Genomic DNA, 72,089 nt, shown 5'->3' with positions numbered 1-72,089 from the left:
GAGCCCCTAGCCGGGCCCCCCTGCACTGATAATTTTACCCTTAATCCTGAAATTTTGAATCATTCTGATATATTAGATGTAGCTGTTGTCAACTGTCAAAGTGTCCTTGCAAAACGACTTGATTTTCAGAACTTTATAAACTGTCACTCACCAAAAATCATCATTGGTTGTGAATCATGGCTATCTCCCTCCATAGTTTCAAGTGAAATTTTCCCCCAACAATATCAGGTATACCGTAAAGACAGATTCGATGGTTACGGGGGTGTATTCATTGCTTGTCACAATTCATTGTTGTCTACTGCACTTGAATACCATAGCACATCTCTATGTGAATTGATAGTATGTAAAATTCAGTTAGCCACAGGCCCTCCACTTATTATTTGCTCTGTGTATCGCCCACCAAATGTAGATATACCATATTTAGAAAATCTTTGCACTGTCCTACGTGATATAATGGATCACAATCCTAATTCCGTTGTGTGGATTGCAGGTGATGCAAATTTCCCAAATATAGATTGGGACTCCTACTCAGTTAGTGGTAACAATTATCCTGTACATCTGTGTGAAACTTTTCTCAACTTCATTGAGGATTGTGGCCTAACACAAACTGTCAACTTTCCAACTAGATATGCAAATACTCTTGATATTTTCCTAACAAATCGACCATCATTAGTACTTTGTTGTAAACCATTGTCAGGGATTAGTGATCATGATATCGTGTATGTGAAGTCTACTGTAGAAGTCAAACAACAAAGCAATCCCTCAGTGCAATCTTATAAACTCTGGAACAGGGCAAACAACGATATCATCAGTGAATACATTACAAGATCTAGTGAACAGTTTTTAGAGGAACATGATATGGATACACAAGTTGATGTCTTATGGAAAGTGTTCAAGGAAATGTGTCAAAAGTGTCTAGATATGATTCCATCCAGAACTTATAAACCTGGCCATAGCCCCCCTTGGATGAATCCCGCCATTAAACGTCTATCTCACAGGAAGCAAAGACTATATAATTTGGCCCGACATTCCAAGTCTAGTGATGCCTGGCAAAAATATCGACAGATTAAGAAAGAAGTTCAAAGGGCATGTCGGCAATCCCACAACTCCTATATTCAACACTTAGTCACCCCTGGAACATATTCTACAACTAAGAGGTTATGGAGTTACATTAAGAGTCAAAAGAAGGACTACTGTGGCATACCACCATTACTAGAAGGAGACACTCTGATCTCTGATACAGCAACGAGAGCAAGCTTACTGAATGACTATTTCTCATCTGTCTTTGTTAAAGAAGATTTAAGTTCTGTACCACATATTGAAAATTTACCTATCCCACTAATGGAACCTATCAGTATTAATCCAGAAGGTGTTAAAAACTTATTAGAAAACCTGGAGGTAAACAAAGCTCCAGGTCCAGACCAAATTCCACCCCGATTTTTAAAAACCTTTGCAAACTACATTACGCCATTTCTTGTGCTGATCTTTAGGGCCTCTTTGCATCAAGGTCACCTTCCATCTGAATGGAAACATGCTACTGTTGTACCTGTTTTTAAAAAGGGAGATCGTAAATTACCATCTAACTACCGCCCAATATCCTTAACATCAATCTGTTGTAAAGTTCTAGAGCACATCATCTATTCTTCCATCAGCTCTCATTTGGAAAATCATCATCTTATTCGAGAAGAACAGCATGGTTTTCAGAAAAATAAGTCCTGTGAAACACAACTGATCTACACAATTCATGAATTTGCAACAATACTTAATGATGGTGGAGAAGTGGATGCTTTATTTCTTGACTTTAGCAAAGCTTTCGATAAAGTTCCACATGTAAGACTTCTTCAAAAACTTGAGCATTACAGAATTTGTCCACAACTTGTCAATTGGATAAAAGATTTTCTTGGACAAAGACAACAGCAAGTAGTTCTGAATGGTGTAACTAGTGAGAAGTGTGAAGTTATCTCTGGCGTACCGCAAGGTACAGTACTTGGCCCTTTACTATTTACTTGTTTTATTAACGACCTACCAGCTCTAATGAACTCTCAGATACGACTCTACGCAGATGATATACTTATTTTTAGACAGATTTACTCAAATGAAGACACTTTAGTATTGCAGAGAGACCTTGATGCCATAGTGAGGTGGAGTGAAGACTGGCAAATGTTTTTCAACCTTAGCAAATGTGTACACCTCAAGATCACTAACAGGATATTAACAACTAACTCAACATATTTTCTGAAACAACATCAAATTTGTAGATCTACCAGTGCCACTTACCTGGGAGTAACAATAGATGAACACCTGAAATGGACAAACCATATCCAACATGTTACCTGTAAAGCAAACTCAGCCAATGCCTTTTTGCGACGTAATATTAGCTCTTGCACTCAACAAACTAAGAAGCTGTGTTATCTAGCAATGGTACGTCCTATCTTAGAGTATGCATCAACTGTCTGGTCTCCATACACTAACAGTAGCATCTACAAGTTAGAAATGGTCCAACGAAGAGCTGCAAGGTTTATTACAAACAATTATTCACCTTGGGCTAGTGTAACTGAGATACTAGATCACCTGAATCTACCAACTCTTGAACAGCGACGGAACAATTTGAAGCTAGTTATGATGTATAAAATGGTGTATAGACAAGTTCACATCGATAATGGAACCTATTTAATCCCAACAGCAAGCCAAACACGAGGTCACGATCAACGATTTTTGCAGCCACACTCCAGAATTGATTCTTACCTTTACTCTTATTACCCCTCTACAATTAAATTATGGAATAACCTATCTAGCAGTACTGTGGAATCACCTACCTTAAACACATTTAAACAATGTATTAATTGTAGCTAAGTACAATCACTATAATTTATTCTTAATTTAATCTGTTGTACTATATACTCCATATGGAGGTTTCTGTACAGTAAACAAATAATAAAAATAATAATAATAATGATAAGGTAATAAATTTTTACGTAAAACGCATGGTATCACGTGAGCAAAAATTTCAAACGAGTTAAGATGGCGTCCGTAAGTTTGTCTAGACAGCGCGGAAGGAAACGTTTGCGCTTCGAATCCGAGTGGAAAAGGAAGAAAATAAAGTTATCGAAAGATAGTGGAAAGACCTACCAAACGTATTGTGGTGCGCTTCAGCCTTTGAAAACTATAAGGGATTTAACGTGCAGGTGCCAGTATCAATGCGGTCGGAAGTTGGACGAAGAAGAGCGACAAACATTGTTTACTGAGTTTTACGAGCTGGGCACTCATGATGAACAAAATAAGTACCTGTTCGGTTTACTTAGCAAGGAGGAAGTAAAGAGGCACACGCGAAATGAAAGCGCGACAACACGCCGGACAAATACTATTGTTTATCATGTTGGATTGAAGGATGGTACGAGTGTGCAAGAAATCATTTTGTGACCTCTTTGCTATTGGAAAACGTCGAGTAGAAAATCTTACGGAGAAAGTCTTAAGTGGAGTTTTAATAGCTGGAGATCAACGAGGGAGGCATTTAAATCGTCCGCATGCAATTCAGGAAGAATGGAAGGCCAAAGTGCGTGAGCACATCAATTCCATTCCACGAAGAGAGAGTCATTATTCATTCACAAGAAACAAAGGAAAGGAATTCCTCCCAGCAGAGCTTAGTATTTCTCGCATGTATGATATGTATCTGGACAAATATGAACCACAAGCTAAAGATTCTGAATCAAAGCCACATGTAAGTCACTTTATTGAGTATCCTACGTACTTTGTTGCTTACCAGTATACACACTTCTTTTTTGCTATAGGTTAAAGAGTGGCTTTATCGAAAAATCTTTAATGAAGAGTTTAATCTGGGATTTGGATTCCCACGCTCTGACACTTGTGAAATCTGTGATCAGCTACATATGGCAGCCCGAAATGCGATGTCTAACCAAGAAAGGGAATGTCTTCAAAAGGAACTAGCAACTCACCAAGAAACGGCAGGTCAAGGGTACCAATCATTACACAAGGACAAAGAAGCTGTAAAAAAATGCAAGTAATAGTACGATAATCACATTTGATATGATGCAAAATCTGCCAGTGCCTACTCTCACTCATAACTCTATGTTTTATTTACGTCAGTTATGGGAATACAACTTCGGTGTTCATGACTGTACAACTGATTCTGGTACAATGTATATGTGGAGTGAACTAGTTGCCAAGAGAGGAGCCGATGAAATTTGTTCTTGTCAAATGCAGTACATATCCAATCTCCCACTTCAAGTGAAGAAGCTTACTTGTTACTCAGACAGTTGTTTTGGGCAAAACAAAAACTTTGAAATGATATGCTTCTGGAATTGGCAAATAGTGCAGGGTCGCTTTAGCCAAATCGACCACAAATTCCTCGTCAGAGACCACACCTACTTCCAAATGACCGTGACTTTAGTCACATTGAGAAGAAAAAGGACACAGCTGTGGTATACATACCTACTCACTGGGAAGAGTTGGTTCGGAAGGTTTGTCGTCAGAAACCCTATATAGTGAAAAGTATGGTCGGATCTGAATTTAAAGATTTTTCAGATCTGGTAGAACAGCATACACGCAGGCGAAAAGATAGTAACAAAAAGGACGTATTGATCAGTAAGGCAAGATGGATGAACTTTGGGCAGGGTGTTGATCAACATGGAAGGGAGGTAAAACACCTCAATGAGGTGTGGCTTTGCTACTCATATAGCTTAGACGAATCTTGGAGTAAAGTAAGCCTTCTTAAAGGAAGGAAGAAAATTCCACCTGCTACTTCTATATCCTTACCTATTAAGTATCCAAATGGACACTCCATTTTAAAAACAAAAGTCCAGGACCTGAAGAAGATGATTCCTTACCTCCCGGAGGAACATAAGCAATTTTACATTGATCTTAGGGAACAATCAGATTCTGAAGACTCTGACGCTTGACATAAAAGGATCCATAGTTCATGTTGTATTTGCATATATATGTGTAAATGATTATGTACACATTCTATACTCATGTGTAAGTAATTTTACCAAGTTTAATGATCGTACAAAAATAAAAAGAAAAATGGCACATATTTAAAGATTTAAATCCATTTTTCTCAAAAGTAACTTAATGTTACTTATCCCCTTTTTCCACTGAGGTCTTCAATTGAACACTTATGGTTTCATATTAAATCTATGCTCTTAAACCTGCTAGATAAGTACGTCCCATCAAAAATGGTGACAAATAGTAACAGACAGCCTTGGGTTAATCGCCATATTAAGCAACTTAGTAGACGGAAGAAAAAGTGCTACAAAAGAGCTAAAGTAAGTAATTCACCATCAGACTGGCTACATTATAAATCATTGAAAAAGGAGATGCAGAGAGAATGCAGAAATGCACATAATTCTTACATGACTCGATCACTGTTTAACCCATTTAGAAGTGGAAGAAAGAAGAATCTTTTCCGTTACATTAAATCTCTCCGTAAAGATAATTGTGGTGTGCCTATGTTACAGAGCGAAGGGGTTACATATACTGATAATTTGGATAAAGCAGAAGTATTAAATAAACATTTTGCCTCAGTGTTTACTCATGATAATGATTCACCAGCTCCACACCTGGGTCCTAGCCCATACCCTGATCTTCCATTATTTGAAACATCTATTGAAGAAGTATATACCCTATTGACACAAGTCGATCCTTTCAAGGCTACAGGTCCAGATGGTATCCCTCCCAAGCTATTGAAAGAGATGGCATTTGAATTATCTCCTAGTTTAACATTGCTGTTTAATTCATCATTGAAACAAGGAGGGATTCCACACGACTGGAAAATAGCCTCTGTGGCCCCTATATTTAAGAAGGACAATCGTAGTAACCCTACAAACTATAGGCCAGTTTCATTAACATCTGTGTGTTGTAAAACTCTGGAACGAATAGTACACACTAATATTATGGAACATCTGAATAGTCTGAATATACTCTCAAAGTGTCAATACAGTTTTCGTGCCAAACACTCTACTGAGCTACAATTGTTACACACAGTTCATGACTTAGTGTCAAACCTTAACCAGAAAACTCAAACTGATGCCATCTTACTTGACCTATCTAAGGCATTTGATAAGGTGTTACATCGTTATCTCTTACATAAGTTGCAGCATTATGGAATACGTCATGAGATCTTAGAATGGACTTCATCCTTTTTGAGCAACCGCACTCAATATGTTACTTGTAATGGTTCTCAATCATCACCCATCGATGTTATTAGTGGAGTGCCCCAGGGCACTGTCCTCGGACCTTTATTATTCTTAGTTTACATTAATAACTTACCTGATTGTGTATCATCTTCTTGTGGCTTGTTTGCTGATGATTGTCTGCTCTATAGACCAATACATACTACAGATGATAGTCGTTTCTTACAGGAGGATTTGTTACGAATTGAAGAGTGGGCTAATAAATGGATGATGACATTTAACACAGATAAATGTGAAGTATTACAAGTTACTTTAAGTAATCCAAAACCCACAAGCTATTTCCTGTACAATAATCAACTAAGAATGGTTAGTCATGCAAAATACCTTGGTGTGATATTGGACTCTAAGATGAACTTTAACAAACATATTACCACTATTTGTAGAAAAGCTAATAGTGTATTGGCGCTTCTTAAGCGTAATCTATATCATTGTAATTCTCAAATACGAAGCCAAGCCTATTTCTTGTATGTGAGACCAATACTAGAATACGCATCAATAGTTTGGGCACCATATACTAAGACTAACATTGAGAAGCTTGAAAGTGTTCAGCGACGTGCTGCCAGATTTGTGGTGTCTGATTATGATTTTTCAAGTAGTGTTACCAGTATCCTGAATGAGCTTAAATGGTATAGCTTGGAGGTTAGAAGACAAGTAAGTAGACTGATGATGTTTTATAAGATATTGCAAGGTTCTGTCGCACTAGAACTACCCTATGAGATGTCTCTCATCGACACTGTTACTAGAGGGCACAATAGAAGATATCAAACACCCTTTTCAAGAATTGATATACACAAATTCAGTTTCTTCCCAGCTACTGTCAGATTGTGGAACAGTTCACCTGACTCAGTTGTTAATTTGGATTCCTTTGAAGCATTCCGTAGATCTGCTACTGATTTCTTAAACAAATTATAATTTATAATTCTTTTTATACTTAATTAACTACTTAACTTACCACATACTATATTGCACGTATACTCTTTCAGAGTCCTGCAATTATTATAATAATAATAATAATGAAGTTAGTCAACACGGACCAGATTTAAATTCGATTGACTAAGATTCAGCCAAACTTTCATTGGATGCCAAAGCTGGTTGACTGAAAATGGCCCAGCTGGGTTTGGGTATGAGACTGATGGTATTCATTATCAACTCTAACAGTTACACAACGTATAAAGGAGCTTGGAACAAGGCTTAGAACCGAACCAGAGTTTATTTAACCCACACTTGTCACGGGGAGTCGAGCGGGGAGTTATAATTGTAATCTATGGTTTCCTGAAACCGTTACTTATCAAATACTAAGAACTCACTCTGTGTTTCAGTTTACTCGACTCGTCATGATCCTTCAACCTCAGAGTTTCTAACAAGCTCCCAAACCCATCTCGCATCCAATACTTTTGCATGCGCCTATTCATAAACGCTCCATATAAGAGGTGCTTATCTTCCCATATAAGAGGCGCATATCTCTGAGCTATGGCGTCATGGTATGCTCACAGGGTATGTTATTTCATACCAATATGTTAGTGTGATATGCTAACGTTTTTAGTATGATTATTATTATTATTATTGATTAGACAAACCCATTGGGTAAATCGCTAATGTACAAAAAAATATTATTATTATTACATGATTTATTACAGGTAATTTATAAGGCTAAACAGCCTGTTACACCTGATCAACAGGTAAAAAAAGTACAAGTAGACTAATTACATACATTTATACATAGTGTTAGATGAATATTGGTCAATCAATTTCTTAAAATCATCAACTGATGCTGCACATGCTAGCTACTTCTTGGGGTAAATTATTCCATGGTTCAACAACTCTTCTTGTAAAAATATATTTCCTGGCATCTGTTCTTGAAAAGTATTTAAATAGCTTAAATGTATGACCTCTGGTATGGGTAATGGGTGAAAAAGTAAAAAAATCAGAATGGTCTATATCATACTTATCATGTAGCATATTGTAGACAGCAACCATGTCACCTCTATAACGTCTATAATGTAATGATGGCAACTTAAGTACTTTCAATCGTTCCTTGTAGTCAAGATTTTTTCATGTCTATGCATTTTGCAAACGGTTCTTGAAAGTAAGTAAGTCTATATTGTCAAGTATGTAATGCATGCAGATCTGTTTCATACCTTCTAGTGTAGCAACTCAGTATGCAATGCATACAATTTTGGTATGAAATGCACTCAGGCTTTTTAACAGTGTGTAACTTTAGTAGTAATGCTAGAATTAATAACAAGTAGATGACGAAGGCCAACCAAATTGGAGTCTCTCACGTGATGGCTACCTGATTCCTAGTCTATGTATAATTATACTAGTCTCGCGTGGCCAGACCCTTTCCGCGCAGCCGCTTATCGATTGGAGATTATAAGCGGCGCGCTACTTATAATCTCCAATCGATAAGCGGCTGCGCGGAAAGCTAGGCGGAAAGGGTCTGGCCATGCACGCGAGACTATAATTATACCGGCATAGCTAACTGGTTTCGAGGTAGCTATATAACTAACTCTTAGTGTTTAACAGTATATAGTGAGGTAAGAAAAAACGATGCAGACTTGCTGTAACTTCAGACCACTGCTGTCCATTGTAGCAGTTTTAGTCACATTGGCTTTTTGTCTAACTTTTAGTGTAATCTATAGTACTCCAAGAGACTTTATGCTTTTACGTCACATCTACAACGGCGACAACAATTTGGTACGATGTTTGAATAATTTGACGAGTGTCACTTGTCGAGGGAGGTCTGTGGAATCCTCAGCGGCGGAATCAGGGACTAACCGCGAAATGATTGACGGCAAAGCCGTGCTCTCGATACCACAGCCGCCGACAAGCAATGATGACATAGCCTCCGAAGATATGAAATTATTTTGGCAAAGAATCAGACAGATCTCACCGTATATGAATAAGAAATACATCGACGGGCTCTCGTCCAGTAGAATTGCAGACATCGTGCGATACATGGACATAAGAAATTTGAATGGATATTCTGCATTTCAGTTTCTACGATGCCCAGGATTAGCAGTGATTAAACAACATATGGACAGTAACGGAAATCTCCATATTCCGAAACACTATCAGACTTGTAAGCAAATGTCTTTCCAAGAACATGGCCAGGTAGTTGGTTTAGTCAGTTTCCCAGGATCAGGTAACTCATGGGTACGTCAACTCTTAGAGACAACTGGAGTGTATACTGGGTCTGTTTATTGTGATCACGCATACATAGAAGCTGGGATGATTGGTGAAGGTGTTCGGTCAGGAAATGTTATAGCAGTGAAGACCCACAGTTGTGTGAATGATCAGTTTGGATATTCCAAAAGGATTTATGTTGTCAGAAACCCCTTTAATGCAATGTTTGCAAACTTTAACAGGAAAGTAAAGAGACAGTTTCAGAATTCTTCTTCATCTCATGTAGCTGAATTCAACGTAGCCCAGTTTGGTAAGCATATCATAGTTATAGCTGCAACTGAGTATATAGCTACTGACGTTTCCACCAGTGTTCGAATCCCGTAACACCGTGCGTGACGGTGGGGACTATTCTACGGAACGGAACGGAACGGAACGGAACGGAATGATGGACTAAACCACGGAACGGAACGCTTTCTAAAATTGAAGCTTGCAACTTACCATTGCTGAAACTTCCCTTATAAGTTAGCAGTGGCATCTCCAGTGGGTGATTAAACATAAGATAAAAAGAATTAACGGATCGATTGTGGGTTTTTGTTGGTTGTCATTAGTAACGAAGTATTATTGTGGGATGAGCTGTATCAGTGATGTTCATCCATACGGAGGGAACTTTATGTGAGCTGTTTTTCTTATTTAGACTTTAGAAAACAGTCTGGGCCGGTCTTTCAAGTCATAAGTCAGTGTATAAATAAAGCAAGCAGGAAGATACTGGTAACAGGAAAGAGCCAGCTGAATTAAAACTTGAAGAATTTTGTGCAGTGTGTGAGGAGCAAATATTTTGGCAGACCGCAAGGAGGGTATATTCTGCAAACATCACTGAAGTGTATGCATGGAGTTATTTATATATTAACAGCTGGTGCAGTGGACTAATGCCGTATTCAATAGTGAGCTGATTTTATCTGTTGCACAATTCAAGGATGTGTCTGACTGCTAGCCTTGAATCAGGCTAAATGCCAAAACTCCAAGATCAGCCAAATCTCTATTATAAGCCGCATGTGAAACCATGCCCGTAGCCACCAGGCAAACGTGATTCGGACCAGGATGTGTGTGTAATTTCAATGTATCTAGTCAGACCTGAAATGGAACACTCACATTAATTACATACCACCTAAGAATCCTAGGATTTCTTAAGTGTAACATTTCACATGCTTCACTCAAACAAAACAGGTTAAATTTGTTCGTCTATTTTCAAGTGATTCCCAGTCCAGCTGGTCCATGAAATTACAATGGGATCACATGTATTTATTACAGTGCGGGCTGTCCTGTGTTGGATCTACTCTAGAGTTGAGATTTCAAGGTAGACTCACTGCCATTGTACTGACACTAGTACTGTTGTAGCATGTTTAAGTGGAGGACAAATGAAATAGTAATGCTAGATTATTTATGTATTTTTCATAATGAAATTGATATCCCATTTTGATTTGTACTTCCACTTTGCAACATATTCAAGAACAAGAAGCTACCACACTTAATCTCCAACCACTGTCATTAATTAACCAAGATCTCACTAGTCTGTAATTCACCCTACTGTAGTGATTTTATTGATTCATCTGTATGTTTTCTTCATTTTCCTTTGAAGTTGTACCAAGAGTTCATAATAAGGTGGAGAGTGTCTAACTTGAACGCATTCACCAAACACCCTGCTTAAAGTAACACTTCGGCCTTATTTCAGAACAAAGGCTTTACCTTCTTCAGCAACACTAATCAACAGTTTTCTATCCCCCAGTAAAGGTGTTGATTTGATGAAAGGTGAACTTTACGCAGGGTGTTTGTACAGGCCATACTGAGAGTTAGACACTCTCCCCCATACAAATCAGTATTACGAACTCTTGGTTGTACAGTATAGGTAAACAAAGATAAGTTTCTCTCCCATCTGATTCTAGGATTTCTATTGACAAGGAAAATTCAATTATTTGTATACAGGCTCAAAATTGAGAAAATATAAAGAAAGTGAATTAATATTATACAGTCAGTTTGCTTTTGGATATTTAATGTCTCCAACCACAACAAAAATTCGATGAATCCATGCATCTCATCACTGGTCGTCTGAACATTCTGAAAGTGATACCTCACTCAATCAACCATATAATCTGTTTATTAGAGTCATGATTACCTAAACAATCAATTAATGTTTTATAATTATCCTATTCCATTTTCCTGGAGGTTCCACTGATAAAATGCAATTTCAGCAATGATAGCAGCTAGCCAAGCTGCAAGTTGATTCAGAAAGCGGCATTCCATTCTGTAAAATAGACCCCATCCAGAATTCAACTCAGTACTCAGGCTGAGATATCTGACAATAGTCCACTACTCTGTTAATGAATCATTGATGTTCACACAATATAGCCTCCTTGTTTCCTTTGTAGCGTAGCTATACACATACTGATTTATGCCGATTAGAAAGGCTGGGCCTCAGACTGTACATTCTAAAGTCAAGTAAGTAAAAATAACTCACATACTAGTAAAAACAAGTCACGCATTAGTTCCCTACTTGATATATCCGAAGATGAACGCACTGAGTCAACTATTCCCACAATTAGTACTTCGTTACTAATGACAACCAACAAGAACCCACAATCGATCCTTAAATTCGTTTTATCTTTCTTGGGGTAACGTTTGATTACCTGCTGGAAGTGCCACTGATAACTTGTACAGCAATGGTAAGCTGCAAGCTTCAATCTGAGAAAGCATTCCGTTCCGCAGTTTAGTCCATCATTCCGTTCCGTTCCGTTCCGTTCCGTTCCGTAGAATAGTCCCCACCGTGCGTGACTGCGTAAATCACTGCGTAGAGGTCTTTTTATCACGCTAACCACGGTTAGCACTACATATGGGGAGGTGGTTATGCCAAGCTGGTTAGCGTGATAGAATAACATCTACGCACTGCTCTACGCAGTCACGCACGGCGTTACGGGATTCGAACACTGATGAAAACCTCAGTACATTTGTGTGCGTGCATGCGTGCGTGCGTGCGTGCGTGTGTGTGTGTAGCCAGTATATAGGTATTTAGGTATACGTATATATATATATATATATATATATATATATATATATATAATCAAGAGTACATAATAATATATATATTTAGGAGAGTATCCAAAGCTGTATTGCCCCTTCAAAAATAATGTTATGCAATAGTCATCATCACCAAAGGTGTTAACTTGCTTCAAGAGCTATAAGAGCCTTGATGTGCTTGCAGGTCTTCCCTTTGGTATATCAACGCTTATCAACAAGTCTTTCATGGCGAAGCCATGTGTTGGAGTTTACTGAAATTATACTAAAATATTCTTTCGGATATGTTACACAATTATTACGCAGTGTGTTTTGAAGGGGTAATACAGGCATTGGATACTCTCCTAAATATATAATATGTTATGAACTCTTGATATAATGCATAATTCTTCAATATAGCTACCCAGTGTTTTGAAAACTTTTAATGTTAACCACCTGAAAATGCTTGATTTGACAAATCTCATACATATGTTTTGATATGTATTGCTCTTCCTTACAAGTCATGAAACTAACGCGTGCATTAATTAATTAGAATACACTTACGATACATGTGTACTAGCAGTGATAAAGCGTGATAGAGGCTATTGTTGTAGCATAGGCTATCCTTTGTTGGTTTAGCACTAATGTTAGGACTGTAAAGATGAGCCAATAATTATACTTAGCAGGTAGCTATAGGTGGCATAGCTGGGTGAGGTGATGGCGTAGCTGGGTGAGGTGATGGGGCTATGCACATATTAAAACTGGGCTCATCACTACAGCACTAACACTAGTGCTAAGTGCTGAAGCAACAAAGGAAAACATCTACACTACAACAATACCCTCTATCACGCTTTAGTACACATGCGTCGTAAGTGTATTCTAATTGATTAGTGTATGCGCTAGTGTCATCACTAGTGAGGAAGAGCAGTACCAGCAGTTGTAGCTCAATAGTGGTGTATCCAGTGTTGCAAGAGATGGATACTGCCTGGGTTTAAAGCTGTTTCCAACTCAGTCCATGAGTCCAGTCCACAAAATACATTACGCTGCCACACATCCCCGGTTGGCCAGAACTCCAGGATAATTTTGGCAGTAAAAGCATGTTCATGTATAGCTTGGTAAAAAATCAAACCTGCTGTCATGAATAATAAGACCGGTTTCCCAGATCCAGTCACGCATTTTATTCACTTATTCATCATACTGCTAGGGATTAAGATTAGGTTTTAATCCTACCCTCTTCAAACCCTCCTTTGGGAAAATGCATTTGCTACATTAGCTATATATACATACCTTTTTGGTTGAATACTAAAATTCGGCAGTTTATCATGCAGCTAAGGAAATATTTGCTATATATGTTTAGCAACAAAAGACATTACTTTTCCTCCTTTTATTAGAATATCTGCCACACCAGCAGTTTTATGTGGATTGAGAGAAAAAGAGGATGTTCATGACTAGATTTTGATAGCAGTATAAAACATTCAGTATTGGTAATCACACACATTTGAGTGCAACTGATTAGGGAATAATTGTACGAGTAACAGTCAAAATTGCACGAGGCGAAGCAGAGTGCAATGTTGGCTGTTATGAATACAATTGTATTTCGGAGGTTCCGGATACAAGGTACAGTGTTAACTAGTGGTATTGCCCTCAATTCCTGTTACTCACAGCACTTCAAAGCTAAATCTATAAATAGAATCTCCCACTTCCGGTGGCGCTCTTTTCTGTCGCTCACATTAGCACGTGTTGTTATTTTTCGTCTTCTTGCCGATTGACTTCTGATGGATGATTCATCCCTTCGAGCCTTGTTCCAGAAGATTTCCTCTGATGATACGCATCGCAGGTCTCTCCTAGAGGCGTTACAACCGACCCTTGAAGAGACAACCGAGGATCCTGGTCGGACCATAGAAGCTGGAGGTGACACCTCTGCTAGCAACGTGCCCCAGCCAGATGACAGGGACAGACCTGAAGATACCTCGCTGGTAGCCGATGTGCACCAGACGGGAAGAGATGCCTCGCTGGTCGCCGATGCGTGCCAGTCGAGAGGGATTGGCGAGCAGGGCGCCGATGAGCCCCTGTCAATGTCCAATCCTCCTGGGAGCCGGAGTGACAATTCTGGGAGTAGTAGCTCCCACCCTCCAACATTCAATCCCGTCCTCTTCGACCCCAGCTCAGTCACCTCAGAGAGTGAGTACACATTTGATGCACATCAAATAATTACGGATTATTTGGAGAAACATTTTAGGGTGTCTCTCACAAAGGAGGTACGAAACCCCATGCATAAAACACACCCGGTCCCACATGCACCTGTAATGAAGGTGCCTAAAGTAGACCGTTTTATGCTCGATCATCTTAAACAAAATTATCCGAAGTCACGTGATGCAGAGCTGGGCACGATACAATCGGCACTGCTGTCTGCCACAGGCCCGCTCACGTGTCTATGGGCTGATATCATTGACAGTGAGTTACACACCAACGAAGAAGGGGTTGTGAATGTGCATGATGTTCTGGATATCGTGCAGTGAACTTTGGTATTATTGGGTAACGCCAATGAGCTGATATCCCAATCGAGACGCAGCAACATTCTGCGTTGTGTTGACGGCTCGCTAGAAAAGTATGCTTCTGAACCACGACCGAATAGTGGAGGGTTCCTATTCGGTGAAGGCTTCTGTGCACAGTTAAAAGGCAAGGTAGAGTCCGACACGACCCTTGCTCAGGTAGCCTCGCTGTCGAAGCGCTACCACCCGTATGGCGAGAGACCTCGTGACTTCCGTCGTTCTACCCTAGGACGCAGTAAGCAGTTTTTTCGAAAGAGCCCTGCCGGAGGAGTTGGGCACCGGCAGGGCCAATCGTCCAAATTCCAGCACAGGAGAGGATCGGGTACCTATCACCGCTCCCAAGCCCCGCCCACATTCAACAATTCGGCCAAGTCGGGAAAACCCTAGTCAGTCTGCCCACACCTCACCCTTCCTTGTTAGACCTACGGTTAGACTTCAGCCTTGTCACAAAACATGCGACAAAGCCAGTGGGAAGCAGAACTTCTCTCTTCATGGCAAACTGGGCCAAGTTGACACAAGATCAATGAATCCTCTCCACCATCCAGGGTTATCACCTCCCTCTGGTCAGCTGGCCCCACCGTTGGCTATCAAGCAGCAGACTGGACGACAGCAAACCCTCAGCCTTACAAACAGAGGTCCAGAAATTAATAGAAAAAGGGGCCGCAGTGCGAGTGCAGCCATCTCAGGTACATGTCTCCAGTCCCATGTTCATAGTCCCGAAAAGCGGCGGAGGCTGGAGGCCAATCATAGACTTGCGGTTCTTGAACACGTACCTGGAACCTCCGCATTTCAAGATGGAGGGGCTGTACATGCTACCTGTCATCCTGAAACAGGATTGGTTTATGGCAAAGATCGACCTCAAAGATGCCTACCTAACCATTCCAGTGGCAGCAGTGCACCACCCCCTGCTATCCTTCCAGGTACTAGCTGGAGAGTGGATACAATTTCAGTCCCTACCATTCGGGCTTTGCACCGCTCCCTTTGTATTTTCGAAGGTAACAAAGCCCCTTGTTCAGTTCTTACGTCAGCTGGGAATCTATATAACCATTTATTTAGACGATCTACTAATAGCATCCCCAGGCAAGCCACAGCTATTAGAAGACCTCTCAACGGTGTTTTGGCTGTTCACAGCTCTGGGGTTCCTGATCAACCTGCCCAAGAGTATAACCGAGCCAACCCAGAGTATCGAGTTCCTTGGTTTTGTAATAGATTCAGCTCAGATGACAGTGACTCTTCCTCCCCACAAGGTGGAATCAATCCAAAAGGAGGCATCCCAGATTCTGACATTGGAGACTGTACAGATCAAGACATTGGCACACCTGATTGGAACTCTGGTAGCCACGAAGCCAGCAATACCACTAGCCCCGCTCCACTTCCACAGTCTCCAGGATCTAAAGGTCCAGACTCTGCGGTGCCACAAGGCTTCCTACCACACCACTGTCCACTTGTCACAGGAAGCACAGAGAGATCTCCAGTGGTGGGCAACTCAGTTGCCCACTCATTGCTCCAACAGTATTGTGAAGACAGAAGCCTCTGTAGTGATAGAATCAGATGTGTCCAAATCAGGTTGGGGAGCCATATGCCAGGGAGTGAGCACCGGGGGCAAGTGGACTGCAGGGAAAGCAGCATCACATATCAATTATCTAGAGCTAACAGCAGCATTCCTGGCACTACAGTCTTTCACCAAAGATCTGAACAATGTGGGTGTGCTGATACGGATGGACAATCGGACAGCAATAGCTCAGATAAACAAGATGGGAGGTCCAACTCTATCCCCACTATGTTGCCTGGCCTTAGAGATCTGGGAATGGTGCCAGGCCCGCAACATCACTCCACATGCAGAGTACTTACCTGGGGTGGACAATGTCAGTGCAGACTGGGAATCTCGCCACCACATGGACAGCAGCGATTGGCAACTTTTGCCATCTGTTTTTTCAGTCACTGAACAGTCAGTTGGGTCCATTCAGTGTAGACCTATTTGCCAGCAGGACCAACGCTCAGTTACCACGGTATTACAGCTGGAAGCCGGACCCAGCAGCCATAGCAGTGGACGCCTTCTCAGTGCCATGGGCTCCAGAACAGCCATATCTTTTCCCACCATTCAGTTTGATTGGGAGAGCTCTGAGCAAAATTCAGTTAGAGGCAGTGACATGTGCGTGTCTTGTAGCCCGGAATGGCCAGCTCAAGTCTGGTATCCCCAGTTGTTGAGTATGTTAGTGATCAACCCAATACTCCTTCCAATGACTCAGGATCTCCTCATGAGTCCAGACCAGCTACCTCACCCTCTGGTGATGGAGAGTCGAATGCCCTTAGCCGCGTGGCTTGTCTCAGGCAGGGATTTGCCATGCAGGGATTTTCAGAAAGGGTTACCGATATGCTCCTCCAATCTTGGAGAGTCAACACTCACACATCATATAGCTCAGCCTGGAAAAAGTGGTGTGGCTGGTGTGTTACAAGGCAGATCAATCCACTTTCAGCCCCTTTAGCGGACATCTTAGAGTTCCTCACAGATAATTTTGACTTAGGACTCCAGTATCGCCCATTAAACACTCTCCGTTCTGCCATATCAATGACACATGCCAGGGTAGACAATTGCCAAGTGGGAACTCATCCAGTAGTGGTTAGACTATTAAAGGGAATGTACAATGCTAGGCCACCTACTCCTCGCTATTCTCCTCCAATCTTGGAGAGTCAACACTCACACATCATATAGCTCAGCCTGGAAAAAGTGGTGTGGCTGGTGTGTTACAAGGCAGATCAATCCACTTTCAGCCCCTTTAGCGGACATCTTAGAGTTCCTCACAGATAATTTTGACTTAGGACTCCAGTATCGCCCATTAAACACTCTCCGTTCTGCCATATCAATGACACATGCCAGGGTAGACAATTGCCAAGTGGGAACTCATCCAGTAGTGGTTAGACTATTAAAGGGAATGTACAATGCTAGGCCACCTACTCCTCGCTATTCCAATTCTTGGGATGTAACACCAGTAGTAGAATCCCTGAGAGGTCCCTCCACTGAATACACCATTCTCCAATTAGCCAAGAAGGTTGCAACGTTAATGGCCTTGAGTAATGCTGATCGCTGTTCTGACTTGGCAGCGCTAGACAGGGACTATATGAGATGGACTACTACTAGTGTGCAGTTCACAGTAGTACAGCTTACTAAGACAAGGTCATCAGGACCGCCCAGGTCAGTAGTTTACTCAGCCTTGCCTAATGATCCAGACATTTGTCCAGTTGTTAACCTTCGTCAGTATATTGAAAGGACTACCTCTCATGTCACTACTATGGCTCCAAAGCCAGTCTTTATTACTTCCAAGAGACCTTTTCGAAGGGCGCGCCCTGCTACTCTGGGGCACTGGATTAAGGATACCCTTAAGACAGCAGGAGTAGATACTGAAAGATACACGGCCCACTCAACAAGAAGCGGCAGTACTTCTCAGGCAAGAAGAAAGGGAGTGCTTGTCTCTGATATTCTGAAAGTAGCCAACTGGTCTACCAGAAGCACCTTTGAAAGATTCTATCATAAGCCAAGTGAACCATCAGCATTTACAAGAGCTGTCCTTCAGTCAAGGCAGAATTACAGGTATATATTGTGTGCTTTGAACGTACTACTAGTTAACACTGTACCTTGTATCCGGAACCTCCGAAATACAATTCACAGATTCCCCGAGGACAAGGTCCGTAAGGGGAGGATGGATTGTATGAGGAGGTGAAGGATACAAGGTACAGTGGGTTCCCACCCAAATACATGTATTTATCATGTTACCCTCCCCTCTAGTCATGAGGAAGAAGAGGCAAATTACCAGTAAAGGAAAACACGATTAGCTGTCAACAACATTGTTAATGTGATTTATGTAGGTAGTACTGATAACTAGCTATATAACATTTAGGTTTTGATCATGTGATTATATACATGTGTATGCTCATGTGTGGTATATGACATTTAGTTATCATAAATGCAGCAGCAAGCTGAGTCTTGCTACCTGTGTAAATATGTATATAGTCAACAGTGCTATTTGTTCACTACATCAAAGAGCGCCACCGGAAGTGGGAGATTCTATTTATAGATTTAGCTTTGAAGTGCTGTGAGTAACAGGAATTGAGGGCAATACCACTAGTTAACACTGTACCTTGTATCCTTCACCTCCTCATACAATCCATCCTCCCCTTACGGACCTTGTCCTCGGGGAATCTGTGAATTATTCCATAATTGCACTCAAATGTGTGTGATTGTCTACTAACACACAGTGACCACCCTTCATGGTTTGTAGTACACATCTATCTAGTTCTATGTGGCCATTAACTTCTACCAGGTAATTGCATCATTCTTCTTTTTATCACAACATTTGTTGTTGCACTTTAAAGGCTTCTTTTAAAGGCTTTAGCTATTTAAAATGTCTACATTTGTTGTACTTAAAAGGCTTCTATTGTCAGCTTATTTGATTGGCTATTCATTATATCACTTTCTGGTTGCACTTAAAAAGGTTTCTGTGATTCTGCTATTTTCTTTACAGTGCAATTACAGAAACAAGCCATAGCGGTGCGATTTGGGATTAATTGCACACCTACTATTAGGAATAATGTATGGCAAACTAAATCATTATGAGATTAGGTGTTTAATTAGAAAGTTGATCTAGAAACTGTGTCAGAAATGACGACAAGTTGTACACAATTAGAATCAAAGCCCCAACCCTAAATTGAAAACTATTCCAGCCCACACACTGATTTCTAATATATACCAGTATTTTAAAAAGTTGTTAATTTAAAAATGAAGTAGGGATCTATGCAGTGAGACAAGAGATGAATGATGGTATTACAACATAGCTCGATGGGAAGTCCCTATTTTGGCATTGAACGAAATGGTTGTATAGCTATTGTTCCAAAGTAAGGACTTTCCCACTGTAATACCATCATTCATCTCTTGTTTCACTACTATTTATTGCATAGATCCCTACTTTATTTAAACACTAGTTTGTTTAGTTTTGTGTTGTAGCACAGCTAGCTAACTTGTGACTATTCTATTAGAATATCACACATGATTGTTGTATTAGAGTATCTCATGTCAGCCAAGGGGTGTGCAGCTAGCTAGACCAATAAGGGGTGAGGTCATCTTGTTTACTGTTAAGTAAATAGCTAGATTTTTAAGGGATGCAGTCTCTGTACTAGATCTTTATGTGGTCACGAACCTGGGATCCCAATTGCAAAGTCGCAGATATTTATAATTTACTTCTTATTGCTTTACAACACCAGATGCAAGATTACAGAATAAAAATGGCTATGTACAAAAAGAATGTGGTGGTGATGGGGGTCTGATGGTAACATGTGCCAACTGCCCAAACTAATTACTTATAAAACTGGTTGATTATTTAACTATATCTAGTATGCCTCTTATAGTAGCGCCGGGACTGAAGCACTTTTGAAATCCGGCTCTGAAATAATTCCGTCTGTAGCGTGTAAGTATGCTGCTGAAAGAAAGTGTTGATACAAAAAATTATTGCCTTGATATGGTTTCATTGTATGAAGAAGACAAGCAGCCAAATTGAAGATAAAAGAAAAGACAAGGCACAGGGGGCTTACACTCATTGGAACCCCAAAAGGCACATCCCACTGGTGAGTTTGTTATTGTGGTGTAAGATAGTGGCCATGCACTGCTTCATAGTCAGTCAGGCAGTGAGACTAAAATTCGAGTTTTGGTGAACTTTAAAAAATTCTATACTTGGCCACCTGTAAGTGTTTTGTTATATTATATGTTTAGTAGTTGTAACATGGGCACGAGTGATTTGCATGAAATATACACACGAGCACGAGGGCGCAGCCCGAGTGCGAGTGTGTATATTTCAGGCAAATCACAAGTGCCAATGTTACAACTAATATATTCCACTTGGGTTAATCACCTGCAAGTGTACATGGAAACTGCAGGAATGCTTTGCGAGTGTATTTATATGGGACCATGTGACTTTCGATTGTGGGTAACGTCGTAAGAGCAACGACAAGGCACTGCTGAGAGGCCGAACGTAAGTGTATCGTCACGAGCATGCAGATCGCTTCGATTGTGGGTACGCAATTAAACACAGGAAGCCCAAATACGAGCTGAACAGCTCATAATGAAGCTTAAGGTGGCTGGGAACAGTTTCCGTATGGCTTCACCATGAAATTTACAGGGCCTAAAACAAGCAAGCTATCTTCACGAAGTGCATTGTACTAACAGAAATCTATGAAGCAATTTGTTCTCTACTGTTTACAACAAACAGGAGCTCTCTGGGATGCGTGTAGCGCAAGTTACAAATTTAGCCCTTCAGAGTGAACTCTTTCTCAGCGCTTGGTGCTATGGGGCTGGATTCGCTGTTAGACACTCTTTATCTGATTATCTATCATTGTGTGGAGCTACTTTTTCTACCAGGTCTTTAGTTCACGCGTTAATTCTACCCATGTCACACAAAGATTTGAAACGGATTTTTTAAAAATTCACCACTGCCAGGCAGAAGCTAATATTAAAAATCGGCTTCCGCACAATTGCAGCTTATTTACTACTGCTTGCCCATCCAAAATTCGACAGTCGTATCTTGAAAATCTGGCAACTAGTTCATTTTTGTATGGAGGCTTGTAATAATAGCGCACGGCGATCTTGTTAAATGCTGTGATGATGTGTGCTTACACAACATAATTATATTCATTTGCAAATGACAGGAACTGGTGGTCAACCACAGTAATGATTATATTTAAGCCTCATAGCTAATGTGATTGCTTGCATAACATTGTTGAAACATTATGAAAACTGTTCCGAACCACCTTAAGTGCACTATAAAGTACTTACTATACTAGCCATGAATAAACTAAAGCAGTGAATATGTTTACAGCGCTATAATGGCCTAGCCAATTAAGCGCCACGCCCAGTCACTACGCGTGTGTGACATCGCGCCAGGTGTCAAAACGGCAGTGTAAAGACGATTCAACTACACTAAAGTACTTACTTTACTAGCCATGAATAAACTAAAGTAGTGAATACTATTAACACTAATGGCCAAATCAATTAAGCGCTATGCCCAGTGTCTGTGGGACATCCCCATGTGACTATTGAATGTAACATGTTTAATATAAACTAACCTGTGACCTTCTTCATTCAGTAAAACAATGAACTATCTTTTTCCCCAAGTCCATGATCTATGCCTTGGCTTACTTTACAAAAACTAAAACCCACTATCGATCCTGTGAAGTGTCGCTATATTAAGGAGGTCGCCTTCACCTGCAGATATACTAGTGAACATTTAATCCATAATCCAGTCTATACCCAAGACCAAGACTGAATTAGGAATTAAATGTTCACTAGTATATCTGCAGGTGTAGGCGACCTCCTTGTTTCCCTACTTTTTTTTCTATAATCCCTAATCGAACTTAAAATTTCTAATTTTTCCTTAAACTTGTTTGTTTCCTTTTTATTGTAACATTATTATGACTGGTGAGCCCACGCATACCGCATCAAAAGAAAGGATGGCGCTGGAATTAATGTTTTCGTCTGAACGCACCCCAGCTATCAAAAACTGCTTCGAAAGTGTAGTGGCCATTGCACTTCGCTTTCAGCTATGTTCAGCCCGATACACAGTGCTACATTCGAAAAACAGTAGAAGAAGTGCCTCTGCAACAATCCAGTCACCACGAAAATACGACGATTCGCGTGCCCCCAACTATCAATTACTGCCTCGAAAGTGCAGCAGCCATTACGCTTCGCTTTCAGCTATGTTCAGCCCGTTACACAACGTTACAAATGAAGAACAGCGTTAGAATCATCTCTGCAATCAGTCCAGTTACCACAGAAAATACGGATGATTCCCATTTACAAATGTACTGTAGGGAAGCCATGCATCACACTACCACGAATCGACACCTTGGGCTGTCAGCAAAAAAAAGGGGATATAAAGGAGGACAAAGGTAAGTCCATGATGCATGCATTGTACGTACTGTGGTATGCCATGTCTCGGGATGAAGCGACGTCAAACAGTGAAAAAATCAAGCCCATAGCCTTAGCCGTTATCGAGTTGTACTTGCCTGAAGGCATCAGGCAGTTAGTCAGTAGAAAATTCCATTGAATAATTTTTTTTTTAAATTTCGTAACAATTTATTGGAAGCCTTTAGGATCGTACTGAAGGCACTTTTGGGTTTGGTTATACCTAACCAATACTGCCAAGATGCCAGGATGGAGTTGTGAAGCTGGTTTTTGGGTGAATTTTTTAGCTAGGAAAACCCAAATCTCCATGGTCCCTAATATACAGTACTACCATACTGTATGATATATATAATATATATAAAGAACTTTGCGTGGGAGCATCAAAGCAAAAAAGTGCTCTATATTTGCCATAAAAGCCCAAGTGTTCTATATTGGGCAGTTATAGAATACTTTAATAGACCACAGTTCTATATCAGGTAGTTATAGAACTGTTAGGTCTATTTTGTAGGCTGATAGCCTACTTTGAGTGAGTAATCACTCATTCTGGCCAGTACAACCAATCAACCAAGCCAGTGTAGGCTGATAGCCTGACTGTGCTGGCTGACTAGTCAACCCAACCGTAAGAGCAAAACCACTGGATTTAATTTATAGACACACTTGAAGATTTCGATGATGGTTGCTTGTGGTCAGCAGTAGTGAACGTTCTTAGTGCGTTTTGCTCAATAAATGTACAAGTCCTAGGAGTATCACGGAAATATGCTTATTAAAGTACCACAATCAAAAACTTTTGGTATTGAGAAGATGGACTAGACTCACAAAACAACTAATGAAGGCACAGCACAGTGCAACACAGGCGAAACATAGGTGCAATGCCTATTCTACCGATGATAACACTCCTCCGTGAGTTTCTAATTGTTTTGTGTGTCTTGTGTGTACCTCAAGTTGACAGTTCTCTATACCAGATAAGGCACTGCCTTTCGCTCGTGCTATACAGGAAATATAGCACTCAAAGAGTGGTCTCGAGACAAAATATAGCACTCGGCTTCACCTCATGCTATATTTGTCTCTTGCCCACTCTTTTCGTGCTATATTTTCTGTATAGCACTCGCGGCAGTGCTTTATCTAATACTATATATATGGACTAGTACTATTCTGTAAAAGTGATTTTCGTCGCGTAAGATATCTCTACGATAATTTTCAAAAGTGGAATTCTGTGCGGCACATAAAATTTTTGGTGCGATCCCTACTTAAACGGTGCTACTAATGTACCATTTTGTGTGTGTGTGTGTGTGTGTGTGTGTGTGTGTGTGTGGCCGGATTTGCGAAAAGTAGTCGTCCACATACAATCTAACTTTGATGATTCATAACTTCAGATTGAAAAAGACTATTGACTTAAAAGTTGGTCAGTAGTGAGTATCAAAATAGCTTCAAGGATGGAGAAAAATTCAGCACTTTATGCCTTTTGATCATGGCGTTATGGTTTTCCACGTTTACAGAATTGGATATGTGTGGAAGACCCCTTTTAACAAATCCAGTCAGTGGCAGACACATATATATCTAAAACAAAAACAGCCTTGGGGCTGTAAAAAAAGGTGCTGCCAAACAAAGTGGGATCAATCAAACAAGCTTATTCAACATGACTGGTTAGAACAAGGACTGATATCAAGTTGCAGCCAAGTAGATTATTATTATTATTAGCACTTTACAGTGACCAGCACTGAAGGTCTGACAGCAACATGTGCTGCAGCCTTAGGATTACCTAACCTAATTTCAGGGACTTAGACCTAATGACTTGACTTACAGACTGACTGAAAAGGTGTAACAGAAAAGGGGCCAAAGTAAGGAAAAAAAAATCCTTCCAGCCCCAGGATTAGATCCTAATATCACCATGATCAATCTGTAAAAGAACTATTATAGTAAAAACAAAGACTGGTATCAAGCTGCAGCCAAGTGAATGCAGTATTACCCATTCTCTTTGTAGCTAGCTATAGCTTTAATAAAACTAGAGTAAATACACATGCAACTGTTATTAAATTGTCATTTGGCTGCTTTTTAAAATTGCACACTACAAAAATGTGGCTAAATGACAATTTAATAATAGTTACATGTGCATGTATTTGCTCTAGTTTTATTGTATTTATGCTATAGCTACAAAGTCGAGTATTAAAATGCTATGCATTTTAGAGGTGTCTTAAATTTAAGATAGGGCTCTAAAAGACTGCAAAATAAGCAGTGTTGGGAGTAACACGTTACATAAGTAACGCGTTACGTAATATTATTACTTTTGTGGTAACAAAGTAATATAACGAAATACGCTATAAAAACAGGTAATATAACGCAAGCTACTTTACTTACAAATGTAACGCGTTACCTAAGTAATATAGTTACTGTAACGAGTCTAATATGACGTAATATTATTACTAAAAGTAACGAAGTTACTAATCTCGTTAGTAATCCTCTGAGTAATGCCTAACCACAATGGAGTAACGAGGCCTATTGAATGAAGCTTATTCACTAGCTTCTTACTTATAACCAAGATTTGTACATTGTCCAACAACGCAATCATGTCACGTGATAAGGTGGTAGTTTCACACGTGACAGCTTAAGACTGTGGACACAAAGTAATATAATATGTAATATTATTACAGTTACTTTATTTTATGGGTAATATGTAACTGTAACTAAATAGTTCTGTTGCAAGTAATATGTAATATGTAACTAGTTACTTTTACAAAGTAACTTGCCCAACACTGAAAATAAGTCAGCAATTAGCGTAGGTGGCATATAAACTCATCACTTCCCAGAAACGCGACAGGTCAGAATCGAGTAAAACTATCAAAGATTGTCCCATGAAGTGCATGAGTGACTGGATCATACTTTGGAAAATCGCTTATGGTGGCGCACACAAGAGAGGTGGAACTCCAAGACTTGTATTGAAGAAACTTAACTCGCCAAATAACTTGCGTTAGTAAATCCAAGGCTGTGAAACTAACACGGCCTAAGATAATAAGCATCAAAAACGTTGGCCTCATGGGGCCTCTTGCACTGACAAGTATATGTAAAGGAGGAAGAGAAGTAGAAGAATACAACGTTTTGTGCAAAATATTATGGGGCATCACTAAAATATGAGAGGGATTATTTACTTACTAATATGCTTATATAACATTGTACCAAAGGTTGTGTCATATCGCGAGGGTTTTTTTTACTAGAAATGGTTTTAAAGGTTGGTTTTGGGTAAGCGTTCAATTAGAGTTAGTCATTCGTGTAAATATAACACACGGTAGTTGCGCCCTATTTTCCTTGGCCGTGTGACTCACTACCTTGAGTCTTGATTATAAATGTGATGCCTAGGCAAGCTCTTACTTGTACAGCTAATCCAGGGAACAACCTGTGGGAGTTCACATATGTGCATTCATCAAACTGCTGTTTTCAAATGCATGGCTAGCTACAAAATATATTTATTTCAAGGTTCAAGTAGTAAGTTGTGATGCCAAGTAAGTACATTGTAAAATAGCTCACTATAAGCTAATTTTATACTTTTGATGGGATATTGTGCATTTAGGAGTCTTTAATCCCACCCACATAGTCATAACATTTACTTAAACCTCAGATTGTTTTGATAGTGTAGTTTAAGCACAACAAGTTTCTGTGAGTAGACTTGAGACAATTACGCTTTGAAAGTAGTCTATTATTTTGTGAGCAACACTCAAAATCAAGCTGAAGACTTTATTATACAGTACCATGAATGAACACAAGACTAAAGTTTGACAAATGTGGTGCTATTATACTTAAAATCTCGAGGGTTGACTGTTTTATTGAAGTGTATCAAGACTTCTTGGTTGCTATTAGAGTAAATGACTGCCCTACTAGAGTTTCTTGATCTTATTCTTCTAAACAATAGTCAACCATTGAACAACATCATGATCGGCAACATCATTCTTCTGGGCACGCATTTTTAATTTAAAATCTTGAAAGTTGTCTCCCCCAGAAGTAACAGTTCACCTCTTTTATATGGAAGCTACTTTACAACCATTTCTCTTCCTTCCTTATGTATATCTCGCTGATACTTATCCCTACACATGCTTTCTTTCATTTTGCATTTTGGAAACAGTTTTGGTAGTGCATATAGTTACCCTAATACAACAATCAAATAAACATGTAATTTTATTGCAGAAATCACTCTCACATATAATCTCAGAGGGTCTAATTTTCAGAACTTTCCTAGGGACTGGGAGGGAATGCCCCCAGACCCCTTAGGTTTGCATGCTAGTGTGCAAGGTATGCCTTCCCTATATTACCTAGTGTTATGTAGGCAAGCCCTGGCATCACCAAAAGTCTGGATATGTCACCCAACCAACTACATCATATTTATATCACTAGTACAAAAAATAACGAGTTCTGCTGTAAGCAAGCTACACAAATGGGCTACAGTGGAACCTGTTAATCAGGGCACTTAAAAATGAGGACACCTGCATAATCTAGACACTTTCCCAAAGTATCCCTTAGCATGTAAAATGACCTGGAAAATCAGGACACCTTGCTAATCAGGGCAGTTTTGATTTATCCCAAGGTGTCCTTAATACACAGGTTTCACTGTATCTATTCTTTCTGGTTCGTGTTTTTCTGTGAAATATTCACTAAATATAGAATTATGTGGTCTGCACATACAAATGTGTAGATCGTTCAGAAGAAGGAATATACAGCTGGCTACTAGCTACATACATAACAATCTATATATTTGCCAACTGAATTACAAATTGAGCAAAACCTTTATCATGCTGCCCTACAAATCAATTTTGTTGTTGTTACTATACTGTCTAACAATAACTACAAACTGTGCATTGTGTGTATATCTGGATTCCTCAATATTAAACCCTTCCTAGTGACAAATTTTTGGAAAATCACCCATAAAAGAATATATATAGGACACTTGCTCCACATGTTAAACAATTAGATTTTGTGTGGTGTTATTAAAACAACAGACCAGAAGCTGGTCACACATCATAGCCCTATGCCATCTTCCCAAGAATGTGACAGAAGGATTTGATAGTAACAATACCACTGTTACAAGTGCCACGTTTGACTTTGCAATTACACATACAAATACAGCATATTGTAACATTAATTGTCAATTTACGCATTAGAATATTTTATATCAATATTGAGGCATGAGGGTTGATTGACCTTCTTTGAAATCATTACATGTAACCAGGTCACCTAGGTCAAGGCATCAATAACTGGTAACTATGATATCCTAATACAACAGTCACCAGGCAATTAGTAGTTATTTTAGTAAACTGCTAAAATCATCCTGATATTTAATTTCATAGATTTAAAAAGTTTAAACTTTCCTCTAGGTGGAATTTAGACAGTTCAATAAGATTTAGAGAGCAGTCCCAGCCTATCCTGCTGATTCACTCCCAGCTTCAATCTCAGAGAGTCTAATTTTCAAAAATTTCCCTGGGGTGGAGCATGCCCCTAGACCCCATACAGGTTGCACTAAGGTGATTATAGTGTTATGTAGCCAGGTTTTGGCATCACCAAAAGTCTCACTATTCCCCAGCATGTTACCAATCTCCATTGTAAAGCTTTAGAATGTTTTTCTTGTATTCAAGTTTACTTGGTGTTAATGTTACTCATTCAACACCAAAATAATGCCTTATATGGAGCTAAACATTTAATGTGCTAAATTCACCCATATGAGAAATTCAGTTTATCATAGTAACCAATTTTTATGCTTTCATTGACAGATAAGAATTCTGATCAGTGGACACGAGATGTTACTAGGATGTCAAACGGTTGGCTAACTCACATACAGCTATGCCTAAAATCTCACCACAATTCCACGTTGGTGGTAAAATTTGAAAATCTAAAGGCTAATTTGATGGTTGAATTGAGAAGAATATTTGATTTTCTGGGATATCATTACACAGAGGATGATTTACTGTGTACAATTCAATCAAATTCTGATCAGTTCCACAGGAAGCACACAACAGACTTTGATCCATATACCCCTGAACAAAGGAGTAATGTTGGTAGTGTAATCCAGAAAGCAAATGAACTGCTAAGTTGGTATAATATTACTTACCCTGTTTATTAATTTTAATTTTATTGGAATAAATATATATTATATAGTTTTTATATGTAGCTATATCATAATTACTATAGTACAAAACTGGTATATGGAAATTCTTTGACAAATTGGTTGATTTTAAAATTATGAAGAGTAAAATTTTGGTGAAATACTTTGATGTTCTATAATAGGATACACTAAACATGAATTTTTGAGAGAGAATAAACCACAATGCAATTCATCAAATTTTCCTCAGCTAAACTTTGTGCTATATGATAATATAGTATATTGGATATGATATAATGGCAAGATATACGTAGTGTTATGATATGGCTGTAATTCGTGCATAAATTAGACAAAATATTCAAGCTATACAGACACCAGCTAGCCTATTATGCTATTAATGCTGCTACTGGACAGGTGAGCAAACACATAAAATGCTGCCAGCAGTTCTGCTGTCTTCTTCGATTTCATTGCTTACAATAGTTATTACAAGCAAAATTTACTGTATGTGGCATGACTTTGTGGCACGTGTAAACAGCTACATGTCACTACCAGAAATTTTTACAATGGATATAATATAGTCTGGTAATGCACACAAATAATACTTGCAGTCAGCAACGCGTGTCTTGTACTGAGAACAAAGTAATTATACAGCTTTTGGAAAGGGTTCAGCGGAGAGCCACAAAGTACATTCTTAATGATTATACTTCATCCTATAAAACTAGACTATTAAAGTTGTCGATGCTTCCCCTCATGTTTACTTACGAACTAAATGACTTGTTATTTTTTATTAAATCCATCAAGAATCCATCTTTACACTTTGACATCTCCAAGTGGGTCCATTTTAACAGCAACAGTTCTACAAGATCATCAACCCATTCCAAGCTAGTTCATAATTATACGAAATATAGCACCTCCCGCCACTTTTATTTTAACCGTTTACCACGTTTATGGAATGTACTGCCACCTTTAAATCTAGATCTATCTATAGCAACACTAAAGAGACAGTTAAACAACATCTTCTGGGCCATGTTCACTTCAAACTTTGATGACAATAATTACTGTACTTATCATGTTGTATGTCCTTGTCATAGGTGTAGTTCCACCCCAATTACCCCTTTGTTAATTAATTAGTTTACTTGTAATTTTTAGTTGCTCCCTTGTAATCTTAACTTATAATTGGGTGCTGATAGCTCTTATCAGCACACCAGCTGCTGTATTTTATAGTCTAGTTTAGTTTTATACCAACCCCCCAGTTTGTATCCATGTCTTTCAGCAGCAAAATCACAATAATAATAATAATAATAATAATAATATAGTCTAAAAACCATATCCCCAAGAAGCCACACACAGGTGAGATCCAGATATCCTTTGACACTCACCCTGGACTTGTGGGAAAGGTACCTTTTCCACACATTTTACATGCCTGTAAACAAAATAGTATAACAGTTGACTCCTTGATTATTTCTTTATGTTGAAATATAATCAAATACTGTAGCTTTACTCATAGAAATTTCTGACAACTAAAGGTAATGATATAGAAGTATTAAAGTTTATAATAGTTGGTCAAAAATTTGTGTGTGAAAAGGTCACATTTAAACAGCATGTTTTCTTGTAGGGTTGACCATTAGATGCTATCCAACTAGGAACCAGTGAAATGGCTAATAAAGCTTGGGCCAATCTTACCATACAAATCATATATTGCCTATATATACTGCACATTAATTTTGTTATCATACAGTAGTACGATAGCAATGTATATTAGGGATCGTGAAGGTTTGGGCTTTATTGGTCAAAAATATCACCCCAAAACCAGTCTTGCAATACTTTCATAGTACCTTTGCAGTATTGGTGAAGTATAAAGCAAACCCAAAAGTGTCTACAGAGTGGCCAAACTACACTTCTGACAAGTTGCTATGGAATTTTATTTTCTCTTTTAATAGCAGAATTTTTTATTGACTGATTAACTATCTGCATGCCTGCCTGATGCCCTAAGACAAGCATAACTTGACAATCCCTAAGGCTACGGGCCTGATTTTTTCACTGTTAGTAGGGATTTCCAATCTTAGAATCATGTTAGTGCAAACCCTAAATCTATTGATGGCTCCTATCAAGAGATAGCTACAAGCAGAAGAAGTCGGTAGAGTGGTAATTTTAGTGTACGATATTTTCAGGGCTTTTCTGTACATTAGCATGGCACCAAGTACAATAACTGAAGAAATTTGAGTATGAGTGTCCTAATGACATGAACGTTTTTGCCAATAACCAAAAGTGTATATAGTAAAATGAATATGAGCTAAATAAATCCTTTCAAAAGTGACCACTCCTTTGTAGAATGACCAATCGTAATATTCAATGACTGAGTTAGTAACTTGCTAAGGATACAACATAATTATTCTGTGTAATACTAAGTATACATGGGTACCCCACATTGGGCCACATATATTGTTCGTTATAACCACTTTTTAAATTTTTGACTAAACTAGTGCATACATTGCTGCATGCATGAAGTTTTGATGGACATGTGCTTGTGAATTTGGGGGTGTTTACAAAATTTCTTTGCTGTTCATTGTGATCCAGTGCACCTTATGCTCAAACGTAAAAGTCTGTTGTAGGATCGTGTTTATGTGTAGTAGTTGTACACACACTGCATACACACAATGAGGTGTATATGCTCTGTAAACATGAGTATAATTGACTTCCAAAAAATGAAGCCCAGACGGTGGAGTGTTTACAAATCAGATACAAAACAAATGGGTGTAGTATGAGCTGTTTTGTGCTGTAGTGTGTGCACACATCAAAGGTACCTATTTGAATGTGGCTGTTGCTGAAGCTTATTAGGCCTGAGCCTATTATGCTTTTGAGCAATGCTCCCAAATTTCCCCTATTTTTCCCAGTTGTGTCCCATTATGCTCCACATTAGAAGAACCAAACGATGCTCAGCAGCCCTATTATCTACATGTCAAAGAAATCAATTGAACTAGCATAGCATGACTTATGTTTGGTAACATATACACTGCCAGATGTTGTAGCTACTTTTGCTAACAAAAATGAAACTTATCTCAAATGGGGTAGTCTACTGGATGACTAAGACCAAATAGTTTTAGTTTTCTCAAGCTGATTAGGAGAAAAACTCTAATAAAAGGTAAAAAGTCAATATATATGTTAAACGCTGTAGTTTTAGTTTTCTGACTGGTCCTTACTGGGATAACAATTCTAATAAGAGGTAAGAAGTCAATGTGTTAAGGATGGACGTAAAAGAGATTCTGGATCCTATAGCCGCTGTGGCTCTTTTGGCACACATACCTAGACTGCATGTTTATAGTCACCACTAGCTATAAGTCTGGGATTTTATTCTGCATTTTTAGTGTCACGATTCTGACTCGCTGTATTAGCAGGCTTCATATGTAGTGTGAATTGCACAAAAACATTTTTATTGCTACGACAAATAACATTTGTAATGCACTAAAGCACTGAGCAACTTTGATGATGCAGTTTAATTAGATGGCTAGTAAGCTATTTGTTCATGTTTCCTGTCACACCATGAAGGTCTGTATTGTGAGTGATCCAGTCAGACTATCAATTGTGCCTCAAGCTGAACCATATACAGCTGTCTTAAGTGATCCAGCAATTCTCAGATACCAGCTATACACTATATCTGAGATGATCATGGAATTTTATAAAGTACTCACTAGTGCTAATACTGCAGCCATTCCCATGTGATGTATTTTTATTGGGCCATTAACCTCAGTACTGGTAGATTGTTAATTCCTGTCAAAAAAAGAGTATCCATTGTGGGAGCTGATAAATAATGGATCATATGATTGCAATTAGTACTAGCAGACCAGTTTTAATCTAAAGCAGAAAAATCACATAGCAGAACTTTAGGTGATGCCAACAAAGAAACATACTATAGTTGGAGACATGTTCCTTTGATCCCTAAACTGTGTAAATTATCAACTAAATTTTTTCTGGTGTCTAAAATAGAAAAAAACACTGTTCATAAGAATACAAATATAATACACTAAAACGATTCTAAAAACAAGTGTTTTGCTGGAACACAGTTCAACTTTATTACCAACTTCTTCTATTGCATTTGCATCAAAATCATTAACCTTATAAGTCAACAAGTTTACTCCCTAGAGCTTCATACCATACACGTCAACTTCTGAGCATTCAGTACTAAAGATGCTAAAGCTATATATACTATATACATCATGTTAAGAGCACAAATAACTGAAGTGTATCCATAGAGTACTGGGATGATGTAGTAGTAGGTAACTATGGCAAAATCAAGGTTTCATTGCATCACTATACATAAACCGTTCAGTCACCTGTGCAGCCATATTTGCTTAGTAATATTATCAAGGGAACAGCATAGGTAGGCAGGCTTAATTGATTACACCTATTTCATGATGTTGGGTGACTAAGTTACAGTAGAAAAATGCAATTACATAATATTATTATGACCCCATAATGTACACTCTCTAGCAATACATATCTAACGATTACTGATAAACCTTCCTATACTTTACTTTATCTGATGCAAAGCACTTATTCTTTAAGTTACTATAGGTGTGAATGACTTGGAACACACAGACTTGTTGCGCACACAGTTTGATCTAAATTACCAACTTTTTTTTTCTGGTGTCTAAAATAGAAAAAAAAACAACTCTTACATGATATATGTTAATAATACAAAATACATAGAGATTCCATAAAAACCACTAAATTAAAAGATTCAAAGAAATAAGTATTTTGCTCAGTGGTGTACCTACCTCTGTAGACTCTCTAGTTTGGCAAGCACAAAAGCAATGAAAAAGGTAACAACCTGCTCACCAACTATATATTGTATCACTCACTGTCAAAAATGGGATGTTCTAGTTCATAATACAAGTAAGGGAGAGAGTGTCTACAGTAACTGGAATACATCCAGGAAAATCACTGAGTCAAGTAACACATTAAGCCTGTTCACAGATTAAAGCCTTAGAGTCAACACAAATAAGCACCAATCAACAGTTTTCTATCACCAGAAGAAGTATTAATTTGATCAAAGGTAAATTTGACTGAGCTTAACACAACGATTTTGTACAGGCTATATGAGCCTTATCCGAAATTACGTCACAGACATAAAAATGGCCGCTGTAGTGTGGGGACGTTCGTAAAATTTGTATGGGCGACTATGGGGAGAAATTTTTTGAACGGCAATATCTCAGCCAAGGCGGAAGATATCGAGCTCTAACCAACAGGTATGGTGACAAATTTGCTGAAAGAATAGGAATCTAGCGTTGTTTTGAAAATCAACCGAAAATCACTTTTACGTACTTATTGTAATGTCTTATAGCCATACCTGCTAGTTACAGTTCGATATTTTCCTTCTTGGCTGAGATATTGCCGTTTAAAAATTTTCGTCCCATAGTCGCCCATACAAATGTCCCCACACTACAGCGGCCATTTTTATGTCTGTGACGTAATTTCGGATAAGGCTCATTGGAAGCTGAATACTCTCCCCCTTACTTATATTATGAACTCTTGCTATTTCACCCCCACTGGAGGCGTTATATGTAATAGTTATATATACCACGGGCACGAGTGCGTATATACAGGCAAAGCACGAGTGCCCGTGGTATAACTAATATGTTCTACTTTAGCATGCAGACTTGGCAAAATAATTATTTAGTTGCTATACCCTTCTCTTATATAGGGAACCAAGCTGTGATTGTGGGATTGAATTTTGCCAAACAAGCTGTGATTGTGGGATTCAATTTTAATACATCAAACAGTAGTTTGATTTTACTTTTGCTTAAATAGTAATTTTAAGAACTAGTGTTTATTATGTTTCTTTAATTGCTACATTTACAAAAGTTAAAAAAAAAAACAAAAAACAACAACAACAACAACAACTACTATTGAAGCATTAAAATTGAATCCCACAATCAAAGGTTTTTTGGCAAAATTCAATCACACTATCACAGCTTGCTTGATTCCCTGTATAAGAGAAGAGGATAACAGTATAACATCAAAGAAATCTGATGATTTCTGGATATAGTGTGCATTCCTATTATATACACCTACACCTCAAAAGGTGCTTATGTACACCCATAGAGTGTTACAATTTGGGGTGTCTACAGGGGCGGATCCAGGAACTGGCAAGGGGAGGGGCACAAACAGGCCAAGTTGTAAGTGGTTGGGGAGAGCCAGATTCTCTAGTTCAGTGCTACATTTTTGAAGCAGCAAATGATCACCTCCCACTGTTGTATTTGCCACTTTTGGTCTTTTCAGATGGTTGTGAAGTCTTAAAAACTGTTTAAAGGCTCTGAATGTCTTTTAAAACAGTAACACGATAATTGTTTTTAGAGGCGCTTAGTACGCACGAATGTGCTGGGTGACAAATTTCAGAGCTATTTTAACTGGTTCGCTTTAGTTTCAAGTGAATTTGTAATGAATGCTAATAAAATGTGCTTATTTTTATAAACTGATCTTGGCCTGACATAAAATTTAGTAGCTAGCTATTTTAATCAGAAGTATATGCCTGGCTCCTCACAAGGTGAGGGGGGGCATTTGCCCCAAATTCCCCATCCTGGATCCGCCATCGGTCTATAATAAACACTGTTAGAGTGTAATGCCACACTGTTAGAGTGTAATGCTACAACACGTTGAAGTAGGCACTCACACACTTTGGGGTTAATTATTGAGATAAAAATAAACATAATTTTGAAATTACTTCTTATGACATTTTGTGTTTCTTCACTCCTTCAGTAATCTTGCCTTCCTTTGTTTAAAACCCACAATCAAAAGTGACTTTTTTTTTTTACTTTACATCTACAAATCCAAAATCTATGAGAGACAAGGAAAATCATCATTAAATCTTGATAGAATTGCAGTATGTAAGTTAATAGTATTACACATTTCAAGCATTGTACTGGGTTAGCTGCAGTTCTAGCTATATATTTGTTGTATTAACAGTTCTCACATACTATTATCCAAGACCTTTGTGGCACAGAGTATTCAGAGAAGATTTTTCAAAGTGGGGTGTTTGTAAACACCCTATGTGTGTACAGAAAAACCCTATGAGTATAATGGAACAGTCTACAAGAGTGTAATTTAACACCTGTGGGGAGCCCAGTTGTAATGGCAGATATATAACAACCCAAAAGTAGGCATTCCAGCCCGATTTTTAAATTTTGGGAAAACAGGCTTTTTATATGCTCAATAGATAGAGTATTGATTGCCGATCTCAGAAATATATACTGCCTTGGCATGCACAGTGCTTAAAAACTGAAAAAAAGTACTTTTTTTTTTCTCTGGGGCTTCCCATACATTTTAAAGGGGAAAATGGCACAATTGAATCAGGAAGCCATCTAGCAATCTGGACTATCTTCAAACTGCAGTTGCTTCTAGCTGCAAGTTTGTACATGTAATGACAGTAACTTCAGGTCTTATTGATCTCTGCGATCTTTGTATGGTTTGTGGTGAGCAAATATGTTTCACCTACTGCACACTCAATGGTGTATACTGATAGGCAAGTGGCTATATCTCAAGTTGAAACTTAGAAAGGTAAACAACTAAAGTGGAGGTGCCACAATGATGCAACAATACCTAAGGTGGAGTTGTGGTTTCGATTATGGCATTGTTATGCCGACTTTGAAGTGATTTATACGTTTGAGCTGATGACACAGCCATCAGAAAATTGCTCTGGAGCTGAAAATCGCTAACCCGAGTGAAGTAACTACGCACTTTAAAGTAAGTACCAGTGACTACCTTCCACCCGACAGTACGTTTTTTAAGTCTTAAAGTATTCTACATACATTACAAGGCTTGAAAAGATTACAAAACAACACAGAACTTACTTATATGTAACGCGCACGATTAAACTAAGATTTTCATGATGATCAGCGTGTGGACAAACCCCACAGCGATTTTCATCCTCATTGGAGCTCGGACGACGGAGCAATCCCAAGTTAAGCACGAGTTGTCATTTTGTGCCAGGGTTTTATTGGGGAATATACGGAGAATTTTTTTATTTAAAAATCTCGGATACTGGAATGTCTACCAAAAGGTGCTTATGTAAGAACCCATTATGATAAACTACATATAATAATCATTATTTTTTATAGCCTCATAGTTTGCTACACTGCATGCTTTTCTGAATAGTGTGACTACTTTATTAGAGTGATTAACTTCTCTATTAGAGTATCTCAATCTCACACATGAATACCGTAATTCACTTTATTTTCATGCAAAAAATTTTCATGATGAAAGTTTTGTGTAAAAATATTGTCGTATGATTTACGTGAATGACTGCTCTATTAGAGTAGTTCGATCTTATGTAAAAATTTTCGTGTAAGAAACTTTCGTACAGGTTTTGTATACGAAAACTATTTTTCAACTTTATCAACGAAAAATGCAAATTACAGTACATGTACCTCTGGTATGGTACCAAAATTCTTTGGTAGGGCACAGGCCCACCCCTAGATATGCCACTGGTTATGTTGGGGCACTAAATCTCTAAAAGAACGGTTCTTTGACACATTAACAACTTCTTCAACTTCACTAGTAACTTCTATCACATAAATTAAGTTTAATCCTATAGTAAGTCAACAAGTTTACTTCATAGAGCTTATTGCAGACATGATCTGATGGGCATAACAATAGCAATTTACTGAGTTAAACGCCCCCCTCTACAGTGATTGGAGACAACACAGAAGCATCAGCCCCAATTCCGGCACAGTACACACACACACACAAAAGCAAAGCAATAACTTTGAAGGAAGGTCTTCAGCCACTATGCAGTCACACTTCCCAGTGCCAGCAGCTGGGGCACCTGTGCGCTATGAGTCAGTGCAGGTATGCCCTCCTGGGGCAGGACTAGTAACCCACAGGAGGCTGTACCATGTCTCACAGGTGAAGGTGTGGTCCCCCGAAGTCCCACCTGGACATTCAAGTGCTCTATGAGACATTTAAAGTTGAGCATTTGCTTCCCCAGGTACCCATTGATGTTACAGCTGAGTGGGCTGCTTCCCCCAGTTGGCACCAGGCCACCAGGTCCCCATTTTAACAGCTGGGTAGACTGGAGCAATATGAGTAAAGTTTCTTGCTCAAGGAAACAACAACACCAGCTGGGAATCGAACCTGGAACCCATAACCACTTGGCTATGCTACACACACACACACGCACGCACGCACACACACACACACACACACGAACACACACTCTACTAGACAAAGATAACATTACTGAATAGGGTTATGTATGGAAGTCAGTGTTGCTGAAACAACCATTTTAAGCTAGGCAGTAAACATTTGAAACATTATAGAGAAATTAAGAGAGCAAAAAAGATTGGCCACACTGTCAGTGAAGTATACTCACATCTAGAACCCAAAAATGTGCTAAAGCATCCAAGGAGAGTTAACCCCCTACTGACAGCTGCACTTTTACTGCACACAGGTTCTATACACACTTTCATTTTCACCATATCCATATGTGTTATTTGTATGTTTTATCAGGGTCATAAAGAATCTGAAATCATATGTGACATGGTGCACTTCTACAGAAGACATGGAATTGAATGTTAATACAGTATAGTATGTTAGGATTGGACAAAAATTTCATTGTGAGTTGAATAGTTGGTTTAGTCCTAGACTTCCACAAAGACTTTTTTCTAATATACAGCATTTAGATACCTTAATCAGGGGCGTAGGCAGGATTTCCAAAAGGGGGGTTCTGCCCTAAGTATAGAATTTCGTAGGTGTGCACATGTAAACACGTGTACACGTGTAAACATGTGTATTCTTATAAATTCATTCACAATAGCGAGTAGAGGTACTTGAATTCCTCTGCCTGAAGACCTGTAGCTACCCATTTCAGTGGATTTGTGTAAGTTAATTCAGTTCTAGTTAACCAGTATCACGATTTAAAAAACTTAACTCTGAAAAGGGGGTTTGTCCGAACCCTTTGAACCCCCCCTGGCTATGCCCCTGATAACAGTGTATAACTGCATTGAAGGGGTCCAAGCAATAATAGATAGCAAACAGAGATACGAATGACAGTTCTATAACATGGCCCTGGAAAATTCCTACTTTTACACTGAACAGATTTTGATAACATGCTAAATGTTAATATTTATAGGCATGCTAGAAATTGCTCACTCAAAGGTTCTATTTAATGCCCACCACACAGCATATTGCGTTTAAAACCATCGAGTTCAGTAGAGCTGAGCAATAGTTGTGTTTATCGATCATTGCGATAGTGAATAACAATATTATTATTATTGAGATAATGGTAGTATACAATTGTATTGTACTATCATGATAATTATATTACACACATCTGTGCTAAGTCAAAAACATGGATTGTACCGTATAGCCGGAAAGTTTGGCGAATTTGGCGAGTAAATGATGTTTCGCCAAACTAAAACCCGCCAAATCGTTTGTCCAATAAACATTTGTATTAGCTCAACAAATTCACCAAACTTTGTTCTCGCCAAAATCCTATCTCGACAAATTCGCCAAAGTTTTCCCCCTCCAAACTTTCCGGCTATATGGTATTAAAGTTGAAGAAACTGTAAAAGTCCTCACCACAAAGATTACAACTGTAGTACGTAATTGTTTTTACTAATGGAGTGTAAGAAAAGCAGATATGTGGAGCATTATGGTAGGCCATTTGTTTCAAAATGATTTTTTGATATGTTCAATGAATTATTTGGTATGTTCAATGAATTATTTGGTATGTTCAATGAATTATTTGGTATGTGCAATGAATTATTTGGTATGTGCAATGAACTATTTGGTATGTGCAATGAATTATTTGGTATGTGCAATGAATTCTTTGGTATGTGCAATGAATTATTTGGTATGTGCAATGAATTATTTGGTATGTGCAATGAATTATTTGGTACATTCAATGAATTATTTGATATGTTCAATGAAGTATTTGGTATATTCAATAAATCATTTGGTATATTCAATGATTTTAGTGTTTTATTTTGTGGACTATATTTTTGTGAATTATATATTTTGCATTGGTTGTGTTAAGTATCGTTATCATAAACGGGCTGTTGTTAGTATCGCTACAGAGCTAATCAGAGGGTATGGTAATTATTTCTAAGTGCCTAGCTCTCACTAATTTAAGACACGTGTTACCGCTGCTCTGCCAGATGCCAAACTAGGCCGGACGCGGGGAGTGTTGTGCTGTGAGTTGTTCTAATCTATGTGCGAAAGGAAGTGGATTGAGTTTTTATACTTTCCAAAAGATCTGGATCGAAGAAATAAAATGGATTGCAGTCAAGGGTGATTGCAGTGCTAGCTACATGTCAACAGGAAGAATCTAGCTACCCAGTGAAGCATACAGTCATATAGCCGGTAAAAATGCAGTCAGTAATGGAGAAAAAGTTAAAATCTTCTTTCTTTCTCTGTCTGTTTAGGCCCCTTTCTTATGAGTAACAATATGCAGAATATTTAACTAAGCTAGTGTCATAGCCGGCTTCCTTCAATCTTCCTCGTTGTTAGGCATGAGGCTATTATGCTCCAAAAATTGAGCATTATGCTTTTGAGCAGTGCTCAAAAAATCACCTATTATGCTTTTGAGAATTGCCCATTATTCCCAAAATTATGCCACCACAATTGGCTAATAATGCCAGTTTATTGCTGTATCAGACTATTTTCATTGATGTTTAAGCTTCAAATAGTCTTGAATTCTTTAGATGGTTGCTGAATTAGAGTATTTGACTTTAATATGACTGCTTTATTAGAGTAAATAATATTCAGTGACTGTTCTATTAGAGATTCTGACTGCTCTATTAGAGTATCTCGATCTTTTTTAACGGAATTGTGCATTCTGCAGATTTTTTTTACTGTTAAAATTTTATAATCACCTCAAAATGCTAGCATAATTCCTGATTTCCACACATACCTATTATGCCCAACATTATGCTGGCATAATCGCCGCATCCCTACTCGTTGTTAGCTGCAAAGAATCGGAAGAAACACACAGCAAATGTGATTGTGGGCAATCTGTGCATGCATGCAGTTGGTAAATATATGAGCATGAAAATATATTTTTATATAGAGTAATGACCTCAGACATGATAAAATGATCATAGCTATGCGCAGTCATATAGCTAGTGGTCAATGAAAGCAGTGGGTACACTATGGCTAATTAGATTGTCCACATCAGTAAAATATTCATGTAATAGAATGCATTCCTATCAACTTCTTAGTCAGCCTTTACACTACACCAAGAGTCCATAATATTATGGACTCTTGACTACACTAACAAAGCAAAGCCTAACACGCTCGTGCGCACACAGCGTGCGCACACATGTGCACGCACGCACACACACACACACTGTCACACAAAAGACAATGCCTTCAGCTACCACATGCCTATACCTGGTTAACCAGAACTAGGAATCATCTGTGTGCTACATGAGAGTCATCGCAGGCATAATTCTCCTGGGGTAGGACTAGCTATAGTATAATTATACATAACACACTACGTAGCCACTCTTTGGCTGGCTATATAGCATGTACCTGGTTGAAATATATCTGGCTGGTGGACTACACTTGTCAACAATGAGGTGGAGCCTAAGAAGGGCCAAACATTGGCTTGCAAGCTAACAATAGGGCTTGCATACGACATATCATGCTTTACTGAACCTATAGAAGTACTTTGCTCTAGAAATTTACAACATACTTACTGTATACACAAAAATAAGAATGAAATTGAGCTTACAGCTTGTTACAGGCTTTAGAGGTTACGATAGTGTATAACCTTGAAGAAAAGTTGAAAATAGATTATACTTAACTCACAACAAAATAAGAAGCTGTAGTCTTAAAGCTTCAGTCAAAAAATTCCCTACATGATACATCTTTGAACCAATTAACAATATACCAGTACATCAGCCCATTTGCATGGCTCACTTTCAAGCCAATATATACACTGTAGATATATCATAGGCCTTGTGTACCAGGCCTGCACAGGTTGTGTCCTTTTCATTTACTCTTATTTGCGTGTCTCTTCTCTTACTAGGGACTTTAGTGAGCTTTATCGCAAAAGACTAGTAGGGGAGCCTCCCAAACAGTTAATACAAAGAAGCATTGGTTAGTTATTGCTCAAGTCTTCAATCATGTGTATCCGTGGCTCCAGATGTCAAGCTCTGAACACCCTGCATTCCCTGTTCCAGCTGACCACGTACTTGCTGAGTCCAGGGTGTCCACTGTTTGTAATTTACCTAGGCTCTCATCGCTCTATTCTGTGCTGTAGGTTCTGTTTGTAGGTGTAGGTATAGGCAAAACCTTTTAAATAGAACATATCTTAGCATAGTGTTACAGTGTGCTGAATGGGCATGCCTTTAGGGCCGTTTCTTGTATCTTTTAAAACATAAAATATAATATCCCATAATTTAACACCCAAGTACAGGCTGTTATTATAGTTTCTCAGTATCTCCTATAGACCTTGTGTGCACTAAGGCATGGCACTTTATTACATCATCAAAAATAATACATCCACCAATTTATGAGGACAAAAACATATACATTCTATATATGCTCAGAAAAATATTTTAATGCTAATACGAATTGAAGGAATCATTGAAAGATATAGTACTTAGGTAAAAAGTACATAACATACTTGTGCCATGGTGAGTTATTCCACTTAGGGAAGATTTATACTCAATACTTTTGCCCTAAACCACTGTGAAACCTGAAGCCGTAGCTTTGCTGCGTAGTGCACATAAGGTCATATCTAGCCATCATCGTACATATTTTCTATACTTCAGCAGGAATTAGGGCCTGTGTAGCAGTGATGTAGTATACACTACCTTTAGCTGTGGTAATTATAAAGTTGACCATGTGATTCCAAAAACTTTCAAGATTCCAAATAGCGCGCGTGTCAGTGACTGGGATAGCGGGTTTACCTGTAGAAGAAGGTATCCTGGTTACAGCATCAAACTCGATACGCGAAGGATACCGACCGTAGAACAATACAGCGACAACGTGTTCACACTATTCTTGATGACGCACTACATACACGTGAGCAATATTAGATTACAAACCCACAATACAATGTTACTGTTACATACATACTAAGTAAGTCAAGTCTTCAGGACATCTTCCGGGGGGGGGGGGGGGGCACGTAGAAGATCAATCCATTGTCTCATCTGGCACTGCCCTCTCTTGGCTGCATCTCGTACTGGCCGATGAACAGGAACGTTAGTTGCAGGTTGTCCCAGATTTTGGTCACTCTGCACATGTGTGCTTGTTTCCTCTGCAGTCAACTCAAGGGGATATAAATGAGTGATGGGACGATTTGTTTTCCCAGTTGTGGTACGAATGTTTGCAGAACGGATTATTCCGTCTCCCCCCTTGTTTACAGATTCAATCACTGCTATTCTCCAGTTGATTCTTGGTGTGTCGTCGTGGATTAAAACAACATCCCCCGTCTTAACTTGTTGAGTGTTACTGCCACATGCTCGGTGTGCTTCTCTCAAAGCTGTGAGGTACTCACTCTTCCAGCGGCTCTGAAAGTGTTTGATGATATGAGCTTGTTTCTTAGCTCTGCCTCTAATCTCTGAATGGTCTCCAAAGTCAGGATCCTGGATTTCATCTTCAGTAGTTGAATGCGGTAGTGCAACAATCCTTCTACCACGGAGCAGTTGTGATGGGGTTATTGGCTCGGGATCTCTGGCATCGGACGACACATAGGTCAGAGGGCGGTCATTGAGGATTGCTTCAATTTCGACCACAATCGTTTGGAGGCTTTCCAGTGTAGCATGTGTCCTGCCCAAGGTCTTCTTTAAAGTGGTCTTTGTCAAGCCTATGAGGCGCTCCCAAAAGCCCCCAAACCAAGGGGCATGTTTTGGGATAAATTTCCATTCAGTACCTTTCCGTGCGAGGGTTTCTGCCAGTTCCACAGATTGAAACAGAGTCTTCAGTTCCTCCGCAGCCGCTATGAAGGTAGAGCCATTGTCTGACAGTAAAAGCCGAGGTACAGAGCGTCTCCCTGCGAATCGACGAAATGCATAAAGGAAGCTTTCCATAGTTAGGTCAGTAACAATTTCGAGGTGAACTGCACGAGAAACGGCACAAGTGAACAGACATATGTACACTTTACGTTCACCACTTGGTGTCCGTACGAATAGTGCCCCAGTAAAATCAACCCCAGTTACTTGGAAGGGATCTGTTTGGTTGACTCTCGACTTCACGAGTGGAGGTGGTTCTGGCATGACATAGGGTTTCCCAGATGTTTTTCTGCAGATGACACATTTCCTTAATATGGTCTTGATACGCTGACGAGCTGATGGAATCCAGTATGTCTGCCGTACAATTGCAAGGGTTGTATTAACTCCACTGTGAAGGTTTGTTTTGTGAGCATTCCTGATGACAAGCTCTGTGAAGTAGTGATGAGAAGATATGGGAATCTTGCTAGTTCTGTAAGGGGTGCATTATGTATGCGCCCACCACAACGTAGTAGGTCATCATTGTCAAGAAATAGCCTCAATTGGCGTATTAAGGGTAAATGGCGGCTCTTCAGTTTCAAGGTTGCAATTTCGTCATGGAATGTTAAGCACTGTACTTGGTGTATCCAATCTAGGTTAGCTCATGCTAATTCTGATGCTGTTAGTGGTCCTGTCAACCTTGATGTGGAGTTCTGTCTACAGTTGTGGATGAATCGATGTGAATAAGCGGTAACTGCCATGAGCTTGTAGAGACTACTGAATTTGGTAATATCAATGACCTTCAGAATGCCAAGTGGAGCTGTTGTGGTGACATTGACAGCAGCTGTTTGTTCTGCTGTTTCTAGTTCTTCTGCTGCTCCTTGGACATGCAGAACTTCTAGCCGATGCCACGTTGGCCATTGTGAAGGTGAGCTTAGCCATGACGGTCCATGGGTCCACTGGGTGGAATTATGTAGTTGGTCATATGTGATGCCCCTGGTGAGAAGGTCTGCTGGATTATCCACCGATGGACAATACCTCCACGTGGTTGAGACGGAGCATATTTCAGCTACTCGATTGCTGACAAAGGGTTTCAGCTTTTTCTCACTGAATATCCATGAGAGGACAATTTGACTGTCGGACCATAGGACAAGATTAGTGATGGTGTTGAGTGATGTTTTAACAAATGAGCACAACCGTGCAGCAACAACAGCTGCCATCACTTCTAGCCTTGGCAAAGAATGCTTCTTAAGCGGCGCAGCTCTAAACTTGGACATTACTAGTGTGCAATTGGTCCCTTGTTGCAGATATACAGCTGCACCATATGCCCGAGGGCTGGCATCCGCGAAAATGTGCAAGGTTGGCTCCGATGTTGATGGTGAGGAGGCGCACTGTCTAGGAAATGGTAGTGCTGTGGCTTGTACTATATCACGGGAAATTTGATTCCATGTTTTATTAAATTCCTCACTCAGATTGGTATCCCAATTGATGTGTTGTTGCCATAGAGTTTGAAGGAACAATTTAGCAGAGATGGTCACGGGTGAGATAAGTCCCAAAGGGTCAAAGATTGTAGAAGCCCATTTTAGTATGTCTCGTTTGGTTGTTGTAGGGGTGAGTGAAGCAATAGGCTTGGGGGACGAGTAGATTAAATCTGAATGGGTGTCCCACCACAAGCCAAGGACCTTTACTGGATTGTTTGTTTCGGCAGCCTGGTGTTGTTTGGCAGTGTTCATCAGCTGGGTATTGTTGGAGGCCCAGGATCGCAGATTGAAGTTGGCAGTATTTAAGATTGATCTTGATTGTACAAAGTAATCTAAAGAAGCAGTTTCTGTCTGGCAGCCAGAGACTACATTGTCGACATATAGGTTACGAAGAAGATCCTGAGAGATACTTGAACCATTACGAGTCAAATGATAGGTAAGTGTGGCCTGCAGCATAAATGGAGAACAGGTGGCCCCGAACAACACAACCCGGAATCTAAAGGCAATGAGGGGACTGTTTACATCACACGGATCCGAGAGCCACAGAAAACGAGTAAAATCTCTGTCTTCTTCGTTCAAGCGGACATGTAGAAAAGCCTTTTCTATGTCTGATGAGAAGGCAACATTGTGCTGTCGGAATCTAACAAGAATGGAACAGAGATCATTGACAGATGGTGGACCGGGATGTAAACAGTCATTCAAGCTAGGTGAATCTACAGATGGTTTACAACTGCAGTCGAAAACAATGCGGATTGGGGTTGTTGAGGATTCTTTACGGATAGGATGATGTGGGATGTAATGGACAGAACCTCTTTCACAGTTATCGTTTACTCTCTCAATGAATCCTCTAGTCCCTTGTTCCTTGATGATGGCATCATACATCCTTAGAAGTTTTGGTATTTTTGCCAGCCGATAAACCATGGATCTGGTTCTTCTATAACAAACAGTGTAGTTGGAGGGAAGGGGAGGATGGGAATCCTTCCAAGGAAACTTGAGGCTATAGGCCCCGTCTGGTTGTACTGTTATCTTGGTGGCCATATACTTATGTAAAAAATCAGCATCTGATGTCTCCGTAACGCATGTAGTTCCTGTGGACTCCATATTCCAGAACCTGCTGGGCGTAGCACCCTCTGTAGTGCAGGACAAAATGGACACATGAAGACTGGTTGTGTCAGCCAGTTGTGGTGAAGGAAGTGGGCCAGAGAGTAAGTACCCCAATCTGGATTGGACAGCAGTTGGTCCATCACCACGTACCACATGGTCCTGGATGAATTGCCAATAATAATCTGCACCTACAAGTACTGATATGTGAAAATTCTCATCACTAGTGATTGGATGAGCCAATGTAAGTCCTCGGAGATAGGGAAATCGATCAAGATGGGTTCGAATGGAGTTTCGAACAGGTGCAGTTAGCTTGGGTACGATCAGGACTGAGATAGGTATCTGGCCACCATTCAATATATGAATGGAGATTGATGTCACAGCAAACCTAGTAGGCGTGGAGACCTGTGCCCCAAATGATGACACTGTGATGAGCTCATGACGGGTTGGTGTCAGTTGCAGCATGTTAGCTAACTCTTGAGTAATGAATGAGCGTTGGGCCCCTTCATCAAAGAGAATGTGGCCTTCAATGGTAGTTGAGTCTCCTGATATGTCCGCAATGGCAGTTTTAAGGAGGCAAACACTAGTGTGAAGTGCGGACAATGGTGGAGGGGTCATTGTGGTAAGTGAACTAGTGGAAGCAGCTAAGGTAGGGTTTGTAGACGTCAAAGTTGAGTTAGTGGGAGCTGTAGTTGCTGAATTTGTAGGAGGTAAAACTGCTTCTGGCTGTACTTCATCGTGTTGAGTTGGCCTTATGTTGGTAGTGAACGCATGACAGAGAATTGTGTGGTGTTTCTTATGACACTCTCGGCAGCTAAACTTGGATGTACATTCAGATACTTTATGCCGTGCCAGGCAATTAAAGCACAGACCAGCACTCTTTACAATGGCGAGTCGCTCTTTAGGGCATGTGACTGAGGTACATGAGGTGGTTTTGTGCATCCCCTTGCAGAATGCACATGTTGGATCTCTCCTACATTTATCACGAGTCTGTGGCATTTTGTTAGTAGCTGTGTAAAAGGAGGCTGTGGTAGGAATGGTACTGGCTCGCGTGTTTGAATGTTTGCGGCCAACTGGTAGGCCAGCTTCAAAGATTTGCATCTCTCTTAAAACCCTGGTCAATAGTTCATCAATTGTCCACTCAGTATTGTAGTGGTCACGAGCCATGTGCATTTTAATGTCAGGTGGTAATTTGCCCAAAATAGCAGTGGTTAAAAGGGAGCCATACGACTGAGATGGTTTGCCCAATGCTGACAGTGCTCTAATGTGGCTCTGTAATGTGTCATAGAATGTCTGTAGGCTGGTTAAAGTGTTAGATGGTGGTGATACATTCAATAGTGCATCCATATGGGCATCCACTAGTTTATATTGCTGCCCAAACCTTTCCCTCAATAATTCCAGTGAGTGAACATAATTGGTATCAGATAGTGGGAAGCCGCTGATAACGTGGGATGCATCCCCTTGTAGCTGAGCGCGCAGATAGTTGAATTTCTGGATTCCTGTAAGGCACGGGTTAGAGTCCACTGCTGCAGAGAACGAATCCCAAAAGGTCTGCCATTGTAAGGGGTTCCCATCAATGTAGGCAAATGCAGTTTGGGAAGCCTGCTGTAATTCATGTGCGTATCTTTATTACTACGTGTAGGTATGTCATGAGATATTACGTCACTCACGTGTGTCGGATCACTGCTGGAATGGAGCAGTTTCTTGTTCACCTCGGTTTCTGGCAAGGAGTCTCCTGCTGCCTCAGTTGATGAAGGGAGAGTAGTAGTTTGTGCCGAAACTAATGTTGGTGGGCTGTCATCAGGTTTGGGAGGGTGGGTGGGACGTGACACAGCTGGTGGTTGATTGGCTTTCTTCGTGAATTCGGTTAGGACAGCTATTTGTTGTTCTAGATTGGTCTGGTAGGTATCTGCATCACATATCTCTGATTCAAGCTCATCTTCCTTCTGAATCATCTCTGCAATAGTGCTGTCAAGTTTGATTATCTGTTCATGTTTCACTCTGAGCTGTTCGACTGTAGTGGCTACTAATATTCTCCGCAATTCCGGCGTGGATTCAACGCTCACTCTCTCCAATTCGGCGGTAAGTGCTTCGTCAACTTTAGCCAATAATTTCGTTATGCTGCCCTTGAGGCCACGTCGTTTAACACGAAGTCGCTGAATCTCTTCCATTTGATTTAGTGTCAATAAACTGCTTAGTCCGGTCGGTTTCGGTCACAGCACCAATGACTGGGATAGCGGGTTTACCTGTAGAAGAAGGTATCCTGGTCACAGCACCAATGACTGGGATAGCGGGTTTACCTGTAGAAGAAGGTATCCTGGTTACAGCATCAAACTCGATACGCGAAGGATACCGACCGTAGAACAATACAGCGACAACGTGTTCACACTATTCTTAATGACGCACTACATACACGTGAGCAATATTAGATTACAAACCCACAATACAATGTTACATACATACTAAGTAAGTCAAGTCTTCAGGACAGTCAGTTCAATCACAGAAATTTGCGTAAGGTTTAAAGTTGCTACCATCGAGGCTACCATAAAGAAGATAGTTTCATATGTACTGGAACTAAAACTGGTATGGAGTGTCGCAAAGGAGTCACTGGGCCTCCGGAGTGCATGTGTATAAAGTGTGCAACCCAGCACATACATTGAAACATACCTCTCACAGCGATTGCGAGAGTTCAGCTGCAAACAAATCACCTGTAGAGAGTTCAGCTAGAAACAAGTCATCCTGTAGAGAGATCAGCTAGAAGCAAGTCACCCTGTAGAGAGTTCAGCTAGAAGAAGTCACATTGTAGAGAGTTCAGCTACAAAAAAAACTACCATGTAGAGAGTTCAGCTGCAAACAAACACACTGTAGAGAACTCAGCTACAAACAAATCACCTGTAGAAAGATTAGCTAAAAGAAGTTACCTTGTAGGGAGTTCAGCTGCAAACAAATCATCCTGTAGAGAGTTCAGCTATGAAAAGATCACCCTGTAGAGAGTTCAGCTAGAAGAAGTCACCTTTTAGAGAGTTCAGCTACCAAGCAACCACCATGTAGAGAGTTCAACTGCAAAAAAAATCAATCACTCTGTAGAGAGTTCAGCTAGAAGAAGTCACCTTGTAGAGAATTCAGCTGCAAATAAATCACCCTGTAGAGAAACCAGCTACAAACAAATCACCCTTTAGAAAGATCAGCTAGAAGAAGTTACCTTGTAGAGAGTTCAGCTACAAAGAAACCACCATGTAGAGAGTTCAGTTGCAAACAAATCACCTGTAGAGAGTTCAGCTAGAAACAAGTCACCCTGTAGAGAGATCAGCTAGAAACAAGTCACCCTGTAGAGAGTTCAGCTAGAAGAAGTCACATTGTAGAGAGTTCAGCTACAATAAAACTCCCATGTAGAGAGTTCAGCTGCATGCAAACAAATCACCCTGTAGAGAACTCAGCTACAAACAAATATACCCTGTAAAAATATCAGGGCGTATTAGGCATCCTGTAGAGAGATCAATGCAGCTAGAAGAAGTTACCTTGTAGAGAGTTCAGCTACAAAGAAACCACCATGTAGAGAGTTCAGCTGCAAACAAATCACCCAGTAGAAAGTTCAGCTATGAACAGATCACCCTGTTGGGAGTTCAGTTAGAAATAAGTCATCCTGTAGAGAGATCACCTAGAAGTATCACCTTGTAGAGAGTTCAGCTACAAACAAATCACCTGTAGGGATTTCAGCTACAAACAAATCAGAGAGTTCAGCTACAAAGAAATCATCATGTAGAGAGTTCAGCTGCAAACAAATCATCCTGTAGAGAGTTCAGCTATGAAAAGATCACCCTGTAGAGAGTTCAGCTAGAAGAAGTCACCTTTTAGAGAGTTCAGCTACAAAGCAACCACCATGTAGAGAGTTCAGCTGCAAACAAATCACCCTGTAGAGAATTCAGCTACAAACAAATCTCCCTGTAGAGAGACCAACTAGAAATAAGTCACCCTGTAGACAGATCAGCTAGAAGAAGTTGCCTTGTAGAGAGTTCAGCTGCAAACAAATCACCCTGTAGAGAATTCAACTACAAACAGATAACCCTGCAGAGAGTTCAGCTAGAGTCAAGTCACCCTGTAGAGAGAATCCTGTAAAGAGTTCATCTACGTACAAGCAGATCACCCTGTAGAGAGTTCAGCTACATTTCAAGTCACCCAGTAGAGAGATCAGCTGCAAATTATCCTGTGGGGATTAATTGACATGTAATAAATATATGCAAGAGTTCATAATATAATGAACTCTTGATATGTGCATTATATATATATATATATATATAATTTGTACATTTACTGATAAAATCAGAATGAGTTAAAGTATTTATAAAATCTGCTTCATCTTTTTCTTTTTCCTGTGGTAAAGAAAAATATATAGGTTAAAAAGCCCCAAAGCTGGCCATAGGCCGGCTTTAGGGTATACAAATACAAAAAGAAGTGAAATCTAATCAAAAACAGCCAAGCTGTAAAAAAAGGATGCTACCCTTGAAAAGGCTATGGTGAAAAAAGATGTGAAATCCAAGGTGGCGGCCAAGAAATGGCTGTGATGGTAGGTTAATGGTAAAAATTTTAATAACGACAATTCTGGTGAATTTGGTGCCGCTTGGTTAATTGGCACAAAATTCACCTGAATTGTCGTTATTAAAATTTTTACCATTAACCTACCATCACAGCCATTTCTTGGTCGCCACCTTGGATTTTACATCTTTTTTCACCATAGCCTTTTCAAGGCCCGCACTCCTTTTTTTACAGCTTGGCTGTTTTTGATTAGATATAGTTTTCCTCATGACATGTGTTTATACAGACCTCAATTACTGACATAGATTGTACATATAATGTATAAACAGATACCCAATACTTATTCACTGCACATTCTTCTGTAAAACGATATCCTATACAGCAGCCTACGAAGGCACACTGCATGATGCTCCATTCACACACATGCAGATGATCACCTGTGCCATACCATGCATATGGAATGTAGTTTGCACTATTGACTTGTAACTTGAGAAGCATTTGTTTAACGTAAACTACACATTAGCACTTATATATGCCCTAGGTAGGCCTAGCTTGCTAATTACACAATATAGTTATTATAATAATAATAATTACCCTGTGGTTTCAGTTGTTACATGTATGGTGCGCACGTACGTACCAGCTACAGCATACAAAGTACATCCACTGAGGTGATTATTACAACATTCCTTCAGGGTTGTTTATCCACTGAAGAATCCTAGCAGTGTATGCCTCACGTAGTTGTTTAGACAATGGGCCCTGGAATTTTGTTAGTAACCCACAAAGTATGCATTTGTTTGTCAGATTAAAGTTAGTTAGTGGCTAGGTGTCTTTCCCAGTATGACACCTGTGTATCTTACCATAATAAAAATACATACTTTGCAATTATCAAAGCATTTTCTGAATGTCATTGTCTAACATGTGTAATGCAGTAGCACTGGTTATCATTTCAGTGGTACCTGTGTTAAAGGAGTTAAATTACCCTGTGTATATGTATGTATTATACAAACTGTAGCTGTAAGCATCATAACTTGCCATCGTACATAGCAAAATGTGGTTAATGGTAGCAATATTAGTAATAGTGAACAGACTTGTTTCCACATTGTATCTGACCAGGGATGGACCAATTTTTACCTCAAAATAAATACATATAGCTACTTTATTGACAGACTATACCAGGAGACTATTTATTTCTTTATTTATTAAGATTTTACAGCACAAGCTGTAGGACTCCTGGTCCTACAGCCTGTTTAAAGTTGTTACAGAAAGTGTGTTTGAAAAGGTTGAGAAAGGAGAAAAAATCCATGACTGGACCTAGGCAGCCTCAAACCTGCAGCCATCCAATTAACGCTCGAATGCTTACAGGAGTTTGCCAGGCAGTCAGGATGTCTTCGCCTTGTTATTTTCAAGACTCCTGAGAATGAAGAAGAGAAAATATCCAAATACAAAGACTTGAGAATTGAATTAGAGAGGTTGTGTCAAGGATTGTTATGGGGGCACTTGGTGTGGTTTCAAAGAAGTTTTATGATTTTGTCAAACAGCTTGATTTAAGGAATAATGTGTTTTTATATGCTTGTGTATGTAGTGAATTATTGTAACCTTTTTGTGGTGACTTTCATTGTATTTATTCAAGCTAGGTTTGTAGGTTAAGTTCCCCTTATAGAACATCTTAGCTTAGGGTTATTATACTAACAATAATCTGGATCCTTGGTGGAAGCATTTGACTTATAGTATAGATAACCAAGACTGTATACTGCTGTGGGACTTCACAATCATAAATAATGTCAGTATTCATCATACATTGCATTCCTAGAGAAGAAATCAAGCTCATGCAGTGTAACTCACTGACATTACTTTGCTGGGAAAATTGTCTATGCATCTCTCAGAAGACTGTTGAGAAACTTACTCAGTAAATATGTTGATTTGAAGACAGAGATTGTTGGTTTTGCTTGGTGATTCACATCCCTAATACGTACTTGTTGATGTGTCATCATCCTTGGAGGGGCTAAGTCTACCATCCTCACTGATCTCCACCTTCAGAACTGTACTGTTTAGAACCACTGGTATTTTAAGACAATAAAAGAACATTTGATTGTTGCCCCTTGTAGTTTTTCTACTGAAGTTTCTTGGTTAGAAGTTTTGACTAGGCACTAAGTCTTTATGTACCAATGTATTTTTTGAAAAAGAAATATGCCATACTACAACATTCAGTTTAGGCACTGTCTTTATTAGTGAAGACTACATAGCTATACACCTGAGATTTGGTCACGTTTCATTTTTGTAAATGTGTAATCAGTCATCACACTTATTTGTTACACCTTTGCATCATTTTTGTAAAAACCACAATTGATCTAATTTTGCTTTTCCCTTATGTACAGTACCTTGTAAAAGTTTTGTGGAATTTTATGTTATGTGTTCTGCATATACATATGATAGTGTCATATGGTCACTTCATCCAGCCAGTCCATTGTTGACTGGACAGTTTCAAGTGTTGTATCCCAATTATCACCAATCCTCCAAACTGTTTGAGATGCCATGACCTTTTGTTTTCCAGTTCCACGGTGAGTTGACCAGGGATGCCAAACATAGTAGGATGACAGTCTTGCAGCATCACACTGATTCCTGCACATCACGTCCTGTGGTAAGGCAATCACTGTGAGGTCTTCAATTTGTGAAGTTGCTTTGAGGTAATCATGGTTTGTGTCATAATCAAATGGTGTCCATGTTATGTTAAAATCAAGGAGGACACTAGAAAACCTGCTCTGGTCACAGGCAGCTATTTCTACTTTACTTCTGCCTAATGCTTGCCACATTCTCTCTATATAAAATGCACGCATAGTTAGTAACTATCACATTGTAGAAAGAACACAATGCTGTATATACTAAACAGAATTATGCTTTTTGTCATGTCATGTAACTAGTGTCATGTTCCAAGTCTAAACACAGACCTATTTAAATCAGTATGATAATCATGACATTTTATTTCCTGCCATGTTGATAACACAACCATCTTTTACATTGGAATTTCAAGACACACAACACACCAAACGTATATAGCTACGTACATGTATATGTTCATACATCGTGTACATACCAGTATTAACATTACTCCTAATCAGAATTAATCCCATACAGGGGCAGAATTTCCAGGATTTACGAGCAGCTTGTGGTGGACAGCCTTTTGCACTTGTTTTTGATACAATGATGTCACTGTCGCGTAAGTCATCAAGTATTGGTTCAATGTTATTAATCAAGGTAGCATCAATGTCCATTTGCAACACATCATATCCCCAGTGGTTTAATATCCTCAATACTGTAAACCTAGTGATTACCTGGGCACTGTACATTTTCTCTTTGTCCAATTCCTCGACTGAGTAAACAATATCGGTAACTGGCACAAACTGAGATAGAATTCCTTTCTGGGATAGTATTTTATCAGATGGCTCATCCATGCATACTACTACCAAGTTTTCCAGTAAATGTATTGCATTCAACTTAGCATAGCTTAACCAGTTGATTAGGACAGAGAAAAAGTCTTCATTTACTGTCACATATGTTAGCTGTTTACCCACCTTTGCTGCTTGTAATTTAGCCTTCAGTTCAGTAGCCCATGGTGAGTTCAGAATCTCATGAGGTAGATATGTTATGTTAGGATAAGGGAAGAGAACTTCTGATTCAGGTGTTATAGGTTGAATATATTCTGGCATTGCATCAACTGAGTTAGGAATAGTGTTGTTATATGATTTGGCGTTTGTATGAATAACTTCAAAATCATCACTGGTATTTTCATCTGTATCATAATAAATGTACATTAAATTTTGATGTCTACTGGTTATGAAATAGAGTGATAACAACAACAGTAACAAGATGGAAACAATTTTTAAAACATTCTTAGTAGCAATCATAGTTATTCCAGTTGTTGATATAATCTTTCACGTTTCCTATATAGAAAATTAATGCATAGTGCAATGAAATAGACACAAATGAAACAGCTAACTATGAGATTAATTGTAAAAGTTTACAACTATAACAACCTACCATATGAAACCAGCAATGTTAATTATATTGCCAGTATGCCATGCATGGGCTAGCTAGCTATTGCTATATACAAAGGATTCAGATAGGTTGTTGACTACTGCAGTTCACTACTATGGTAGCTAGATGTAGCCTGACATCTACCTTCCACCAAATGCTTTACACTAGGCCTGAGCCTATTATGATTTTGAAATTTTCTATTATGGTTTTGAACAGTGCATCATTCTCAGTTGTGCCCCATTTTATGACCCAATTATACACTTAGAAAACTGCATCTTGACTGCTTTATTGTAGTATATAATACATTAGTGAATGGTATTTAAACATGCAGTGATGTTCTACTAGAGTATCTTGATATTTGGTAGCAGAACTATTTGGCATTACACGTAGCTGTCCTTGTGCATTGATTCCTTTTCCATAGTATATCAATTGTTCCTATTATTCTAATTATGCTGGCACATAGGCGTAGGCCTACTGCACACTCTGCTTTCCAAGAGATTCTATTATATCCATGCAGTGAAACAAAACTGAGGGCAAGCCAACTTTGTTCCATCATGGCTCTCTCAATTATCACCTTGCACAATATTAATTTTGTGAATTCACTTGCTATTGTGCTGACTCACACCATAGCTACCTAATTAATCCATCTGATTCGTCATTAGTTCTCTAATCACAGATCTATATGACATAAGGCTTACAGTAGCCATGAGTCAATGAATAATTGTATGAATTTGTTGTAGCTCGTGTTGACTCGTGTATACAAAATTAATATTATTAAATCAAGGCAGTATTATACTGTATGTAATAGGAATACCACAGCTGTGAGGGGTTTTGCTGATACATAGTGTAAGTTACTAATTATAATTATCAGCATACATCAATTATCGGCAAAAAATGCATGAATTATCAGCACCATGACATTTGGGGTTTTACAGCAGTTTCCTTAGTGATCACCAACCTCTTGTGCTGAATCGCTTGAATTTACCCTTCACAATGTATGTTAAGCTGCTAAATATGTTTGATATAATTTATGTCTACCTGTATTTGTTGGTATTATAAGTAATGTCCAAAACTGATTGCAGAAGGAAACGTCGCTTTTGCCATTTCCCAATCCTCACACTAAAGCGAGAAGAAAACAGCGAACTGCAGACTCATTCCCAGATGGAGGTATCATTGTATAAGGTTTAAAAAGAGCTGTTGCTTAACGTAGAGTCCACACTACAAGACAGAAAACAATGGACCTGCTGGTATGGAATGAATGAATAGTCCATGGGGTTCTAAATCATTTAAGCCAAACTGAGGAGCTAAGCGAGTATATCACATAGAAGATAGGTAGATGCACTAGAAAAGGAAATCTTTAAACAGATAAGAAGCCAACAGCTGCAAGAGGCTGTCCAGAATTATTATTATGGAAAGGAGATTATAGACACTTAATGGACAGTAGGCATTCCACTGAGCAATATTTCGCTGTGTTGAAGGTGTGAAAGAAAAAGAATTACGGCCTAATAGAAAGACAGGTATTACATACATTTTATGGAAACTGCTATTGTATAGGTAATGTTGTATCACAGACTACCACACAAAACAATGGTGTGTTATTATTCATCAGGTAACAGGAACAAGTCACTACAACACTGTTTTTGCATGCGTTAATGCTGCTGGAAGTTCTATGCTACCTTATATCATATGCTATAAACTTGAAGCAGCCCATCTTGTGCTTATCGTTAGTCTCTATTGTCACAGAAATCTCCCCACCCCACCCCACCCCACCCCACCCCCTTTTGTCCAATTCATGTTCATTCCTGCTGCTAAAAGAACATGATAGAAGGGCAACATACAGAAGAACAAGTATAAATTCCAAGTCTCATACCGTTGTTGATGGCACAGAAATCAAAACATGTCAAAGTAAATTTATCAAGAGTTCAATGATGTAACCATCAACCTCTAAAGAAGCGAAGGAGTTGTGGGAGACAGATATGGGGGCCTGTTGTGAATGTAATTCATTCTATTAAGATGATGCTTGAAATGGTAACCATGGAGAAGAATGAGTTCATAAGATATATACACTTGAGAACTGCATTTACACAGTGGCAAACAACCTTATTTTGCTCATTTTGTGCTATTTAACAGTTCAGTTTTTAGTTAATTACCTACCCTGCTTGTACTTTTGTTTACTAGCCATGTGCTTTAACTTCGTATGCTGAAACTTGCTTATTCTGCTGTGATTTTAATTTACATTGTGTGATTAAAATTGTTATTTTGCAAGTGCACTGTAATTACACCCAAATATGGAAAATACATATGTTTTTAGATTCCTTGGTACCATGGCTAAGACCCTAAATGGGTACCACAGTGACCATCCATACTTGGTAGGATCAGCAAGCCCAAATGTAGCTGAGGTGCCAATAATTGATGCTGAGTAATGTACAGGAACTGATAATACATACGCGGTGACAATACACAATTAGTTATATTGCCTCACGTTTATTAACGCCCAATGGAAACGATGTAGAATGACGTCATGAAAATTGAAAGCCCGAAGATTCAATAAATTTGAAAGACAGTAGAGTAAAAAAAGTTTGAATATAAATGAAGGATGTGAAATACACTAAGTTCTTATAGTTCATGACGATAATTCATAACTTACGCTATAACTGAAACCCCGAGGGCTAAGGGTGTAAAAAGCAGTAAAATCCGATGAAGTCAATCACCCCCCAGTCACAGCATAAGTGATATAATCACTCTAGGCACATTCACCTGATAGGTAAAAGAACTAAAGAGCACTCACCCTGTTTATTTTATACATCAGTATCTGATGATCAATAGTGGTTTTAATAGCATGGGCTAATAGCCCTCAGAACATTATTCATATGTCATTATGCTTTAGACACAACACCAGATTGTGAGATCTAAATGTTTAGTTTTACCATTTTGTACTACATTAAGCTTACTTATTGGGACAGTATGTAAGTTAATTCATTAAGTTATAAGTATGTACAGTGGAACTTCTCTTATCTGGGTGGAGAAGTTCCACCACCGTCAAATGTCTGTAACTAAGAATAACCACTGTCAAATGTCCATTTGACAGAAGTTCCACCACTGTCAAATGTCCGTACATACCACCATCAAATGTCTGTAACTAAGAATAACATGCTATTATGCTAAACTGGCTAACTTAAATACAAGTAATGTTGTTATTGCTATCAGTTAGTACTACGGAGTTTAGTAGGAAGCGGAGGAAGTCACTACAGATCATTCATGTGGGCTGTAAAAATGCATTATTACCTAGCAACCTTATTATTATAGTAGAACAAACAAGCCATCTAACAGGTAAACAGCAACCTTTAGACTCCCTATTTGTGCTTTCATCTATATAAACCAAACTTCATTATGGTCAATAAACTACAAGCCACATGATGTACAGAGGACAGAGAATACATATATAGAGTGTTAAGAAAGTTTGTACACAGTTTAGAAATATAAGATATAGGGAGTAATGTATCATTTCCTTATGGTCTGAGCCACACAAATTACTGACAGTTTGTAGTCTTACAATTGTATGGTTTACCTGTGACAAAATAATTATGAAGTCTACTAGCTGGAGTAGTGCATGATATTAAATCGCAGTAAAACAATAAGAAGTGTTATATCCCTACTGTGTATTTCCGTTATGGTATCTTGAGCACAGTAGGGATATAATGCACCTATCAATGTATTACCCCACCACTCCCCTCGGGCAAAGGTGGGGCTTTACTGGGGGAATTGACACGAAACTGTTTCCCCACTGTGAGGAATTTGACAACCGTTTATTAAGTGCCCAAGTATTTTTTTGTTGTAACTTTCTTTACTATGTCAAATCCCCGCATTACAATTGGGGCCAATGGTGGGGATTTGACACAATAGGTTTGCCCTAGCTACTATGGGATATTTGACATTTGGCTGTGTCAAATCCCCACTATAGCCCCATATATGCCCGGAGGGGGTGGGGGAGTAGTGGAGCAATACATTGATAGGTGCATTAGATGCTCTCCCCATGCAAATATTATGAACTCTTGATAGAATGTTCTTTCCATTGGTAGATCAGTGGCGTAGTTAGTGCAGGGACACTCTCCCCCCCCCCCCCCCCATACACACACACACACAAGTTTGTTTGTGTGTGTGTGAGTGTGTGTATATGTATGAGTGGGGCAGCATAGCCAAGTGGCTAGGGTGTCCGTCTGGTAATCGAAAGGTTCCCGGGCCAGGTTCAATTCCCAGCTGGGCCACTTTGGTGTTGTGGTTGTTTCTTTGAGCAAGAAACTTTACTCACATTGCTCCAGTTTACCCAGCTATTAAAATGGGCACCTGGTGGCCTGGTGCCAACTGGGGAAGCAGCCCACCCAGCTGTAACATCAATGGGTACCTGGTGTAAACTGGCATGGGGAAGCAAATGCTCAACTGTCCATGTCTCATGTAGCAGTTGAAGGTCCAGGTGGGACTTCAGGTGTCCACACCTTCACCTGTGAGACCTGGTACAGCCTCCTGCGGGTTACTAGTCCTGCCCCAGGAGGGCATGCCTGTGCTGACTAATAGCACCTGAGTAGCGCACAGGTGCCCCTGTGCTGGCCACTGGGCAGCATGACCCTGCACATAGTGGCAGCTGAAGGCTTTTTTGCTTTTGTATGTGTGAGTGCGTGTGTGCGTATGTGTGTATAAAAAGTATGAGTGTTGCAAAAAGAAGAAGAAAAGTACATTCAAAGAAACTAAGATGAACCGTGGCGGCTTTGAAGGTGCATATCTCAACAGTGGCTTGGCGGATTCAGCTCAAACTGAAACGGTTGGTGCCCACCCCAAAGGAGTTTCTACAATTCCGGTCAGGCACTATTGAGCTACAGATGCATGTAAACAGCGTATTCTTGGTCCTGTAAAACCACAGTCTGTCGCACACCCGCATTAACTGTACTTGGCTGCACGACATATCGTGTGTCTTGATATATATACCAAAACAGCCAAGCTGTGAAAAAGGTTCCAAGCCCCTAGGGTGAAAATGGTTGTGAAATCAAAGGTCAGCTGAGATCTCATTTTCTTCCAGACAACAGCACCTCAGTAGTCATAAATCCCTACTTAATATTATGATGTCAGACAATGTCTCCACATATCTCTCAGCCATGGAGGAACTGAAAGAGATGCTCAGTTCAAAGGAATTAGAAACATCTCTTGGTAGATGTGGGGTCATGTGGAAGTTCATCTGACAGAAGGTTCCATGGTACATACAGTGGTTACTGGGAGAGACTTATGTACTAACTATATAAAAGTTATAACTACAGCAGCCTTGAAATTAGTACTTTGGTAGAGCATGCATGCATCTCTATAGAACCATTAACACCATATTTTGTAATTACTCTATGGCAGAAGGATCAAGATCACACATTCTACGACCATGAAGAAGGACCATGATTACCCTACTTTTAGCCAAAGTTGAAGAGTTGATCAGAGGGAACGATAAAGGACAGCAAACATCAGCACAAGCACAAGTGTACTATCATGAAGCTGTACCCTTCAGAAGTCACCAGTGTAGAAATATCTATTACTACAACTCCAAAGAGACCCAAGAAGATGATATAAGAGAATCTGACAGAGCGCATGTGGCAGCAGAAACAGTTAGGCATTGAATGTCAGTATGGGCCCAAGCCATTTGTGCCCCCCTCCCCTAGCTCCCACATGCATCACCTATGAGACTCATACAGCTCATCTGCTACAAACTATGGCTAATGTGATCAACATAATTATTTCTATACCTCACTTCAGAGGGATATATGACTTTGAGGGATCTTGAAATAACATAATTATTATGGTACAAGCAGCTACAGCTCATACAAACAGTTAGCCAAATCTTGTCATTACATGTATATAGCTACATACATTAGCTACTTAAAATACATTTAGTGACTTACCAATATATATTAGCTAATAGCTAAGTATATAGTTCAATTAAATCTTGGCTTGGTCAGTGAAATATCAACCATTCATCCTACAGTAACAAAAACAGAATACTTTTTAAGTATGGTAAGTATATATATATATACGAAGGTTTCTCAGTAACCACTTTGTATGTAAGGTATGTATGTAGCCATATAAAAATTTCTGTACTATAACGTAATAACCTGACATCATGTAATGGGTCCACCTAACGTAAAGTTATGTAGCTATCCCTCTGATCACCCTCACTTTGATCACCCTAGGCCAATTACCCTGCAGAGTTAAACTAAATTACATAAAAACAAATGCTATCACTACCAGAGAAGTATGCCATGAAACGTCTATGTTTTTTCTATGAAATTTTAAATCGTCCCTATGAAATGTACCATGAAAGTCAATTCATGGTATAGCATGGGTTGTTTCATGGGCCATGAAATACGTCTCCAGATCAGATTATCATGGTAAATTCATGGCATTGCAGAGATTTCATGAGTGCAGTACCCATGAAACGTTAGAATTCATGGGATAAACCATAGGTATTTCATGGGTATTTCGTGATTATTTTCATGGCAATTTCATGCACTGTATCTGGTAGTGTAAGCATATACTACAGAAAGTTACAAGGTATTTAAAGTCTATAGCATGGAAGAACTTTAACACAACACTTGAAAAATAAAGAGGCAAGCTGGAGACTATAAGAATACACAAAGTGTTAATAAGAAAACAGCAGTCAATTGCAAAATAAATCAAGAAAGAGATTGCAATTACAGTATTGTATATGTCACTACAGTTAGTAACATGTGCTTTACGGTTGAATATAATGTCAGGGGCGGATCTAGGATTTCCCAAGGGGTGTACTTAGCTAGGGGCATCTACAGTGGGGATTAAAAAAAATGTGGCAACTGGTTGATACAAATAGTAGCTATAGTGCAGTGTGAAAAGCACATTCACCATAAGGAACATGCATGCTTTATATGTATAGAGGATTTGCATGGGGGTATGCCCTCATAGGAAAATTTTGCAAATATAGCTCTTTTGAAGTTGGCAATAAAACATTGACTGAGCCTTCACACTGAATAAGCTTTGTGAACCACTTTAACTAAATAAAATAATTATTTCCTAGCATGTGGTAACTGGATACACATAAATGCTGCAGTATGGTCTGACTTCACAGTTGAAGTTCAAGGGGTCTAGGAGTTGGTCTTTGTTCTTTATAGTTTAAAGAATATTGATGGATGTTTTATTAGAGTAGCTAGTTGACTGTTCTATTAGAGTATTTCAATGTTTTACCCCTTTGATCCCCTCCTATTGGTTACTAGAAGAGACTGATTAGCTCTACTATTCTTACTCTTTCCATGTTTTCATTACCCGTGTATACATTAAATGCAACTGCACCTGTACTGTAGCTTCTATCTTCCTATATACTGAGCCATAGCACATATAGTAAAATTTTGGATGGGGGATACTTCAGCCATGCACCCCCTATGTCCGCTCTATATCCCCTATATCCGCCCTTGAATGTCACAGTGTGTAGCTACATAATATACGATATAGCTGTATTAGGGATCATGCCAGGTTTGTGTTTTTTCTGGCCTTCTTACTATATAGCTATCATCCGAAGTATTGGTTAGGTACATATAACCAAGCCCTAAAGTGCCTTCAGTACGACCCTATATTTAAAAAATAATTAATTAGCTAACTGCATGCTTGCCCGCTATATGCTACGGGCTTGAATTTTTTTTTTTCACTGTTCGACGTCGCTTCGCCTCTAAATGTGCCTTTGGCATAGCTACCGCGGTACGTAAAATGCACGGTGCATCATGGACTTACCTTTGTCCACCTTTCGGTGTCCCATTTCTTTTTGCTGACTGCCCAAGGTGTCGATTCAATCCGGACACCTCAACTCTCACGCATTACGCGTGAGATACACGCATCGGATTGTTGTTTCACGCATTACAATCCCTGGAAAGCTAGCTCTCATGATAATTCAGTCACTTTACACTTCTTGGCAAAGCACTATAGAGTGCTCTAATGACTAAAAATGCGAAGAGGCATAAGAATTTTTCACTAAGAGGAAACCTCACGCATAAATAAGCAGATGTCACTCATTTTAACCTCAACCGCTAGGTATCACTCCAAGTGCACTTTCTAGGTTAATTGAGGTCGCTCTCGCGGCGATTCGCGGTAGCGCGATGCATGGCTTCCCCGTTTGTAAACGGGAATCCTGCGTGGTGACGAGATTGATTGCAGAGGCGTTCTTCGTTTTAAGCCTGTACTTGTTTAGCTAGTCACCACTGGATCACCAGTCCAATCTGCCCTAGGCAGCGCCCAATGCTGATAGTAGGGCTGAGTCAGAATTCCGGCCCGTACACTGAGCAACCACTCAGCAGCTCATGAATTAAATAAAGCATGGAATACATATAAGGGTACGACACCTGACTAAGTTAACAACCACAAATTACATCCTGGGAGGACCCAAGAAAACTCCCTATAGACACAGGCAAATAGGTGACAGCGAAGCGCAAGGCCATGCACTTCAGAACGAAACATTACCATCCTTTCTTTTGATGCGGTATCATAATGCCGAAACGTCACCCAAACTCGCGTGTAAGATTCCAAATCTCACCATTTTTTTGCAAAGATCCCGGATTCCAAGCCAAGATCCCAGATGCTAAAATTTGAAACTTACATAGCTGGCTACACATAGCTACTGTATATTAACACAGGTTAATTTGTTTTTAGCAACCGGCTATTCCACCTCTTCAAGTGTTACTGAAATGTTTCAAAGACTAAACTGGAAGCCACTGGTACATTGTCGGAACCAGCTAAAAGTCATCACCATGCTCAAGACTATTCATAATATACCTGCCAATATCCATCTAATGCCGTTTTCATCTGACACTACACCCGAGGTCGGTTTCAGCAACCAATGACAAGAATCAACTCCTACGTACTTGAATTCATTCTTTCCCTCCTCAATAAAAAGTTGGAACTCATTAAGTAATGATATCGTGTCAACACTGGAACAGTTTAAACAGAAACTAGCTTGGCTAGACTTGAGTGCTTAATCATTTATCTAATTGTCTATCTGTGCTCTTTTATACTCATTATTTTATACTCTTATTAGACGTTTTGCACAGCAAATTAAAATAATAATAATGCACTTTTTATGCACTCGGTTGGCTTCCAGACTAATTGGATTACTGGTGAGGCTTGTACAAACATGACGAGACACGTGCACAGCACTCATGAGACTTAAGTGATTGCAACATAGCACATGAGATGATGTACGCATGATTTACAAGAAATATATGGAAATAATCAGAGATTCTAGATTCTTGCCCAAGATTCCAGATTCCATTTTGGGATTCCAAGTGATTTATGTTGGATTCCAGTTGGTGTTGGACCCCCAGAGTATAAACGGTTTCATAGCTAATAACGTTACAAACAAACAAGTATAAGTTAAGATTAAATGTCCACTAGTATATCTGCAGGTGTAGGCGACCTCCCTAGTTTGTTTCCCTACTTTTCTTTTCTATGATCCCTAATCAAACTTAAAATTCCTAAATTTTCCTTGTACACAGCACATATTTATCTATGCTAAACCTAATAATATTCAACTATATACATGTATGGATGTAGGTGTGCATACCAATATGCGATCTGTGTAATGCAGTAGCATTCTATTCTATAGGTTTTTATTTCAGTGCATGGCACTTGAGTTAAAAGTTATAGATACCAGCTATATATACAACAATGTGTCAAATTGGAGAAACTATATTGTAATGAAATAAAAGGAAGCTGGAAGATCAAACTAGAGCAATACCAGCATGCATAATTATAGTCTAACCAAGTATGTTTTTCAGACAAAAGGACACATTAGCACCTTTGTACAAATATACTGAACACAAGGTAACACCACTCTGTGTAATAATTATACTGTAGTCATCTAATGACAGTTGTCAGTCATTACCTTATGCACACTGCAACAGTGGCGGATCTAGGATTTTAAAAGGGGTTTTCTGAAAATTAGTATAGCTAAATAAGGCATCTGATGACAATTCTCTGGAAAATTTTTGAGATTTTAGAAGCTCTGAGGTCGGATTTTAGGCTATTTTTAGTTAGCAATTACAAATTCAATGCTTTGAACTATAAATAGTTACTAAATACCATAGCTAACAGGGGCGGATCTAGGGGGTTTCTGAGGTTCCCAGAAACTAGTCAAGTGTATTCAGGTAATCAAAATTATATTTTACAGTAATTTGCAATGGTACAAAAGTTCAGATCGAAATACTCTAATAGAGCAGTCAACCACTCTAATAGAACAGCCACATTTTGTATTTCTCTTAAGAACTGTAAGTAGCTAGCTAGCTACCTTATTTACCTGTGCCAACATAGCCCAAAAGTATATAACAGAGTGTTAAAATCGAAAAATCTTCCTGGGGCATGTCCCAAGACCCCCAGAACAACATCCATATCTGTCGTATGCTTCAAATGTCAAATTTGCTCTGTCCCTTAAAACTCTTTAGTCTGCACCTGATACTGTACCAGAAGCAAGCACAATTAAGCAGCCTACATTATACCTAGCATAATTATATTTTTAAACTGTCAATATTGCTACCAGATTCAATTTCAAATTACACAATTTTATGGAAAATCTTGCCCCCTTACCTCCCTAGATTTAAATTTGCATCTAGCAAAGGTTTGGAAACCAGTCACCAAAATTTCTGGGGCCGCCCCTGGTTAACTATAGGGCAAATATGGTGACTACGAGCTGTAGCTTTGATTGCTCTATTAGAGTATCTCGATCGCTTTTAATGCAGTGGGAGATGAAAAGTGAAGTGTTGCTGAGGGTTTAATAGCTATAAATGGTGTCAGTTAAGTGCAACTGTGTGCATGCTACTGGTATATAGTTGTTTGCTATGACAAATTGTCAATGTTTATGTATTGAGAATGCCACTAAACAAAAATTTTAAAGGGCGTTTCTGTCGAAACCCCAGAAACCCATATAGATCCGCCACTGTGCAATACTTACACACTTAGCCTACCAGGTATATATTTATTTTGAAGTAGAAGTTCGTTCATCCCTGGTCAGACACAGTGTGGAAACAAGTCTCTCCACTGTCTAATTGCTACCATATTTTGCTACATACCTACCCACAATATGGCAAGTTATGTGATGCCTTATAACAGCTTGCGCGCGCGCACAGACACACACACACACACATGCACGCACACGCACGCACACGGACACACACACACACACACACACACACACACACACACACACACACACACACACACACACACACACACACACACACACACACACACACACACACACACACACACACACACACACACACACACACACACACACACACACACACACACGTAATTTAACTTTTAAGTCAGGTGCCACTGAAATGAAAACCAGTGCTTATACTGCATTACACATGTTAGAAAATGGTATATGCATAAATCCTTTGATCTTTGGGAGATAACAAATATTTGTGGCTTTAAAATCACAAAGATCATTGTAGTAGATCTCTATAATTATTACTTAGACAATGCATGGCGTTCAGAGAATGCTTGGAAAGTATGCAAGGTTTTTATTCTGGTAAGAACCTATACACATGAGACTTGCATAGCCACTAGCTAACTTTGACAAACAACATGCGTATTTTGTGGGTTACTACAGTTACTAAATAACTAAGAACATGCATTGCTAGGATTCTTCAGTGGATAAACAACCATGATGTTGGCAGACATACTTGTATACTGTAGCTGGTACATACATGTACAACTAGACCCATACATGTAGTAACACTAGGTTATCATTATTAGCCTGGGGAATATATGTGACTGAATTTTGTAAAATCACCCATATGTGTGCATTTGACACCTAAAATATATAATGATCAAATCACAACCTTTATAGTGCAAAAATACTTGTCGATGGTTTTAAGCCATTCTCAATACCTTAAATGACAAGAAAATTCTTGAGATATTTTAAAAACTGTATCCTGCTCAGTCTTATTAGCAACCCATTAAATGTGAAAATTCTAATTATTTCATGCATGCCCATATGGGTGATTTTCCAAAATTCAGTCACATATATAAAAGTGCTAAATGTAGGTTTAACTTAAATAGATGCTCCACAAGTTACAAGCCAAACACAATAGTGCAAACTACATTTCATATGTATGGTATGGCACAGGTGACTAACTGTGTGAGGGTTGGTTACCTGTGGTCACTAAGGTTGTGGCAATTCAATTACAGCTTCTCTAAGTAGGAATCAACATACCATTATAACTGAACTGAACACCATGCAGTGTGCCTTCACACCTGGTGGGCTGCTGTACACAATAATTGTCTTACAGAAGAATATGCAGTAAATAAGTGTTGGGTACCGTAATTTGCTTTTTGTTGTAAAATAATTTTCGTATGCCGAAACTTGTACGAAAACTTATTACACGAAAATTTTTGCATAAGATTGAACTACTTTAATAGAGCAGTCATTCACATAATCATATGAAAATATTTTTACATGAAAATTTTTATCACAAAAATTTTTTGCACGAAAATAAAACGAATTACAGTATTTGTTGAGGTCTGTACATTACCCCAAATTAAATTAAATTAGTTACATGTCATGAGAAAAACTATATGTGTGGAAAGTTTCATGGTTTTATGAAAAGCTTCATGATTTGGCTAATTTTAGGGGGTTGCACACGGGTATTTTTAAAGACTTCATCATCTTTTATACATACCATTTTCTAAATATAGTTAGAGATCAAAATAATGTTTTGATTGAATATAAGCCATTCATTCATGTCTAGATTCATATCCACATGTCAGATATATATGTAGCAGTTGCCGGTAACATGGGCACGAGTGATTTGCCTGAAATATACGCACGAGCACAAGGGCGCAGCCCAAGTGAAAGTGCGTATATTTCAGGCAAATCACAAGTTCCCATGTTACAACTAATATATTCCACTTGGGGGACTCACCTGCAAGTATGGAAAACTGCAGGAATACTTCACGAGTGTATTTATATGGACCATGCAAATTTCGATTGTGGATAACGTTGTAAGAGCAATGACAAGGCACTGCTGAGAGGCCGAACATAAGTCTATTGACACAAGACTGACAAGAGTGCAGATTGGCTTCGATTGTGGGTAAACAATTAAACACAGGAAGCCCAAATGCAAGCTGAACAGCTCATAATGAAACTCAAGTGCACTATAAAGTACTTACTATACTAGCCATGGATAAACTGAAGCAGTGTAGTATGTTTACAGCACTATAATGGTCTAGTCAATTAAGTGCTACGCCCACGTGTGTGAGACATCGCGCCAGGTGTCAAACAGCAATATAAAAATGATTCAAGTGCACTAAAGTACTTACTTCACTAGCCATGAATAAACTAAAGCAGTGAATATGATAACACTAATGGCCAAATCAATTAAGTGCTATGCCCAGTGTCTGACATCGCCACGTGACTAGAATGCAATGAAAACAGCAATATAAACTAGCCTGTGGCCTTCTTCATTCAGTAAAACAACGAATTAGCCCACAACTTATCTATGCTTTGGCTCACTTTAGAAAACTAAAACCCACTATCGATCCTGTGAAGTGTCACTATATTAAAGCAGAGGAGATCACACAGTCTCATCAAAGAAATCTGATGATTTCTGAGAATGCTTGGAATGCATTAATGAGAATAGGAGGTAGTATATACAAGTTATACCTCTCCTAGGAGGGATATAACTTGTATATATTATCTCCATTTCTCATTAATGCATTCCTGAGCACAGATAGCGGTGCTATTATACTACTTATACACCTTCTCTTCCCTTTGAAGTGAGGTGTGGAAGTGGTATATATATGCCCAAGCCCAAGGGCTGCAGGCCCAAGGATGTGGGCATATATATATATATATATCAGGGAAATCCTGAGTGGCCATGGTATAAATACTCAGGTCTGCTCACTTAGTAGGCGAAGAAAGAGAAACCTGCATTTACCACATTACCTTTATACAGAAGTTTGTAAACATTGATTGTGGGTTTAAATTGTGGGCAAAAAAGAAATGATTGTGGGTTTCACCGGTTGAGTGATACCATTTCTAACGAAATAACAACTTTGTGGATGCCAAAAATAACTTAAGGTGCTAAAATAAGTACTTAGGAGTATAGGTTGAGAATGTCTGAACCATCTTGACATGTAGATGAAATGTGCTGTGTAGAAAGACGATCCCCACATTCCGAAAATGATTGTTTAGTGATGCCTAGTAACTGAACTATGCAATGCTGACTCACTAAATTATTTTTCCTTCAAGAGAATGTTTAGCATGACTAAACCAATATATTAGAGTCTATGCTAAACTCAAACCCACATTGCAAAACTTTAAGCAGCTCTATAATATAAAATCACATGATATCGCCCTAACCACAGGGCAATACATGAAATATAGCCTTGTGGTTTCCTTTGATCAGAGGTGTCAAAGTGGTATATGTCTTGTAAACCCTCTTTTGTTATAAAGATGCACTAACTTTCTTAAAATTTATAGCTACATTGACTTTGTTTATCTCTATAATTCCATGTCAATTGTAGATGCCATATCAAAAAGTTACAAAAAGTTTGGTCACCTGGTCAATTGATAGGATCAGAAAGATATAATTAACACTGTAATAATTCACTATCATATTAATGTACTAATTCATCCATCAAAATATAGTTAGCTATAGGTATCTGTCAGATTATACAACAATTATTCATTTGATTATCACACAATTATCCTGCATACATACATCCATCATCAGAATTATGCATGTGCATAACTCGATCAGTTCATATCACAGTATCAAATGTAGCTAGGCATATATCTTGGATCATTAGAATATTCAAAGTCTCTCAGCGACTGCCCCCCAAGACCCCTTGGCCACTTCTGGTAATTTAATTTTGCAGTTATAAATCACCCTTCCCCTTGGCCATGCCCCTGCAGCTGACTTACTGTATGTTGATGTGAATCTGACCTGAATGCTCTAACAAGCAGTTATAAACAGCAACAACAGTCAAGATAACTGAATAGCCTTACACTAGATTTACATAACTCATATATAATTGTGTGAATAATGGTTGATTCTAGCTAGTTGCTGTATTAGAATTCCAGAGTACAACTATATTATAGCTGCATGATCATGTCAGACAGTTGACTGCTGTATTAGAATATTTTGGGTTGAGTCAGTGTTTTTCCAAGTTTGTCAATATCCATAGTTTTTTCCTTGATCTGACCCAAACTTTGTGTCATGGTCATTCACAAGCCAAATTTTAAATCAGACTGTGTGACAGTTCAGATGTCCCAGATACCATACTGTACTCTGTATATCCATTCATAATATTGATTGTTTTGATTGTGGGTTTGATGTGTTCAGATCTGATACATGATGAAGACAAACTGGAAAAATATTATTTTGGTGAACGCATAGCTAAGGTAGGTACTGGTAGGGCACAGGCCCAACCAATCAGTTCCAGTACCCTACCAACTCACTCACCGTACATAGCTATAGCTAAATTGTACGATAGGAGGTGCAATTTGAAACCTCCTACAGCTACATAACTAATAATTATTATTATGTAAATAAAACGTACGTGCAGCTAGTGTCCTACTAGAGATGACAAATTCTAGCTGTAAGATCATCAAATTGAATCTCAGCATGTAATTTTCAAAAAATTTCCTAGGGGAGTGGGCCAGTGGGGGGCATGCCCCCCTAGGTGCAGCATGCACGCACATTATGGTTGCTGCAGCTTGTATGCATACAGTGGTTCCCAACCAATCCTTCTGGGCTAGCTACGCCACTGTGGCATAGTTGTCAATTTGAAATTATATTGAGACTGTTTTTTGTGCATTAATTAGAACTTTTTACATAAAACTGTTCTGGAGATGGATTTTATAAAACAATGATGTTGTATATTATTGTGGAGTTTTAAATTCTCTGAAATGTGAGAGTGTATACATAAGGGCAGCATTTTTCTAAACGACTCTATTAATTTTGCGGCAAAAATCCAAAATATTGTATCTTTTCTGTACTGAAAGGAGGGAAACCCTCAATGTTGAAGATATTGGTTCATTTCAAGAGTTGTAACAATTTTGACTGTTCTATTAGTGTATTTTGTTTAGAGTCAACACCTAGTATTTTTAAGCAGTAGTAAAATGCCACGGCCCTTTTGTGTCTTAATTCATGATTTTCCACAGGAATTTTTCATTTTAAGAGTTGAGACGTGATCGTAACTCTTAACTGGTATGTAAAATATGGTCCAGTTTATGTTTGGCTGCAGCAGTGGCTGCAATCATAGTTTCCCTCACAAGATGATTCTAGGAGCTCTGAGTCATGGAAGTTAAATAAGTGCAATTACATTCATAGTGCTGAAATGTAGTGGTATATTGGTTTGTTTGCTATAATAAATTGTCAACACAGCAATTATGATTGATGAGCTAGCTAAATTTAAAATAGGGTTTGATCGAGCCCATAGAAACCAATCTATAACTGCCAATGCTAGATGGTTACAGAACACAACAGCCACCATACACAGTTTACCATTAAGAGCCTAGCAAACCCTCAGCAACACTTTACTTTTGATCACCACCCAAGTTATCAACATACTCTAATAGTGCAGTCAAGTAACTATATACTCTTATAGAGCAATTTCAGCTACACTTTTGTTCTCATAATGAAGTTAGCTTTATTTCATGGTTCACAGCATTGGATACAGACAAAAGGTACCCTAAAATCTAAAGAGATGTTAAATCTCAACATTATTTGGGTAGACCCTTTTCATTCTATCTGTATGCAACAACCCCCTTGTAAAATTCCTACATCCGTAGTAACAAAGTTTAACTTTACCATAAATATTCATTGTGCAGGCTGGGAGATTTTGTTAATGAATCCTTTGTTTGAAAAACACACTTTGTTAGGCTGTAGCTGATATTGCTCTAGTTCAATCTATCTTTAATATGTAATAGAATTGGTTGCTCCAATTTGAAACATCACTCAGCTCAAGGTGGCTAGTTAAAGCTTCATTTTGT

At 39.0% G+C, this 72,089-nt stretch overlaps 3 protein-coding genes and 1 long non-coding RNA gene across 9 annotated transcripts; 1 reads left to right on the top strand and 3 right to left on the bottom strand.

Moving 5' to 3' along the window:
• The first annotated feature begins 8,641 nt into the window (after positions 1-8,641).
• Positions 8,642-29,112, top strand: LOC136257010 (WSCD family member CG9164-like). 6 transcript variants are annotated; one of them, XM_066050099.1, is made up of 3 exons: positions 8,642-8,746; positions 8,840-9,645; positions 28,631-29,112. In XM_066050099.1, the coding sequence occupies exons 2-3, from the start codon at positions 8,868-8,870 to the stop codon at positions 28,978-28,980; spliced, it is 1,128 nt and encodes a 375-aa protein (XP_065906171.1). In that variant the 5' UTR covers positions 8,642-8,746; positions 8,840-8,867; the 3' UTR covers positions 28,981-29,112. The 6 variants fall into 6 exon arrangements, 5 of the variants coding, with proteins under 5 accessions (XP_065906171.1, XP_065906170.1, XP_065906174.1 ...); XM_066050101.1 differs by lacking the exons at positions 8,642-8,746; positions 8,840-9,645 and adding exons at positions 17,620-18,521; positions 18,717-18,792; XR_010701770.1 differs by lacking the exons at positions 8,642-8,746; positions 8,840-9,645 and adding exons at positions 18,529-18,661; positions 18,717-18,792.
• Positions 11,265-12,147, bottom strand: LOC136257013 (uncharacterized). The gene is made up of 2 exons (XR_010701772.1): positions 11,884-12,147; positions 11,265-11,818 (listed from the first exon to the last, which is right to left on the bottom strand). It is a non-coding gene; the product is annotated as an uncharacterized lncRNA (long non-coding RNA).
• Positions 29,113-41,389: 12,277 nt separating the features above from the next.
• Positions 41,390-47,821, bottom strand: LOC136254989 (uncharacterized). The gene is made up of 4 exons (XM_066047710.1): positions 44,592-47,821; positions 43,091-44,385; positions 41,488-41,541; positions 41,390-41,424 (listed from the first exon to the last, which is right to left on the bottom strand). The coding sequence occupies exons 1-4, from the start codon at positions 47,819-47,821 to the stop codon at positions 41,390-41,392; spliced, it is 4,614 nt and encodes a 1,537-aa protein (XP_065903782.1).
• Positions 47,822-53,241: 5,420 nt separating this feature from the next.
• LOC136256037 (uncharacterized) lies at positions 53,242-63,024 on the bottom strand. Its single transcript, XM_066048954.1, has 4 exons — positions 62,828-63,024; positions 60,973-61,049; positions 54,099-54,945; positions 53,242-53,822 (listed from the first exon to the last, which is right to left on the bottom strand). Exons 3-4 carry the CDS (start codon positions 54,907-54,909, stop codon positions 53,443-53,445), a joined length of 1,191 nt encoding a protein of 396 aa, XP_065905026.1. The 5' UTR covers positions 54,910-54,945; positions 60,973-61,049; positions 62,828-63,024; the 3' UTR covers positions 53,242-53,442.
• Positions 63,025-72,089: the final 9,065 nt, after the last annotated feature.

This window comes from Dysidea avara, chromosome 5, assembly GCF_963678975.1.
Source record: "Dysidea avara chromosome 5, odDysAvar1.4, whole genome shotgun sequence".
Lineage (NCBI taxonomy): Eukaryota > Metazoa > Porifera > Demospongiae > Dictyoceratida > Dysideidae > Dysidea > Dysidea avara.
This window is presented reverse-complemented; position numbering and strand designations above follow the sequence as displayed.

What these genes read in the sequence shown, in the direction of transcription:
- LOC136254989 (XM_066047710.1), bottom strand. Translation starts at nt 47,821, where the DNA reads ATGGATGCACTATTGAATGTATCACCACCATCTAACACTTTAACCAGC. An exon ending in AGACAGAACTCCACATCAAG is followed by an intron (nt 44,386 to 44,591) that starts GTTGACAGGACC and finishes CACCCCTTACAG; the next exon opens with AACTAGCAAGATTCCCATAT. An exon ending in ACAATGGATTGATCTTCTAC is followed by an intron (nt 41,542 to 43,090) that starts GTGCCCCCCCCC and finishes GGCCCTTCTTAG; the next exon opens with GCTCCACCTCATTGTTGACA.
- LOC136256037 (XM_066048954.1), bottom strand. Translation starts at nt 54,909, where the DNA reads ATGATTGCTACTAAGAATGTTTTAAAAATTGTTTCCATCTTGTTACTG. An exon ending in TAGGAGTAATGTTAATACTG is followed by an intron (nt 53,823 to 54,098) that starts GTATGTACACGA and finishes CATTTTATATAG; the next exon opens with AGAGAATGTGGCAAGCATTA.
- LOC136257010 (XM_066050098.1), top strand. Translation starts at nt 8,760, where the DNA reads ATGCAGACTTGCTGTAACTTCAGACCACTGCTGTCCATTGTAGCAGTT. An exon ending in ATTCAACGTAGCCCAGTTTG is followed by an intron (nt 9,646 to 28,630) that starts GTAAGCATATCA and finishes TTTCATTGACAG; the next exon opens with ATAAGAATTCTGATCAGTGG.